Source organism: Andrographis paniculata, unplaced genomic scaffold (assembly GCF_009805555.1).
Source record: "Andrographis paniculata isolate CXL003 unplaced genomic scaffold, ASM980555v1 Contig37END, whole genome shotgun sequence".
Taxonomy (NCBI): Eukaryota; Viridiplantae; Streptophyta; class Magnoliopsida; order Lamiales; family Acanthaceae; genus Andrographis; species Andrographis paniculata.
Window position 1 is genome coordinate 2151510 of NW_026137570.1, and position 68455 is coordinate 2219964.

The window sequence follows — 68455 nt, forward strand, 5'->3', positions numbered from 1 at the left end:
GCATCTTTTGATGAGGCATGTTCTGACTCGATCGACGCCGTATCCTTAGCGGCTCGTAACCAACAGATTTCCGAGATCAAAGATCGACTGTCGCACCTTGAGACGAGGCATGTTGAGGAGTGCGAAGTTATTAAGGAGTTAGAGGGGTGTGTGGAGAATATTGACGTGAAGCTTCGCTCTTTACAAGAGCAAAAAAGAGAGAATATTTCCCTTATTAAGCGACGTCAAGGAGTTAATGAGAATATCACCATTCAAATTGCTGAAGTCAAGGATGAACTCGCCGCTGTAGAGAATGTCCCCGCGCAAGACGAAGAATACTTAAAAAGCTTAGAAGAGTTGTTGGATATTAGCAAAGAAGAGTTGTATAATCTTAATGTTTAAGATCAATTTGTACTCTTCATTTTGATTGCCAATCAATAAATTTAAATTCTCTCTTCTTTTTTTTTTTGAGCATTTTTTTTTTTACCCAAATCCTTTATCACTTATTTATTTATTTCTTTATTTATTTGACTGAACTTGAAGGTATATCTCAAGCTGCCTACGTACCCGGTAAAGGGATCAAGTCATAACGTAGTTCAAAGCAACTTGAATTTGCTTTTATTGTTATTTTGCAGTTTATCCTCATGCTAAGGAGTCTTGATTTGATTTGAAGGTCTCACGCATAATATCTTTTGAGGAACCTCCCGTTGATTGGCCCTATCCGGAGTCCGTCTTGAGATGTCAACTTGTATGCACCATTCGTGTAAACCTGAGTGACAACGTAGGGTCCATCCCACTTGGATAAAAATTTATTTCCCGAACGAAAGTTGATCACAATGGGCCTTCTCACAGCAAGAACCAAGTCCCCAATTTGAAAGGATCGTGATTTGACTTTTTTATTGTAAGCTCGAGACAATCGTGCTTGATAACACTCCAGTCTTTGTTGAGCTTGTAGTCTTTTCTCGTCGAGAGCCTCTAGCTCTTCGAGTCTTAATCTGACATTTTCTTCAGTCGTCAATTCTTCCTGGAGAGCAATCCTTAGTGAAGGAATTTGTCTTTCCAATGGGAGGACAGCTTCGACCCCATATACAAGTGAGTATGGTGTCGCTTGTGTTGGAGTGCGGAATGTAGTACGATAGGCCCACAAAGCTTCACCGATGCGGTCATGCCAATCTCTTTTTGATTTGGAGACAACCTTTTTCAGCAAGTTACAAAGTGTTTTATTGAATGCCTCTGCGAGTCCATTTGCCGGTGCATAATACATCGAGGACTTCTTTTGTTGAAAGCCAAACTTTTCACAAAGCTTGTCGATGTGAGTATTGGCAAAAGATCTTCCATTATCAGTGATGATACACCGAGGAACCCCATAACGGTAAATGATGTTGACTCGTATGAAGTCAGCTACCGTCTCCTTTTTGACTTCTTTCAAAGGAACTGCTTCTGCCCATTTGGAGAAGTAGTCTGTTGCGGCCAAGATATAGAGATGTCCAGCGGACGACTTTGTGAGTGGTCCTACAACGTCCATGCCCCAGGTATCGAATGGCCACGAAGCAATAGTTGGGTGCAATGGTTCCGGTGGTTGATTGATAAAGTTAGCATGAAATTGACACGGTTGGCAGCTCCGTGCGAATTCTATACAGTCTTTAACCATGGTTGGCCAATAATACCCCATCCTCTTTATTCGGAAGTGTAACTTTGGGCCAGCTTGATGAGCTCCACAGATTCCGGCATGAGTTTCCTCCATAGCTTGTTTGGCTTGATGATTGCCGAGGCATCGAAGGAACATGTTCTCGAACGACCGACGATAGAGTATGCCGTTGAAGTAGGCGTAGCGTGCAGCTCTTCTTCGGATATCTGCTCGTCTGCGCGGGTCACTCGGGAGCTTGTCATATTTTAAGAAATCTAATATTGGTTGCCGCCAATCTTCTTCTTCTTCTTCAATTTCAAACACCTCGATGAGGTGATTTACTTCTTTTTCAACACATTCTTCTTCTTCATACTTGCAGGAATCCACCCAAACTTTGCGTATCGGAATATACACCTGTTGATCCGGGATGGATAGAGTCGATGCCAATTTAGCCAGGGCGTCAGCTTGCCCATTCTCTTTCCTTGGGACATATTCAATAGAGACATCCCCGAGCAACTCAATGAGTGCCTTAGCATACTTTAAGTAAGGCATTAGTTCTGGTTTCTTCACTTCAAACTCTCCAGTGATTTGATTTACAACCAGCTTGGAATCCCCGTATACTTGAAGTTGGCGTTGCTTGATATCTACCGCCATTTTTAGGCCGAGGATGAGTGCTTGATACTCAGCCACATTATTTGAACACTTTTCTTTTAAGGCAAAAGAGTATGAAAGGACTTCTCCTTGTGATGTGACAAATATTACTCCGGCTCCAGCTCCATTTTTGTGTGATGAGCCGTCAAAATACATTTTCCATGGTGGGGTGATTTCGAGAAAAAGCGCGTCTTCATCAGGGAAGTCGTCAGACAACTCCCACTCAGCGGGGATGGGATGATCAGCAAGGAAGTCAGCCAATATTTGTCCTTTTACAGCTTTCTGTGGTACATATATGATTTCGAATTGTTGCAGCTGCAGGTACCACCTCGCGAGTCGATCAGAAAGGACAGGCTTTGACATGACATATTTCAAGGGATTTGCTTTGGACACCAACCGGATAGTGTGCGCTTGGAAGTAATGCTTCAACTTTTTTATGGCGAAGATGAGCGCCAAGCATATCTTTTCCACCGGTGAATAATTTAGTTCATTTGGTGTCATCATTCTACTGAGGTAGTATAGGGCACTTTCTTTCCCTTTATTGGCTTCCTGTGCTAACAAGGCTCCAACTGAACGCTCTTGTGCAGCGATGTAAAGCGTCAACGGATGTCCAGGAATTGGGGCTGTCAGCACTGGTGGTTTTGTCAAGTAGTCTTTGATACTTTGGAATGCCTTCTTGCATGCTTCATCCCAATGGAAAGGCACTCCCTTCTTCATGATTCGGCTGAAAGGTTGACATCGTCCAGCGAGGTTAGAGATAAATCTTCTTATATATGCTAATTTTCCTTGTAAGCTTTTTAGCTCGTGGATGTTACGAGGCTCAGGCATTTTTGTGATGGCATCTATCTTTGCCTGTTCAATCTCAATTCCACGACTATGGACAATGAATCCGAGGAATTTTCCGGAGGTGACTCCAAAAGCGCATTTGAGAGGATTCATTTTTAATTGGTAGCGCCTCAACCTTTCAAAAACCTTTCTTAAGTCTTGCAGGTGATCTTCTTTTCTCTTGGATTTGACAACCAAGTCGTCAACATAGCACTCTACATTTTTGTGTAGCATGTCATCAAAGATCTTTTGCATTGCTCTTTGGTAGGTTGCCCCAGCATTTTTCAATCCGAAAGGCATAACTTTGTAACAGTAGATACCTTTCGGTGTACGAAAGGCGGTTAACTCTTCGTCTTCAGGTGCCATACGAATTTGGTTATATCCAGATGATCCATCCATAAAAGAAAGCGCTTCATGTCCTGTCGTTGCATCAATCATCAATTCAGTTATGGGTAAAGGAAAATCATCTTTTGGGCATGCTTCGTTTAAATCTCGGAAATCCACACAAACTCGGATTTGTCCATTCTTTTTCTTTACAGGCACGATGTTGGAAATCCATTGGGGGTATTTGACTTCCCGGATGAACCCCACTTCAATGAGTTTGTTGACTTCATTTTCTATTTGAGGGATGAGTTCAGGACGGAATCTTCGTTGTGCTTGCTTCACAGAGCGAGCTCCTTTCTTCACACCTAGATGGTGGACCGCAACTTTCGGGTCTAAGCCGGGCATTTCTTTATATGACCAAGCGAAGACATCTTGGAATTCGTTGAGAAGTCGGATGTAGGCATTCATATCATCCTCACCCAGCTCTTTGTTGACATAGACAGGTCTTGGGTGATCTTCATTTCCCAAGTTGACTTCTTCTAACTCGTCCACTGCAGCTTTGATACCTTCTTCGAGCGCGGCGGGTGCATTTCCTGCATCTTCTTCAATCATTGTTTCTTCTCCCCCTTCAGTGATGTAGCAGGATGATGCAACACTTTCTTCATTATCTTCTTTGGGTTTGGTGAAGACAACGGTTTGCCATTTAGCCTTTAAAACTTTACCGCAATGTATCGTCATTTTTGTTTGACGCGTCATGCGGGATGGAAAGCGGCTCTTGATTTCTTCATCCATCTCCACATATTTTGTTGATGTGGAATTCGTCTTGTTTTTCTCTTTATTGATCTTTGGTCCTAACCTTGTGAAGACAAAAGGTTTTAGCCTCTCGAAAACCGATACTCTTGCATTCTTCCCCTTTTGAGGTGAATTGGAAGACAAAGTCTCGCTTTCGGTGATATGATGATTTGCAGCCCTTTTGATAGCGATGCGTACGGGAGCTTGTGGCATGTACCCAAGACCAGCCCTCGAACCTTGGGTTGTCTGTGGTGGTAACTTTCCCAGCAGTGATTCCTCATTTGGATTATATCCAGCTTTTGTGAGAAGTTTGTAGGCTTTTGGGCCAAAGCTTTTGTCCTTTTGCAATCGCATAGCCTCTATTTTTTCCTCTTTTCCATTCCTTGTCTGCGATGGGGGGATTGGGTTGAGTGGGGTCTTCGGAAGAGTCAAATCTTTTAGAGGCTCAATTAATGAGTCTGCAGAACCTGAGGCAGGTGTTTTTTCTTTATCTCTTAACTTTGCCCCCAAGTTTGGTTGTGGTGCTTTGACATCTTCATGTACCTTGGATTTTTTTGCTTCTGTAGAGAAATATTTGGCGTCCGCAAAGTGTGACTCGGCTTCTGCATATGGCTTTGTGTCTCCAAGAACTTTCTTTGTCACTCCATTTTGAGCGTATTTGAAGCATTGGTGCCACGTTGATGGAACTACACCATTCTCATGTATCCATGGTCTTCCCAAAAGAACGTTGAAAGATGTCTTTGCGTCTATCACGTAGAACAAAGGGTTAGTTTCCATTTCATCGATTAAGAGTCTCAATCTTATGGTGCCAAGTGCTCTTTGCCCCTCTTGATTGTATCCATGTATTGTCATACGACTCTCGAATAACTGATCTACTGGTATTCCCAATTTTTGCAATGTGTATAGAGGAAGGACATTGACTGCAGCTCCTCCGTCTAAGAATATCCGGTTAATCCTTTGTTCATGGATATAACCCACGATCAGTAATGGACGATTATGGGGTTTGGATCCTAACACCAAATCTTCATCAGTGAAAGTTATCGTGGCACATTCTTCACTCGATTTGTCTCTGATCGCCTTGCCACCTTTCTCGGTAGTGAGACAATATGATTCTTTGTCTTTTATGTCAACTTCGAGAGACCCGAACATGATTGAAGTGACATTAACAGAAGCAGAATCGTCTTCAAGGGTGATCTTTCCTTCATGAGCCAACTCCATGACTTTGTCTTTAAAGATGAAACAGTTATGGATGGGATGTCCTACGACACGATGGTATTTGCAATATCTTGGGTCATCAACCTTTCCAGCTTCCTCCGGTCTTTTTGAATTCGGAAGTTCAATGAGGTTTTCTCTGAGTAGATCGTCAAAGATTCCCGAGACGTCAGAATCCAGGAAAGGATAAGTTTTGGATTGCAACTCTTTAAGGGTTGGCCTTGGCGGTCTTTCTGTCTGAGTTGATTGTCTTTTCCTTGCAACTTTCTTTTCTTTACTTTGGATCTTCATAGGTGCTTTGGTCGTCGCTTTTATGGCCAAGGCTTCTTTTCCAAAAGACTTGATAGGGGCGTTGTTCCCCTTCTTTGCGGCATCATATCTTTCGTATCTTTTTGCTTTTGAAGATTCTTGAACTGGTGGTCCGTGCATCCCGCTTGAAGCCATACTTAACTCCATGTCATGAGCGCGGGTAGCAAGTTCTTCGAAAGTGTGGGGTCGGATCCCTTGCAGGATGTATTTCAACCCCCAGTGCATTCCTTGGACGCACATCTCTATACCGGAGGCCTCAGACAACCGGTCTTTGCAGTTCAAGCTCAAACTCCTCCAGCGGTTGATGTAGTCGATTGCTGGTTCATCTTTCCATTGACGAGTATTGGTGAGTTCTGTCATACTGACGGTCCTTTTTGTGCTGTAGAACCGGTTCAAGAACTCGTACTCCAACTGCTCCCAACTGTCGATGGAACCAGCCTCCAGGTCGATATACCAGTCGAAGGCGTTGCCTTTTAATGACCGTACGAACTGCTTTACCAAGAGATCGCCGTATGTCCCAGCGTTGTTGCATGTTTCCATGAAGTGTGCCACATGTTGCTTTGGGTTGCCTTTGCCATCAAATTGTTGGAACTTTGGTGGTTGATATCCCAACGGCATCTTGAGGGCGTCGATCCTTGAAGTGTAAGGCTTGGCATACATATTTGTTGGCCTTGAACTTCCTTCAAACTCCCTTTTGAGAGCTCCTTTGATATACTCGTCAAGTTGGGATAGATGGATGAAAGAGTCAGATGATGTTTGAAACGGCATTGGTCCCGCCATTTTTTCTTTACTGTGGCGTTGATCCATGGATGTTTCTGTTTCATTTTGGGCCTCCGAAGCATTCTGGTTGGTTGGTTCCGGCTTGTCCAATTTTGCAAGCAGTTTTGCGATGACATTGTCTTGTTGCTGCATGTGTTGAGACATCCCTTCAACAACTTTGGCCAGTGCAACAAGTTGGTCTTCTATGTTTGAAGCGTTCGTGGTCATCACCGGGGCATAACTCGATGCGGTCGAACGAGTTGCAACTTCTTGAGGGGTGCCCGGTGCGGAGGTACTCTTGAAGCTTTCGTCCTCCTCATAGAGTGAGTTTTGCTCTGTGATTTTCGGATGTGCATCCTCGGAAAATGACAGTACTCTTTTAGCCATACTTCGTGTCATCACTCCAGCATTCATTGAAGCACTTGAGGTTCTTGATGTAGTAGCAGCGACTCCTTTGGCGGTGGCGGCTAGAGCAGCAGCTTTCGACACAGCATTGGAAGTCTTGATTTTGTAGGAAGCCATTGATTGTTTGAGAATTCGACGGAAAGAGAGATGAAAGGTGGAGATGTCCCACTGGGCGTGCCAAAAATCTGTAGACAAAAAAATTGTGTTATATTTTTATAAACACAAAATTTGTACAAATTATATTTGTATTTAAATTTAATGCGGGTCCTATTCTCTATTCGGATCCTTTGATTCTCTCTCCGGGTCGATCCATTTTTCCAATTTGGATTTGGGTGGCTTCTTTGATCCGAAGGGATTTTGGTCTTCGGTTTGACTTCGCCGGCTTTTGAAGGACTTTGGTACCCATGTTGGCGATTTTGATCGTCGGCTTCGCATTGATGCCTCCTTTGGATGATCCGACGGAATTTGATCTTTGAGGGAGAGATTTAGTGCTCCATAACGCTTTTGGCGGCGTGTCCCTTTGACTTTTGGATCGAAGAGGGCCTGGTTTGCGCCCTTTATGAAGAACGCGACGAACATCTTCAAGCTTTGGGAGCGACTTTGGAGGCTCTTCCTTGGCTTTGATGGATTCCTCGATAGCTTTGAGAGATTTGATCCTTCCTCCGGCTCGGACATACGACGAAGAACGTTAACTTCATCGATTCGTCAACCAATATTGGATCATTTGTCCAAATCGGTGACTTTTCGACGAAGAACGCTTCGAAGGACACGAAGAACAATGAAGAACATTGCAGAGAGTCTAGAGAGACTTACCCTTGCGCGAGTCTTCAAATGAACTTCGGTGTCTAAATGAATTGGCCAAGGCTCCTATTTATAGGGGAGGGTGGCATTGGCTTCCTTTTCGGATGGTGCTACGTGGATGGAAAGATTTTATAATCTTTCCTTTTCCCTCGGATGCCGTTTTCCATTTTTGACGGATTTGATTATGCACCTTCCTTTCTCGTCAAAATCTTTATATCATTGCCTTTTTTGGAAGATATTAATTTATATACTTCCTTTATTGACAAGATTAATTTATTTTGCTGCCAAATTTATTATGGCTCTATTTATGCACGTAATATTTGTACGATATCTTCCATTTTAAGCAGATTTTGCATTAATGGTTGATATTTATTGTACAAAAATTAACATATGTGCATAATTAAATACCATATATTTATTTTATTGGAATTTTATTTTCTTCCAAAATACATGATATTTAATTGATTTTAGACATATATTTTTAGTGTCTACAGTTGTTGTAATCTTTTATTTTATATTTAAATTAATAAAAAGTAGAAATAAATTATAAAAATTACAGTGTAATTGAAAAAAAAGAAGAAAAATGATAAAAAAAAAATTAAATGAAGGTACTATAGAGTTTTTACAAGAATAGGGAGTGAAAAAGAATAAATTTGTAAATATAGGGAGTAAAGAAAATAAAATTAATGTATAGGGAGTAAATAAGAATATGAATATAGAATTAAGAAGATATGTGAAAGTTGCCCTTAATTATATATAAAATAATTATATAAGAGTCTGTTATTTTTGCTGGAGGCCCATTATAATTCAGGAACGGTCTTAACTCCACCCAATACTCGAATAATTTGACCCGATTCTAAATAAATGGGTCGGGTTTGAATCAAATCTATCTTGACCCATTGTCATCTTCAACGTAAGATATTTTTGTTTGAAACTATGATTCAAGTTCGATCTCAAATGTCTGAGTATTTAGGGTAAAAAACTCTTGTCTATTTTGAGGTTTTTATTTAGTTTAAAATAAATATAATAAGAGTTTAAAAATAAATAAGAACAAAATATTTGTATTTTTTTTTATAATTTAAAGTAAAAATAATTATATAAAATGAGTTTTTATAAATTTATTTTCTAAATTAACTGGTATAAAAACAATTAAATTTAAAAATACAAAATAATAAACTCAAAATTATACCCACAACACAAGTGTTTCAAGTTGTGTTTGTTTGTAGTTTTCAGTTCGAATTTTATTGTTTATTAGTTTTTTTTTTCTTTAAAAATATTATATTATAGATTAATTTAAAATTCAAAATATTATACTAAAATTTATTTATATCATATTAAATAATTATTCCAAATCAAAGTTTTATTATTCAAATTAAATAATAACATATGATTTCGATTCTTATTTGGTGAATTGTATGAATATATGCCAAAATTATTATTACTTTTTTTTAGTCCCTCCGACTAAATTTATCTATTACTATATTTGAAAAAGTAAAAATAATAATCTATATTTAATTATTACCAGACTTGTTTACTATAAATGTCAATACATTTGATACATTCTTATTTCATTTATTTTAATTTCTAACTAAAATTTTAAAAATACTCCAAATTATCTTTCTATTATATAATTTTTTTAATAAAATATTTATTTATTTATTTTTATTTCCATATGGTATTCAAATGAAGTAATTTTAATGGACAAAAAAAATACTGGTAAAATATTGTTGATATATATATAGTATATATATATTTTATATATTGATATATATATTCTACCTAAAATATCTCTTGTATAAATATAATATTGTACCCTAATTGTGTTCAATGAAAATAGAGTTTATTCCATAAATCCTAACATGGTATCAGAGCCATGCTTTTTCCCGACTAAATCGAAACAACCCACGAATTCCAGATAGCATATTTCCGATCACTTCCGACCGTCACCGCCACCACCATCGCCTTCGCCGTCACGAGACCGGCCGGACGCCGGAACAGTTCGGCGAACGGCGGCGCGTGAGAGTCACACGCGCCCGACGTGTTTTTCCGGCCGGACGCCTCGCCGGCGCGTGGGGGCGCGTGCGGCGGCCGTTGGCGGCGATCTTTGCACCGTCGTGTTCGGAATTTGATTTCCTCCGCGATGGTATCTTCACTTCCTCGGTTTGAGCAGTTTTTTGTATCCGGTTAACTTTTTGTGTTTCGGGTTTTGATTCGGTTTCTTTCGTTTCGGCTTTCGGCTCGAGGTTTGAGATTCTGTTTTCTCTTGAGTTTCTATGGAAAAGATGGATGTACATATTCCGATCAATGTTGTTTTGTCTGGAGATAATTACAGTTTGTGGGCACAATCGATGAAAAGTTTTTTGATAGGTCGGAAATTGTGGCGAATTGTTACGGGAGATATAGTTGCCCCCATTGCTCCAGTCTCTATAGGAGAAGTTACGCCTACCGCCACAGTTGTTGAATCTTATATTGAAAAATTGGAAGATTGGGATAGTAAAAACCATCAAATTCTCACTTGGTTGCGCAATACTTCCACTCCGGCGATCCATGTTCAGCTTGCCCAATTTGACACTGCCAAGGCAGCGTGGGATTTCTTGGCAGTCCGCTTCCGTGCTACTGGTTTGGCACATTATTATCAGTTATGGAGCACTCTCCACGATCTAAAACAGGAACCAGGACAATCTATCAACGACTTCCTTGCCCAAGTGCAACCCCTTTGGCATCGGTTGGATCAAGCAGAGATCAGTCCTGATCATCTTCGCCTCATTCAGGTCTTAATGGCTTTGCGTCCAGAGTATGAGGCAGTTCGTGCCTCTTTGTTACATCGGCATCCACTTCCTACCTTGGATGCAGCTATTCAGGAGATTATGTTTGAGGAAACTCGTCTCCACCTAGCTAAGGCTCCTCAGCTTGACTCTGCTCTTGCGGTCACTGCCCGAACTCCTACTCAGAATCGTTCTCATCGTTGCAAAAGATGTCAGTCCTCTGATCATGACTTCGGTCATTGCCCAAAGGTGGAGTGTCACTACTGTCATGTTTTAGGCCATACTATACAGTATTGCCCCACTAGACCACCTCGCTCTGGAAGTAGTAACTACAAGCCTCGGAATTCTCGTGGACCTCAGTCTGGTACCTCCTCTGTCACAGCCTCTGCTACGCCTGCGCCTGCGCCTCCTACGATTCAGGACCTGGAAGCTCTTCTTAAACAGGTTCTATCTTCCAATACCGCCATGTCTACCACATTAGGTAACTCTCCTTGGTATTTTGATTCTGCTTGCAGTAATCATATGACCTCTGATATACGCCTTATGACCTCCACATCCACCGCACCATCCTTACCCCCTATCCTTACTGCCGATGGTACCCATATGCGCATCACCCATACCGGACATACATCCACCTCATCCTTATCCCTCCCTGACACATATTGTATCCCTCAATTAACCTTAAATCTGATTTCCGTTGGTCAATTGGTTGATCAAGGTCTCACCGTGTTATTTTCTTCTACTGGTGTGCAGGTTCAGGACGCGCAAACCGGGCGGATTCTTGGGAAGGGCCGGAAGACGGGCCGCTTATTTGAACTTACGTCACTCCAGGTCCCTCGTCCCTCTATCTCAGCTGCCACTACCTCTACACCATCCTGCCTTCAGTGGCATCGTCGTCTCAGTCATGCGTCTTCCAATAAAGTCAGGTCCTTGATTAGTCAGGGTAGTTTGGGTTCTGTTAAGTTTGAGTCTTTTAATTGTGTAGATTGTTCGTTGGGAAAACAACCTGCTCTGTCGTTTCCTCATAGTACTTCCATTGCGGATACTCCATTTTCTTTAGTTCACTCGGATATTTGGGGACCTTCGCCCACTGTGTCTATGAATGGTTCTCGTTATTTTGTGATTTTTATTGATGACTATTCTCGTTTTACATGGATTTACTTTCTGCGGCATCGCTCTGAACTTCCATCTATTTATATGACCTTTGCTAAAATGATACATACCCAATTTTCCTCTACTATAAAAACTCTCCGCACAGATAATGCTCTTGAGTATACTGATACATCATTTCTTAGTTTCTTATCTGATCAAGGTACTGTTGTCCAACGCTCCTGCCCATACACCTCTCCACAAAATGGTCGCGCCGAACGCAAACACCGACATATCCTCGATACAGTCCGCACCCTTCTCTTATCAGCCTCTTGTCCAGATCGTTTTTGGGGAGAAGCCGCACTCACCGCTGTCCACACTATAAATCGTGTCCCTTCCTCTGTCCTAGGTAATGTCAGTCCTTTTGAAAGACTATTTAATCGTACCCCTGATTATAGTCTTCTCCGCCCTTTCGGTTGTGTCAGTTTTGTCCTCCTCCCTCCTCATGAGCGCACTAAGTTAGAACCTCGCGCTCGTCTGTGTTGCTTCCTGGGCTATGGGTTAGAACATAAGGGTTATCGTTGTTGGGATCCTATTTCCAATAGGCTACGTATTTCTCGTCATGTCACATTTTGGGAGGATACCAAATTCTCTTCCTTGTCTCACTTCCGAGTCCCCTTTGATCGTTCGTCTCCGTTCTTTACCTTGTCCTCTCCACCCCTATTCCCTTCCAGTGACACGGCTCCGTCTCCATCTCCCGCTCCTGACGCTGTCTCGGTTGCGCCTCCTGAACCGCAGCTGATCCCCGAGCCTACTCTTGCTCTCGACTCCGATACATCACCACCACCAGAGCCTGACACGACTTCGCTCTCAGCCCCTGATCCTGGCCCTCGTCGCTCCACTCGGGTTAGTCACCTTCCTACTCACTTACTTGATTATCACTGCTTCTCTGCCACCTTGTCCCATCATGAGCCCAGGACCTTTCGTGAGGCGTATGCGGATCCTTTGTGGCGGCAGGCTATGTTTGAGGAGTTGCAGGCTTTGGAGAAAACACATACGTGGGATATGGTTGATCTTCCCCCTGGCAAGAAACCTATTGGCTGCAAGTGGGTATTCAGAATCAAAACTAACTCTGATGGATCTATCGAGCGCTACAAGGCACGTTTGGTAGCCAAAGGCTACACCCAGCAGTATGGTATCGACTATGAGGAGACATTTGCCCCGGTTGCTCGTCTCACCTCTGTCCGCTGTCTTATCGCCATCGCTGCCGCTCGTCGGTGGCCCCTACATCAGCTTGATGTCAAGAATGCGTTCTTGCATGGTGATTTATCTGAGGATATCTACATGTCTCCTCCTCCTGGTTTTCCTACCTCTTCCAAGGTATGCAAACTTCGCCGTGCCCTATATGGTTTGAAACAGGCACCTCGAGCTTGGTTTTCGAAATTTAGCTCTGCTCTACTCCAGCTTGGCTTTACTTCTAGTGATCATGATTCGGCTCTCTTCCTTCGACGTGGGTCAGCTGGAATTACTATTTTATTGCTTTATGTGGATGACATGATTATTACGGGAGATGATGCATCAGGTATCTCCGAGTTGCAAGCTCATCTAAACCGCCACTTCGAGATGAAGAGTTTAGGGCCTCTTCGGTACTTCTTGGGACTTGAGATCTCCGACACCTCCGACGGATATTATCTCTCTCAAGCCAAGTATGCCTCCGACCTCCTATCTATTGCCGGTCTCACTGACTCCAAGACTGCTCCTACACCTCTTGATTCTGACTGTCGTCTTACTCCGATGGACGGCGTTCCCCTTGATGATCCGATTTTGTATCGTCAGCTAGTGGGAAGTCTCATCTACTTGACTGTCACTCGACCCGATTCTAAATAAATGGGTCGGGTTTGAATCAAATCTATCTTGACCCATTGTCATCTTCAACGTAAGATATTTTTGTTTGAAACTATGATTCAAGTTCGATCTCAAATGTCTGAGTATTTAGGGTAAAAAACTCTTGTCTATTTTGAGGTTTTTATTTAGTTTAAAATAAATATAATAAGAGTTTAAAAATAAATAAGAACAAAATATTTGTATTTTTTTTTTATAATTTAAAGTAAAAATAATTATATAAAATGAGTTTTTATAAATTTATTTTCTAAATTAACTGGTATAAAAACAATTAAATTTAAAAATACAAAATAATAAACTCAAAATTATACCCACAGCACAAGTGTTTCAAGTTGTGTTTGTTTGTAGTTTTCAGTTCGAATTTTATTGTTTATTAGTTTTTTTTTCTTTAAAAATATTATATTATAGATTAATTTAAAATTCAAAATATTATACTAAAATTTATTTATATCATATTAAATAATTATTCCAAATCAAAGTTTTATTATTCAAATTAAATAATAACATATGATTTCGATTCTTATTTGGTGAATCGTATGAATATATGCCAAAATTATTATTACTTTTTTTTAGTCCCTCCGACTAAATTTATCTATTACTATATTTGAAAAAGTAAAAATAATAATCTATATTTAATTATTACCAGACTTGTTTACTATAAATGTCAATACATTTGATACATTCTTATTTCATTTATTTTAATTTCTAACTAAAATTTTAAAAATACTCCAAATTATCTTTCTATTATATAATTTTTTTAATAAAATATTTATTTATTTATTTTTATTTCCATATGGTATTCAAATGAAGTAATTTTAATGGACAAAAAAAATACTGGTAAAATATATATTCTGTTAAAGCTCATTTAACAATAGAGATTTTTAATTTGTAAGGACAACTTTCATTAAATTTTATAACTTTAATTTATTATTTATACATTAATTTATTCTGTATTATTATAAATTTATTATTTTTCACTCACTATTCATCTAAAATTTATCTTTCTATCTTCCAATCAATAAATAAATAAATAAATAATAAATTTATCTCTCTCTATATATATTAATCAATTTTGTTTCTCTTTTTCTCATTATATATAAGCCGTAATTTTTACTCTATAACTTCACTTTTTATCATAAAAAAAAGAAAGAAAAAAAATAGTAATATGACCATTAACTGACATAATTTTGGAATAAGTAATCTATAAATGATACAGAATGACCAATCTATGTGATTGTTTGGGGGTTTGGATTTTGAGTTAGGGATTTGAATAGTAAAAATTTTAAGTTTGAATAGTTATATGATGTGATATAAATGAGTGTTGATGTGATATTTCGAATGTAAAATTGATTTTTAATATAATATAAAAAATGAAAAATAGGTGTTTGATTTGATGTTTTTGGGAGGAAAAATTTGGATGAATAGTATAAAATCCCCCAAACAAACACACCCTTAAATAATACTCCTCCGTCCCACTTCTCATATCCATCTTTCCATCTCCGTCCGTCCCACTTATTTTGTCACTTTCCTATTTTTGGAAAAGAATTGTACACTTTAATTTTATTTTTAAAAATTTAATATATATATTTTTTAATTTTAATTATACTAATCAACTATCTTAATCTATAATTATTTTTATTATAATATAATTATTTTCACTAATATATTTTTAATTATTTACTAATTATACATCTTCTGAATTCCCGTGTCTACGGTAAAACGGACAAAATATTCGAAAAGAATGCAGTAATAAACAAATATTTATAAAAAAATAATTATTTTGATCTAATAAAGTATAAATAAAATCATAAATACATATTTTAAATATTTTTAAAAAATATTGATTAAAGATATTTAAAACAAAAATTAAAACTACATGCATTCGTTTGAAACTGCATATATATTTTTGTAAAAAATACAAACAGAATTCAAACTTTGTCGAATTGTGTGTGGTTGTTTTTATTTTTTTTTTATTTTTTATTTTTTCTAATACAGCTCATGAAATTTAAAAATAATTGTAAATATTGTTCTAAAATAAATTATTTTATCTATAAATATTTATATAATGAAAAGTAAAGAACATATATATTTAAATGCTCACAAATTAAACAGTAGTACAATATATTGATAGAGAATATTGATCTCAATCAAATAAAGTATACTCCCTCCGTCCCAGATACACGATATTTTAGGAGGGGTGTAATTAGTAGATAATTAAGAATGTATTAGTGAAAATAATTATCATCTAATATAAATAATTATAAATTAAGATTAAGATAACTAATTAGTTTAATTAAAATTTAAAAAATAAAATTAAAAAATTTAAAATGAGATTATAGAGTGTAATCATTTTCCAAAAAAGAAAAGTGACATGATTTGTGGGACGGACAGAAACGGCAACGTGGACATGGTATCTGGGACGGAGGGAGTATTGTTTAAAATGTTAGGAGTGTCAATGTGGATGGTCAAAGGAGTTTCATCGATAAATATATAGTTTATTATTATAAATCGAAAAAAATAGGTAAAGTTTTATTTGGTTGTGATTTGAAATAAAATATTAATTTAAAATTTTATTTAAATAATATATTGATGTGAATTTTATGAAAAGAAAATATTTTTATTAAATATTAGGTAGAATGAATAGTCTGATTTCAATTTGAATTACAAAAAAAAAAATTTAAAAATTTAAAAATCACAACCAATCGTAGCCCTTTTGTTGAAAAGTAAATAATAAATTTAGGAATTGTTTAAATATATATTGAGAATTTTAAATTATATGGCGTAGATAAAAATGTAAATACAATATTATTTAGAGGGTAAAATAAAAATTTTATAGGTAAAAAAATGTAAAGTTAATAAATAGAGAATGGTAAAAAATAAATTAAAAAGCTAAATGCAAGAAATTTATGAGTGAAGATTGATAAAATAAATAATTTTTAAAAAATTAGGGTGTGTTTTTTTTTGTAGATTTGGATTTTTTTAAATAGATATTGATGTGATGTTTTGAATTAAAATAAATTTGTAGTATAATACATAAAAGAAAAAAAAATAATTGTTTGATGTGCTATTTTTGGAAGTAGTGTTCTTATGTGGTTTTACTACATATTTTTTACTATTTAAATTCTTTTTTCCCTCCAAAAGTGTGTTTGTTTGTGGATTTTAGATTTTGAATTTGAATAGTTGTTTGATGTGATATAAATAGAGATTTGATGTGGTGTTTTGAATGTAAATAAATTAATAGTACTCCGTCCGTCCCATAAATATAGTCTTAATTGCATTGGACACGAGATTTAAGGAATATTGATATTATATTGGTACTTGGTAAAAAGTATAGATAAAAAACTTTTTTTTGCCTTTGTGAGTGTATTAGTGTAAAAAGTAGTGACAATTGTGTAATAAAAATGAAAAAATAGGAGTAGTTTTACGTCTGATATGATTATTTATGGAAACAAAACTATTGTTTTGGGATGGACAAACATGAAAAACAAGATTATTGTACTGAGTCAGAGGGAGTATAATATAAAAAAAATAATTATTTGATATATTTTTTTTTTTAAAAAAGGAAAAAAAGAACTTATAATAGTAAAAATTACGGACTTCATAATCAAGCAATAATAAAAACATAAATTAAACAACAAATGAAAACACCCACGCAAGTGACACACGTCTTTCCTAAACCTACCAGACCAATTAAAACAAAAAGAAGAAATTAAAAAAAAATAAAATAAAACGACCAGACCCAATTCTTTATTTAATTTTCTAAAACCACGTGGCGTAAAATGATTGGATAAAGGAAGACACTGTAATTTTTTAAAACCCAAAAACCACTATAAAAGGATCGACTTCCCAAGCTTTGTAGAGCACAGATTCGCAGCAGTGAACTGAAACTGAACTAATCGTTGAAAATGGGTATGGCTGCAGACCTCAAGCAAGTTCTGGGCGAGCTCGACCAGGAAGCCTTCATCGAGCTTTTGGGGAAGCTCGTCGGCGAGGCGGAGCACCTGCAGAACAATCCGCCGGACCTCATCCCGGAGGAGGACAAGGTCGTCAGGCACGTGCTCGATGTGCTCGCTCCGTACGGCACTAGTAATGGGGAGCCGCTCGTCATTAATCACGTCTCCTACGTGCCTGGTCGGGGGAACCTCATTGTCGAGTACCCAGGAACTGAGCCTAACAACGTTGTGTCGTTCGTCGGCATGCATATGGATGTGGTCACCGCAAACCCTGAAGAATGGGTATGTTCAGTTTATGTGCTTAAAATTCTAGCTATGCGATGAATTGAGTAGCTGAATTTTGTTGAATTATGCGTTGCTATTTGTTTTGTGTTGTGGTTATGGTAGTTTGGTGGAAATGGAGGTTAGTTTTGTGGCTTCGTGTGTATCAGTGTATGCGTGTGTGTTTAATTAGGCTTTTCTGTGTCGTGTATCAATTTCGGTTATTTAAACATGAACAAGTTGAGTTGAAGCTGGATGATGATGAGAATTTCTTCATTTTTGTGTTAAGAGCGCAGATCATTTAATTGAGGTATTATATTCGTGTAGGATTTCGATCCTTTTTCTTTAAGCATCGATGGCGACAAACTTAGAGGGCGTGGAACTACAGACTGTTTGGGACATGTTGCTCTTCTAACTCTACTACTGAAGAAGCTGGCAGTGGCTAAGCCTGCATTGAAGTCGTCAGTTTATGCGATCTTTATTGCCAGTGAGGAGAATTCATCTATTCCAGGAATAGGAGTTGATCAACTGTATGAGGACGGATACTTTGACAACTTACACAGAGGACCTCTGTATGTTTTTCGGTTCCTTTTTAAACCAATTTGACTGAGAAGCTTGTAAGCATTTGCAACAATTTTGAAACTAAGAAATTGATTCTGATATGCTTAGTCCATCTTTGGCCCTCTTTGTAGGTATTGGGTTGATACAGCAGATAGTCAGCCTTGCATTGGCACCGGGGGGATGATTCCGTGGAGGTTTAATGTTACTGGAAGGCTGTTTCACAGTGGTCTACCCAATAAGGTACTCCCCTTTGCACTGCCTTGATCGAATCTTCTTGAAAATTGACAATTTCGATTATTGTTTTGTTTACTTATTACAGCTTCTTATTCCCAGGATTACTAGATCTGTACATAGTAATGGAGACATTGAATTATAATGGAACTGTCTATTAGATTAAGTCAGTATTGATGGATAGGATTGAACATAGGATCTGTTTTTAAGCAGAATTATGAAGTTTGGTTGATGCATGGATGTGCAGCCAACAATTAAAAATCAATGGAGAAAAAGGTTAATGAGTTCCTACTGGTTAAAATGGCGTTAATATGTATATATAAAGTTTGTATGTCTTCTTTGGATATTTCATATGAAAGAGTAAAAAATCAACACAGATATGCTTTCCCTGCATTAATATGTTGATAAACTGTAAGGGATAAAGTGCGTCATATTCTGAAACAATTGAATGTATTTTGTCCAGAAATTCTTTTCCTATTTCCATTTTCCCAGATAGTTTGTCATCAAAATTTATGGTACAAAATACTAATTAAAATTATTTTATGATCATAGTGTTTTGCATCTTATATCCTGTAATGATAAACATATCTGTCACGGTAAAAAATTAAAGTATGTGCATTTATGCAAATTAAATCTTTGAATTGTATATGCACTAATTACTTATGAGGTGTGGGCTAAATTATTATTTGTTATTTCTTCAAAGGTCACTACAGCAGAGGCTTTAAAATTTTTATGTATGAACTAGCCAGAAATTAAGTCAGTATGGTAAACCCTCGGACATCTCTCTCTCCCTCTCTCACATCCACCCCCAACGCCCCCAGCACTTTCGGTTTTAGTTGATATTATATGAACTGCAGATAGCCAGATACCATATTGTGGGATGAACAGGGAAGTTGTTCATGCTATTTTGCATACACACTTGACTGTTCTGTGATGATATTGCATTTTATTTCAGCTACTTCTTTATTCACTTCACCTCCTTGATCATGCATGCATTTTCCCAACTACATTAATTCATTTTCTCAAGGTTTCAACTTCATTAATGCTACAAATTCTTGTTTAAGATAAACTAAAATTTACCCTTTTCATGTTCTTGATAAAATTCTTCATGCCCATTTCCTTGGGATATATTGAAAATTAAGGGTCCATACTGTAGTTTTTTCCTACTATCTGAATTACTTGTTGATTGTTCTGTAATTAAATCTTCACAAGCAACGGGAGAAGGGAAGGTGTACTTTGTGGCATACTTAATACATTAGAAAAACATTGCAATAACAGAATGAAGTAACAAATATCAAAGTGGGAAGTTAGAACAACTACTTGGTGGATTTCTTTATTTTGGCTTACATTTAAAGATTCAATCCCTTGTGCTTCTAAATATGTTTTGATTATGATATTAATTTGGTGTTTCTTACTTTAGGCAATCAATCCTTTAGAGCTATCAATGGAAGCCCTTAAACCAATTCAGTTACAGTTTTATAAAGACTTTCCACGCCATCCAAAAGAGGAAGAATATGGTTTTCAAGTACCATCAACCATGAAGCCAACTCAATGGAGTTGTAAGTTCTGGACATTAAATCGAAACTTGATCTATTCATAAATATACCATACCAACTATTCTTTTCATGTATAACCATAACAATTTGGCAGATCCTGGAGGTGGCATCAATCAAATTCCAGGGGAGTGTCTAATTTGCGGAGATGTTAGGTTATGTTTCGTTTCACGTCTGTTACTTAAGACTTTACATTTTCGTTGACCTCTTCTAATATTTCTTTTTTATTTATTGTTTCAGGCTGACTCCATTTTATAGGTATGACAAGAAGTGTAAATTTTAATTTAATGTATAGCTTTAAACAGCTTCTTTTCAGCTAACATTTCATTGGATGACTGATGAACAATGTGTTTCAGTATAAATGATGTACAGAAGAAGCTTCAAGAATCTATTCAGTACTGGAATGACAACATTGAAAAGCTCGACACACGAGGACCGGCTTCCAAATATGTTCTTCCAGAGGAGAACGCCAGGGGGACGTATGTTTTCCTTTCCTCTATATTACTTCGAGATTGTTACAATCCAAAATATCAATTTTATAATTTGGTGGCTACACTTATTTATAAATGTTTTCCATATTATCCTTTTACTTAAACTATTATTCCCTCTCTCAGATTATCTATTACTTTCGATGAATCCTTCGGTGGAATTGCTTGCGACCGTGACTCTCGTGGTTACAAAATGTTGGCCAAAGCTACTGAAGAAGTGATTGGGAAGGTAGAGCCATTTTCCATAACCGGTAGCTTGCCACTCGTGGCGAAATTGAAGGTGAAACCATTTTTCTTAGTTTTATTTGTGAATTTTGTAAACACTAAACTAAGTTCAATTATTCATCCCTTTAAAAAAATTATGCAGGAAGAGGGCTTCGACGTCCAATGCATTGGCTACGGTACAGTCCATTTCATTACTTAGAGTTTCGATTATTTATTATTCTACAATTGCCATTATAGTGAACTCATGTGTTTATGCTTCTTAAATGCAAAAGGCGAAAATAAAACTCAACTATTTAAGAATGCTGGAATCTTCTGCCTAGGAGCTATCTTTTAACTTAACATTGTAGCCTTTTTGCATCGATGGTCTAAAAGGTCGAGGCCATGAGGCAGAAAGGGCTTCAAAATTAACTATAAAATAGTCGTGGCTAGTTAGCTAACTATGAAAGGAACATTAAAATGTACGTATGTAGTAACCCGACTATCTGTGATTAAAACTAGACATTGGTAACAAAGAACAAATTTTTCGATGATTGAGTAGACATAAAGTGGTTAGCATCACTCTTTTTGCGAGCTTCTACTTACTTAAGACTGATTTAATATTTGTTCTTTTTCAAAATTACCATGGAGATACATAAAAAATCTTTCTAAAGTATTTCTCATTTAGCTCGGGATTACCACACACAACACTCTTATAATGGATAAACTGAATTTATCCTTTGATATCTCTGCCGATCTTTTTTCTTTTTCATACAGACATACATATTTCTATATGCATATGATGTGTGTTTCTTTAAGTCTGGATTAAGAAGATTTGATTTATATTTTGTATTTTAATACTCACTCAGTCCCACTTTTTTCGTCCACTATTTCTATTTTCGGTCGTCTCACCTTATTTGTTATTTCATTTTTAGGATATATACTTATACATTTTAAATTTCATAATTTATAATTTTCTTAATCTTTAGTTAAACTATTTAGTTATCTTAGTCTTAATCTATAATTAGTTTTATTATATAACGATAATTATATTTACTAATATACTTTTTAATTACTTACTAATTATACTTTACTTAAATTCTCGTATCTACAGTAAACCGGACACAAATGTGGGGTGGATTAAGTAATATTTAATGTAATATTTTGTGAGATGAAATATATATATATATATCTTTTTTGGAAAACACTGTCTAAACAATGAAGTTTGGAAGATAAAAAAACCCAAAAAAGCAAGTGTGTTTGTTTGGGGGTTTGGATTGAAATAGTTAAATTTTGAATTGAAATAGTTGTTTGATGTAATATTTGATGTAATATTTTGAATGTAAAATTAAGTTTAGTATATATATATATATATATTAACCAATTTGTACTTGCTACATATAAACTTGGGGACACAAATGCAGGGTTAACAGCTACGTACCATGCCAACAACGAGTATTGCAACCTGTCGGATATGGCGAACGGCTATAAGGTGTTCGCTAGCGTGTTGTCGCAGGCGGAAGAGTGAATCCCAGTACGGTACGCGCCTTTTCTTGAACACCAAATTTATTTTGTGATGTTCGGTTAATAAAATAGCGGTATTTGAAGGAAAAATAAGAAGTCATGTTTGTAGGCATGAGTGAGTGAGAGCAATAAGCATTGATTGCAGTGTGTATGTGTTGTGTGGGATCTGATCATCTTCTGTTGTTTGTTTGATGGTTGAAACAATTATGCCAAGTTTGAGTGTTCTTATGAATTGATTTTTTTTGTGCCATATCCGAGTTTAGGAGTTTACATTTGTGTGGAATATATGGGCAAAATTGCATGTTATTGTGATAGGTGCCCGTTACTATGATGATTTGTTATTTTCGGCACTGTGCTTATAGTACACAATAGAGCTAAGTTTGTATGATATATAATATTAACCGAGATTATATTATAATATTATTGTTGATGTAATTTTTCAACAAAAATAAAGTAAAATTCAAAGATATAGAAAATATCCTTAAACTTGATTAATTAGTGCCTGAGATTAGGAATCTCTAAACACTGTATGGTACAGAAAATAAACTAGAAAATAAAAGACTGAAATTTAAAGTGGTGATCCCCAAATCTGACTTTGCTTTGTTGAAGTTGATTGAAGATGCCTTGCCAAATGATGATCCAAATCCTTAAATATTCTCTGAAGAAACTGTACTGAAAACCGTCGCCCGAACGGTTACAACGTCTCCTTCCCAACCGTCTTCCAACCCTTCTCCTGCTGACACGTGTCCTCAGCAGACCAAAATTATCCCTATATTTCACTCTTTGAGCCGACTACAGACCTTCCGCCCTTTTAGCCCGACTGCCAATCTACAATAGTATGGGTCCGACTGCCAATCCTCCCGACTTGCAAACCATCTGACTTGTTTGAATTAGCTACAAACATCCCGACTAACAAACCACCCGATTTGTTGGTTCTGCCGCAGAATTCCGATCTGAGAACTTCCCGACCTGAGGACCTCCCAACTTGCGGACTTCCCGTCCTGAAGGCCACCCGTCTTGAGGACCTACCGACCAGAGGTCCTTCCGTCCTGATGACCTTCCGTCTTGATGACCTCCCGACCTGAAAACCTTCCGACTTGAGGTCTTTCCGTCTTGAGGACCTCCCGACCTGAAAACCTTCCGACTTGAGGTCTTCCCGTCTTGAGGACCTACCGACCTGAGGTCCTTCCGTCCTGATGACTTTCCGTCTTGAGGACCTCCCGACCTGAAGACCTTCCGACTTGAGGTCTTCCCGTCTTGAGGACCTACCGACCTGAGGTCCTTCCGTCCTGATGACTTTCCGTCTTGAGGACTTCCCGACCTGAAGACCTTCCGACTTGAGGTCTTTCCGTCTTGAGGACCTACCGACCTGAGGTCCTTCCGTCCTGATGACTTTCCGTCTCGAGGACCTCCCGACCTGAAGACCTTCCGACTTGAGGTCTTTCCGTCTTGAGGACCTACCGACCTGAAGACCTTCCGACCTGAAGTCTTTCCGTCTTGAGGACCTACCGACCTGAAGACCTTCCGACCTGAAGTCTTTCCGTCCTGTATTTTCCTTGATTTCCACACGGTGTCCTTCAGCCGGTTCAACCAACTCTATCGCCAGGCCCATTCTCCTTTTTACCTTGGGCTTTTAACCTAATTCTAAATTTCGTACGTAACAACTTGCCCGCCGCCAAGGGACTTTCAAACGCCATTTAACAATCAATGTTTGGAAGTTCATACATCACTACTCTCTTGAAAAATTTTCTTAGCAACTGCACCAGTTACTGCAACACTCCTGAGTAACTTCCTTCCCCGCAATACGAGCTTTTGTGAATCACAATCCCAAAATACTCTAATCATGGCGAATCAATACATTCCTGCCCTTCCTTTCGACGGAACCCTCCCAGAGGGCCCATTTTCAGCCTCGAAAGTACTAACTCCGACGATCCGCCCATATTGCATTACCCCTGAAGATTCAAATCGGATGAGGGAAGTTTTGGAATCTCGAAATTCCCTGGCTATCAACAACCCTAACTACCAAGCAATTCGCATTCGAGACAGCATCAAAACCCATCTCACAGACCCAAAAGATCCTTACCGCGCTTGGTATCGACGGGTAGCAGAACACTTCCAAACCCAATGGCGATCTCAAAAAATCGACCAGGCCATACTATTGTCCACCATGCCTATCAACCTGCATGAGAAGGTGCTGTTGGCCATGTCTGCCTTCTGGAATGCGGAAAATGGGACTTTCCTCTTACCATCAGGCCCCTTTGGCCCAACTCTTATGGATGTGGCAATGATCGCGCATCTCCCAGTCGTGGGTGAAGACCCTGTGATGGGAGCCTTAGATGGGCAGGAGCCATCAGAAGACCATCCAGGGTGGTCTTTACAAGGTGTGAAGGAATGGGGTTGGACAAAGTTCGCAACCGACCAGCAAGGGGCTCCAGGGACCCCTGTAACCGACCGGGAGCATACTGCTTTTATCCTTTTTTGGCTTTGTAGGTACGTTATTGTTTCCCCTTCCAAATGTGTTCTTCCTTCTCATCACGTATATAATTTCCAATTCTTATATTCCTTTCCGCTCCAACCCTGAGACTGTAGAAACATTCAATGAATGGTGGTCGGTTGTATGGCCCCTGATTTCCCCTGATGAGGGTCGGTTGCTGAACATACTCCTTCCCCCCTAAGGATTGGTTCTAGGGGCGGCTAGACACACTAGCACCCAGCCACAAACAGTCGCCCCGGGGACCGGATCTAGTGTTCCAATACGAAAAAGGAAAGCTTCCCAGCTGCAAACACCCCCGACCTCTGGGACCGACCAGCAAGCTCAAGCGGACCTTGGAACTACTAGGACGTCAGCAAGGACCCGACCCCGACTAGGTAATTTTTCTTAAAACCGTGAACCAATTCACTATATCTTAACTTTGATTTCACTTATTTCATTCACCAGAACCGACCTTGGTGACACCGACCACACAACCGACGCCAGCCCCAGCCGACCATTCAATCGGACCTTTGGTCCAAACCAATTTGCCAATGAGCAGTCGGGCGGAGGACCCGACGAGGAGGCAAACTCTTCCTCCCGTACCGAGGAGTGGTCGGGTCAGGCACCCGACCAGGAGGCAATCTTTACCAGCAGTGCCTATAGAACCAGTAAGTTCTCTCATCAGCAATACTTAGGATTCTAATGACCAACTTTGATATATTTAACAACAACATTTCCATGATTTTTCACAGACACCTTCACCCATCGAATCAGCAGCAGGGGTCTCTTCGGACAGTGAGGGGACAACTTCCCAGATGGGTCAACCGCCATACATGGCATCAGACTCATCCATTTCGAAGGAAGGACCAACTGCCCTCGCCGAAGCTGACCCTCAAAACGACATCCTTGATGTTGCTGATCCCGAAATCGAAGGTGCCCCAGAGATCCCGGCTGCAGTGGCTCTAGATGCAGCCGCCCAACCTGCAGCCGCCCAACCAGCAGCGGCGCTCCCTCTAGCCATCGAGTGGCAGGCAGAAGAACCACCTGCGGCAGCCCAACCTCCAGAAATGGAAGAAATGTCTTCGTCCGAATCGGAGACTTCTGTGAATTTGGTAAGATTAAACCAATCCATGCTACAATGTTTCTTTCAGAAAACACTAACTGTTTCATATACTACTTTCCATAGGGACCCAGGTCGGCACCTCAGCGACCACTCGCAGCAGCCGACGAGTCGGCTGCTGTTATACCAGCTGTCTGCCCTACTCGACCGACCTCATTGCTGCCCCCCTCACTGACAGCAGTCCACCCAGAGGTAACACATATCTTATCTGAATACATTTGCACCTCCCTTGGATTACTTATTGACATTGTAGGACTTGCAGGGGCCTTCGGACTTAGCTGTCCTATCGACTGTTCCGGTTCCGGCGGAGGCCCAAACTATATTCACTGAGGCCATTAACCATCCCCTGTCAGAATTAAGGTCCGACTTATTGGACAAACTCATTCAGACGGTTGGTGGCCTTCTTTTTTACACTCCAACGGAATCACCAGCCGTCCCCATTCTGCATCGGCTGATGGAAAGACTTACAGAGCTCAAGACCGAAGTGTTAGTCATTGGACTCCTGTCAGCCGAAACCTCCCAGCCCGACTTTGATCAAACAACGCTGGAGAATTCTTTGGCTAAGACCCGAGAATCCCTTCAGCAGACTACTGGAAGGCTGGGCGGTCTCCTTAGCATGAAAGCTCAAGTTGATGAAGCTATTCAGAAAAAGGAGGCAGAATTGCGGGAGCTAAGGAAAGAACAGTCTACCCTGGATAAGCAAATTACCAATGAGCAGCGTCTGCTTGAGAAATATACCAAGAATGAGGCTGAATTGGATCAAGAGCTGAAAACCCAAGCCCGATCCCAATTCATCATAAGATATCAGACGGCTGCCAATACCAGAAGGCTATCCAGGGATGAAATCAAGTGGACACATATAAAAACTGCCCTAGGGGCACTTTTGTAATACTTCCCCCTTTGTAACACCAATTGACTTAGTAATCCATTTTTTCTTTCTTCTCTCAAAACGAGGATCACCTTTCAATTTCCAATTTTGTAGGAATCGCAACAAACTCCTTCGTTAAAAGAACATTGTTTCTCACATTTTAAGAAACACATTCCAAGGCATATTTTGAAAATCAAAACACTTGAAGTGTTAACAAACATGGCGAATGACCGACCTCATGTTCCATCAAGCAACTGGGAAGGTGTCCTTCAACCCTTCTTTGTGGGTAATCACCCTATTGGAGGCCATGCAGAAGACTTGTTACATATACTCAAGCAACTAGACTTCAAATTCCGATTCTCCCAACGAGGAAGAAGAACCATTCATCGCGTCATCCGCCTGATGGAAAAAATCATCGAGGGATATGAACCTCTTCGTGACATCCTTAGCCGCATTCCTGATCTTCATCATCACATGGAAATGATTGAAAATCACGCAGCAACCATACTTCCAGACCTTGGTTGGGATAATATATTTTCCAATCAACGAAAAGTCTTTTCAAGATTGCGCACCATTGTTGACCGTGAACATCAAGCCCTAACAGACATGCAAGCACGTACCCATCAAGATCTAGACGACATGCAAAGCCAATGGGAAAGGTACCGACCAGATTTGGAAGATCTTATTGAAGAAGAACCAGAACTAATATCCACTCACTGGGATGAAAAGTCTGATTCAGAGGCAGAAAATTTCTCACAAATACATGATGACTAACAGAAATGAACCTTTAAATAGGTTCGAACCCCACAAATGGGTGCTGAGAATAATATTTTGTTTCAGGCAGTTTTGTTATCTGAAAAGGCAGGATAATACCTCTTCAGATATTTAGCATTAATACAATCATGTACTCTTCTTCCTTCATGATTTACAATAATGAAAACGCCATTCCCAATATCTTTTTGAATAATGTATGGTCCTTCCCAATTCGGTGACCACTTTCCCAATTGGTCAGTTTTCTTATACGTAGGAAGGATGGTCTTCCAGACTAGGTCGCCTTTTTGGAATGTCCTGTGAAGAACTTTCTTTCCATAACTCTTTGCTCTGATTTCATTCTGTTTCACACTTCGACTTATTGCCTGAAGTCGGCTAACATCCAAATCCTCCAACTGTTGCAGCATAAGTTGTTGGTATTCTTTTGTAAAATCACCATCAATAAACTCTGTTCGACCAGATGATACTCGGATTTCGGCTGGTAAAACAGCATCTTGGCCAAACGTGAGTTGGTAAGGTGAGAACCCTGTGGCCGTATTTCTGGTATTCCTATGTGCCCATAAAGCCTGAGACAATAACAAATGCCACTTTCTTGGGTTCCCTTCAACCATCTTCTTTATAATCCCAATAATAACCTTATTTGCTGCTTCCGCTTGTCCATTGGCTTGGGGATAATAAGGTGAAGAATGATGTAATCGAACACCAAATTCTGCCAAGAAACTAGAGAACTTTTCCCCTGTGAAAACCAGGCCTTGGTCGGTTGTTATAGACTGAGGAATACCATATCTGTAAATAATTTGATTCAAAACGAAGTCTATCACCTCCTTCTGATCTACATTTTTCAAAGCAACCGCTTCTACCCATTTGGTAAAGTAGTCAGTCGCGACCAATATGAAACAATGATGTTTCGATGAAGCGGGATGTATCTTACCAATAATATCCATAGCCCATGATTTAAAAGGCCATGGTTTTGCCAAAAATTGCAATTCGGTTACTGGCAAATGGTTTAAGTTTCCATGTCTCTGACATTCCTGGCAGCCTTTGGCAAATTGTATGCAATCTTCAAAAATCTTTGGCCAGAAAAACCCCAAACGATGAATGGCCCATCTCATATTCAGACCTGCCCGATGAGCTCCACATATCCCACCATGTACTTCTGTCATTACCTCTAGAGCTTCTTTAGACCCCAAACACTTCAAAAGTAAACCTTCAAATGATCTCTTATACAAAATTCCATTTATCAATTGAAAACGTAAAGCTTTCAATCGTGTCGCAATCGAAACACTCGCACCTGGATTCTGTAAATACATGATAAGCTCTGCTCTCCAATCGGGCACTGTTTCACCGTCGGACTCCTGCCTGATATCAACTACGCAGTCGGGCTCCTGTCCGACAGTCTCCTGCTCGACCATAACTTCACAGTCGGGCTCCTGTCCGACAGTCTCCTGCTCGACCATAACTTCGCAGTCGGGCTCCTGTCCGACAGTCTCCTGCTCGACCATAACTTCGCAGTCGGGCTCCTGTCCGACAGTCTCCTGCTCGACCATAACTTCGCAGTCGGGCTCCTGTCCGACAGTCTCCTGCCCGACCATAACTTCGCAGTCGGGCTCCTGTCCGACAGTCTTCTGCCCGACCATAACTTCGCAGTCGGGCTCCTGTGCAACTATCTCCTGCCCGACCGTAACTTCGCATATCGGGTCTGTCTTTCCTTCTATGCCCGACTTGACCTCCGACCACATATCCTCCAGAATTCCTTTACATGCCCTTTGAGCCAATTCATCAGCACGTTGGTTTTCTTTCCTCGGAATGAACTCAATTATTACTTCTGAGATTTTTGTCAGTAACCGACCCACAATGTCCCTGTATCTGCGAAGATGAGGGTAATTGCAAACATATTGATTGTTTACCTGGTTGACTACTAATTGAGAATCCCCCCTTATGATTACAGACTGGACCTTCCTGGCAATTAAAGCCTCCAAACCCAAAATTAAAGCTTCATATTCTGCCGAATTATGGGTCATGGCTTCCAATCGTAGTTGTAAGTTGATCTTTTGACCATCAGGTCCTTGCAAAAAGACCTCTGCCCCTGATTTGTTTCCAGAGGTAGAACCATCAAAGAACATCAACCATGTTCTGGTACTTATATAAGGCACACATCCGACCTGTAGATTATCCAGATATGATGAACAACTAAATGGTCGGACACTATCACAAAGAGAATACCCGACTTGTGAGAATTCTGCCAAGAAGTCGGCTACTGCTTGTCCCTTAATTGCCCTCAGCGGGGAATGTTGAAGATCGAAAGGAGCCAATTTGATGGCCCACTTCATGAGTCTGCCCTTCATAGTAGGTCTCTGTAAAATCAATTTGATAAGATCCACCTTTGATATGACCTCAATTCTTCTGGGCAGCAAATAATGCTCAAGTTTAGTACAAGCGAAGACCAATGAATAACACATTTTTTCTGGCATAGTGTAATTCAGTTCTGGTCCTGTAAGGGTTTTACTGAGATAGTAGATTGCCCTTTCCTTCCCGTCATCACCATCCTGTGCCAATAAACAGCTAACCACTTCATATGTATTTGCCAAATAAAGTTTGAGTGGCCGACCTTGTTTAGGAGGCATCAAGACTGGAGGGTGAACCAATGCCTGCTTGATAACATCTAAAGCCTTCTGTTGATCGGGACCCCATTCAAAAGCATGTCTTCCAGCTTTCAACAATTTAGTAATGGGTCTGACCTTGCCAGCAGCATTAGAAATGAAACGCCTCAAATAGTTCACCTTACCCAAAAAACTCTGGATTTCTTTAACCGTCTTGGGTGGCCGACTATCAAGAATGGCTTTAGCCTTATTGGCATCAATTTCAATTCCTCTCTCATGAACTAAAAATCCTAAAAAGCTCCCGGCTGATATTCCAAAAGCACATTTGGTTGGATTCATCTTCAACTTGTACTTCTTCATTCTTTCGAATGCCTCTTCAAGATTTCTCAAATGTTCGTCAAAACTGGCAGATTTAACAATAACATCATCAATATAAACTTCCATAGATCTGCCAATTAAATCATGAAAGATTGAATTCATGGCTCTTTGGTAAGTTGCCCCTGCATTCTTTAACCCGAATGGCATGACTGTCCATTCATAAATACCTAAAGCCCCTGGGCATCTGAATGCTATCTTAGGAATGTCTTCTTCTGCCAGAAATATTTGGTTATAACCTGCATAACCATCCATCAGACTAAGGATTTTATGCCCTGCTGCTGCATCTATCAACATGTCGGCCATAGGCATCACATATTCATCCTTAGGGGTAGCTAGATTCAAATCCCTGAAATCGATGCATATCCTGATATTACCATTTTTCTTGACCACTGGCACAATATTAGCCAGCCACTCCGCATAACGGCAAGGCTGAATGAAACCCACTTTGAGAAGTTTTTGGATTTCTTCCTTGATTTGAGGCATCAGATCCGGGCTCATTCGCCTTGGAGGTTGTTTGTAAGGTTTACAACCTTCTTTGATAGGCAATCGATGCTCTATTAGACTTCTTGTCAAACCAGGCATCTCTGAATAATCCCATGCTAAACAATCAATGTTGTTTGTAATAACTTCGAGCATCATTGTTTGTTGCTCTTTAGACAAATAACCACTTAACCTGATCACTTTTGGAACCAATTCGGTTCCTAAATTAAACTCCAATAATGGGTCTTGTGATGAAGCTGTTGGTTCTGTTTTTTCTAATAAGTCGGGCCAACGAAATTGTTCATCTTCTTGGAGGTGAACATCCAGAATCTCTTTACTATTTTCTGCTTTATGTAATAACTGCTTTAAATAGAACTTATTAATAAGAGAACTACATACTTCTAAAGCTTGTATCTTCCATAACAAACAAATTATATAGGAATGGGTGTGGCTTTATCATGAGCCATACAATAAAGGTGTTCTTTTAATAGAACATTGAATTCTGGCCAGTGACTTTGTAACCCTTGTTTGGGTATTCCCTGGCCATATACAATTGAGACATCGGAGCCAAAGGACTGGAATAAAACACTGACTCTTCAACTTGTTCTGATACATCAAATGGGTTGTCATTCGCTTCCATTTTGAAAACCTGATTTCCTTCCCAGAACATTAATTGTTGGTGCAAGGTTGATGGCACACATTGAGAGGCATGAATCCAGTCTCTTCCCAGCAAGAGAGAGTATGTAGTATCTGCGTCCACAATAAAGAAAACAGTGGAGATCTTCTTTGGCCCGACCTCGATCGTGGCAACCATCATGCCTTCAGGCTTAGTCGGCTGCCCTGTAAAACTTGTCATTTCGAATTCCACAGGAGACAGATCATGAATTCCTTTCCCTAACTTCTTGAGGGTCTTCAATGGCATAACATTAAAGACTGCTCCATTATCCACGAAAACCTTTGTGATTGGTTTCCCACAAATGTGAGCATTAACATACAGAGGTTTCAAATGGGAGATCGCACCTCTGGAATAGGAGGAAACACAATCGAAGGTGTTTCCGACTGAGGATCGGAATCTGAGGTCTTTGCCCACTCTGTTTCCTCTAATTCACCATCTGCCAAGAATGCCCATAAAGGTTCGTCCATAGTTTCATCTACCAGACTCGCCCACATCGGTTCATCACTCATCTGATTAATCTCTGTCATTCGACAAGGGATTCGTGGTCCCAAACGAGATTTAACAGATCTTGAACTTTCCTCTGTAGTTACTACTTCTTCCTTTGTCTTATCCCGAGATTGAACCGTCAAAGATTCTATGCGGAATTCCTCAGGAGATGGATTGATGTTGATCCATTCACAATGTTGGCATCGAAAACCTCTAATTATTTCATCTGCCATTCCTTTATCTTTCCTCTGTCCCGACGAACTTCTTTTGGTATAGTCGGACGCGCCTAATCCGTCGTTCGGTTGCTTTCTTGACCAGTCCCTACTGGACCGACTTACTGGAGACTGAATGGCTGCTACCTGCTCGTTGGTCGTTTGTTCTGTAAAGACTCTAATGGACTGATCTCCTGCCAAGTGGTCGGCTGCTTTTTGTTCGTCGGTTTGATGTTTTGTTGAAGGAACTCGTTTCCCATACTTTGCAGCATACCTGCGTTTGGCATTGCGAATCTGTGTACGATTCATACCTGGAAAACGAGGATCTATATCAACGGGTAAAGGCTTTTTATTTCGAGCCCAATTGTGCCCGACTGAACCTGTTTTTCTGGTCGGGTGGTCGCGCACTAAAACCTTTTCCTTCACTTCCACATTAAAAGAACCGTCTGGACGGTCCCATTTTTCAGCGACTGGCTTCTCACAAACTTTGAATCGTTCTTCCGGTCGGCTGCTGTTTGGCTGATTTCCTTTCTTTGTTCCGGGGCTTGCCTGAGTTCGTTCCCCTTTTTGTCCGCTATTGGCCGAACTTTTCCCTGTTTCCGAACTTGGTTGGATATCGACCATTGCCGTTGTTACTTTCGGAAACGGTTGCTGGTCTACACCTAAAGTGATGTATTTGAGCCGACCTGTCTTGATGGCCTTTTGAATTTCCTTCCTGAAATGAGTACACTGACTTGTACTGTGTGTGAAAGAATTATGCCACTTGCAGTATGGTCTCCCTTTGATTTCTTCTTTAGTGGCCAGTCTTTGCCCCTTTGGAATACGGATCTGCCCATCAGTCAGTAAGATATCAAAGATTTCATCAGCTTTTGAACTATCAAACGTCGGTTGCTCCTTTCCTTCAGATCCTGGTACTGGCTTCAATTTAGGGCATACATAAGGTTTTCCAGAAAGGATTTCGGCTGCCATCTCTTCTGATTGATTAAAATCAAAGTCACATGTTTCTGTTCCCATACTCGCCATATGTTGGCCTCTATTACGCCTGTTATGCTGATCTTCCTCTCTGAACAAAGACTCTAAACGTCCCGCCTTGGATGCAAGACTTGCCAAATCCTCAACATCCAGGGCAGTGAGTGCCTTTCTTAAACGAGTATGCATATTCCGGACCACTAAATTGGTCATCTCTTTCTCACTGATTACCGTAGGACATCGTCCCTTCATCAATCGCACCCTTTCTATAAACTGTGAAGCAGATTCTTCTGGAAACTGTCTCAATTCTAGTAAATCAGTTAAAGAAACAACTGGTAAAGGATTGAAGAATCTAGCGTGAAATGCCATCTCCAGTCCTTCCCATGTCTGAATTTGTCCAGGAGGCAGACTTACAAACCACGAAAACGCCGTTCTAGTAAGCGATAAACCAAACAGCTGTAACTTATAAAAAGGGTTATTGCCAACTTCTCCTAATTGTGCTGTGAACCGACCAACATGTTCTATGGTGGAGGATCCGTCCTCCCCTGAGAATGCATGAAAGTCGGGTGGTCGAAAATTCCTTGGGAGAGGGTGTTCATTAATGATCCTTTCTGGGAAAGGTCTCTGATATGCAGGGCGGTTAGCCATCTGAGGAGTTAATCCATACTGATCCCTTAATATATGTGCAATCTCATCAGGATCTACATGAAAGCGTTGATGATCAGGAACATGGAACGGATCCTGCATAGGAATATGAATAGGATCATGTATATATCCTTCAGGCCTGTCCTCCCTTGAATTGTTCGGCTGTGAATTGGTGACCCTTGGTCCCAATGGAACATTGTTGGGAAAAGTCAAAGGAGATTTTCCCCTATCCATTCGGTTGGGATTTGTGGCACTTGGGAATGTACTATCCACGAATGATGGCCCTGCGAAATTTGCCTGTGGTCTGGACGGGGACACTCCTGGTGGCGTTTGAGTGGGTTGAAGACTAACCCTTGACAGTGCTTGATCTATCATGTTCTGCATCAGACTCTGTTGCTCACGCAACATGTTCGTTTGTTGCTCACGCAACATATTCTGCATAACCAAAGTATGCTGGTTGTTCATTTGTTGAACATAAGACCACCAATCAGTTGGTGGTTGTGGGATTTCCCCGGCATTTGGCACAATAGGTGGTGGAACGGATTCTCCCACCGGTGCCGAAGATGACTGTGGTTGTGAACCTGCCATATGGACCCTTCCGATGATTCGGCCGGATCTAAGACGTATGAAATTATCGCCGGAATTGGAATGAGCAATTGTGTCTTGCTCCCACTGTGGTCGCCAATTTGTTGATGTAATTTTTCAACAAAAATAAAGTAAAATTCAAAGATATAGAAAATATCCTTAAACTTGATTAATTAGTGCCTGAGATTAGGAATCTCTAAACACTGTATGGTACAGAAAATAAACTAGAAAATAAAAGACTGAAATTTAAAGTGGTGATCCCAAAATCTGACTTTGCTTTGTTGAAGTTGATTGAAGATGCCTTGCCAAATGATGATCCAAATCCTTAAATATTCTCTGAAGAAACTGTACTGAAAACCGTCGCCCGAACGGTTACAACGTCTCCTTCCCAACCGTCTTCCAACCCTTCTCCTGCTGACACGTGTCCTCAGCAGACCAAAATTATCCCTATATTTCACTCTTTGAGCCGACTACAGACCTTCCGCCCTTTTAGCCCGACTGCCAATCTACAATAGTATGGGTCCGACTGCCAATCCTCCCGACTTGCAAACCATCTGACTTGTTTGAATTAGCTACAGACATCCCGACTAACAAACCACCCGATTTGTTGGTTCTGCCGCAGAATTCCGATCTGAGAACTTCCCGACCTGAGGACCTCCCAACTTGCGGACTTCCCGTCCTGAAGGCCACCCGTCTTGAGGACCTACCGACCAGAGGTCCTTCCGTCCTGATGACCTTCCGTCTTGATGACCTCCCGACCTGAAAACCTTCTGACTTGAGGTCTTTCCGTCTTGAGGACCTCCCGACCTGAAAACCTTCCGACTTGAGGTCTTCCCGTCTTGAGGACCTACCGACCTGAGGTCCTTCCGTCCTGATGACTTTCCGTCTTGAGGACCTCCCGACCTGAAGACCTTCCGACTTGAGGTCTTCCCGTCTTGAGGACCTACCGACCTGAGGTCCTTCCGTCCTGATGACTTTCCGTCTTGAGGACCTCCCGACCTGAAGACCTTCCGACTTGAGGTCTTTCCGTCTTGAGGACCTACCGACCTGAGGTCCTTCCGTCCTGATGACTTTCCGTCTCGAGGACCTCCCGACCTGAAGACCTTCCGACTTGAGGTCTTTCCGTCTTGAGGACCTACCGACCTGAAGACCTTCCGACCTGAAGTCTTTCCGTCTTGAGGACCTACCGACCTGAAGACCTTCCGACCTGAAGTCTTTCCGTCCTGTATTTTCCTTGATTTCCACACGGTGTCCTTCAGCCGGTTCAACCAACTCTATCGCCAGGCCCATTCTCCTTTTTACCTTGGGCTTTTAACCTAATTCTAAATTTCGTACGTAACAATTATATACAACACGTGCTGTGACATAGATACTATTATAATAAGCTGATTGCGATTTATTATCATTGTAACAATAAGAGTTTGTGTTTTTAGTGCGTTTTTATTTAAGATATTTTTGATATGAAGTATAAAAATTGTGTCGGTAATAAAAAATAATATTTTACATTGAAGTTAGATTTTTTATTACATATATATTAAAAATCATGTCGAATAAAAAAAAAAATCAAATCCTAAACAAAGCTCTTTCTTTACATTGGACAGGATTTCTCTACTATTTATTAAATTTTTTAATTTTTATTTTTTTTATTAAATTTACATATTTCATTTTCATTATCTAATGGAGTATATAATAAAAAACAATTTGTTATTTAAATTGTTATTTCCAAATAGTTATTCAAGAACAAATAAATAAAACGTTATAATCAAGAATGGGCTATTTAACAGTCGAACCCGCCAACAACAGTAATATACGTATGTACATGTCACGTCCTATTGATATCCATTTCCTTCTCAAGCCGTTTCCCTTCCGGGTGTACGATCCTCTTCTTCTTCTCCCTCTCCTCCTCGCTCTCGCATTTTACGCGCTCTTCGATGAAAAAATCAGGACTCCTGATCAGAAACGTTGAATCGGTTGGCTGATCGATCAATTAGGTCTGAGGAAAATACCGGAGCACCACCAAATTCGACACAATGTTGATGTCTTGTTCCTCTACGTCCTCGCGGTGGAGCCACTACAAGAATTTCCGCCAAATTACCCGTGAGAGTAAGTTGATTTTTCGTTTCTCCGCTTCTCCTCGATGAACTTGTAGAATTTTTGTGTTTTGTGATTGGGTGGAGTGAAATGCTGCGGTTTTTGCTGCTCTTGACGTGATTTATTTTTCCCCTCTCTGAAGAAAGAGTGAATGAATGATTTGTTTTAATGTTTTATTAATTCCTTAGATTTTGCCTTTGCTTTTTTTTTTTGTTTTTGTCATGGTGGAGCTACAAGACGTGAGTAAATTTGGATGTGTAATAAGGGATTGTTCATTTTTCGGAGAATGCAGGACAAGGAGATGATTTATTCTTTTTTTTTTTTTCTCTCCCCTGACAGTGTTAGTGAAAATTGGAATATTCATAGTGGATAACTTGTAGTAGTAGTGCTAGCAACCAACTTTTGATGAATGTATTTTCACAGTGTTGATCTGCAATTGAAATTGCTTCAATTGGCTCTCCTTAGTTGAATATTATTTTTGAGAATAAAATTAGGAGTGGTGTTTGTATAATGTGCCTTATAATGAGCTTTACCATTGAAGGCGACTTGATCTGCATTGTGAATGAATCTTAATAGTTTGAACCTGAAGCTAAATTTGTTATGGATGATTGGTCCCAGGCAGTAATTGTAGTTTTTAGTTTATTTAATCTATGGGCCTTGAAAAATGTCTTTTACTTGAGGAAAGCTCAATGTTTTAATGAATTACACTTTGATATTTTGATTTTAAAAAGAAGACCCATAATCTAGGATATTTTGTAGTTATTATTATTATTTTTTAAAGTTTTAATTCTTGAATGACATAAAATATGTTTCATGAGGTACTCGGTACTTATTTTTGTGGTTTGCTAGCATAAAGATTTACTTTGGTGGGTCTGATATTGTGTTTGATCTTTTCTCCTGCGGATAAGAACATTCTTAGCTGTTGAATTAGTGAAATCTCATTCTCAATTCAGACATTTTCTGCTATCCTCTTGAGATGAAGTACAGCTATCATGTTTGAATGCATTTTTTATACATAAAAATATTAACCAAACATGAATTCCTCATAATTAGAATTCTCTTTGTTAAATAGATACTAATATTCGACCATAAATCCTTATATCCTACATTCTAAAAATTAGTCACCACTCTTATTCGCAAGCTTATTGTCCAGTCATTATATGATGGTTTATATATTGATATAACAAAACCCAAACACTTTCAAGTCAAAGATAAATTCAAAATAATAAATTCTTCATGACTATTAACTTCAAAAAAAGTGCCATTTCACACATTCGAAACACCCAAAATATATGTTCACACAAAGTGTGTTTCTGAGTACCTATCTCTGGAAGGGAATACTATGCAGAGCTGTAATCCATGTGCACCATCAGGTGTTGTTTACTTCAGTTTTGAGACATCACTCTTCCATCACTGATAGCACTGATATCATCATTAAAATAATGAGTTAGACACGTAACAGTGTATGTAAGGCCTGTAGTTTTTATAAGTACTCATCTAGAGTTTGAAAAAAAAAAGAAAAAAGAAAAAAGAAAAATAAAAAGAAAGGTACCTACTTCTCAGTTCGGAAGCAAGTAGACCTTCAAATTAGGTGATTTCTTTCTTCTTGTCACTACTGGGAAAAATACAAAAATCATCATGTGACGTTTTTTTACATTTTGTTTTATGTATTGCACTTGTACAAACACTAACTTTTGTTTACAGAATTGTAAGTTTGTGGATTTGGTATTACACAAACACAGTAACTCATGTCTGTAAATGAAAAGATATTATTTTAATATAATTTCAAATCAATGTATTATATGCTCTTGTTAGTTATTGTTTCTGTTGAATCAACTCATGCAAGCCCTTTTAGTTTGATGTGGCATTTTAGTTATCTTCATTACATACTCATAACATTTGACAGGATTGTTATATGAAATGCTTCGATCAGCCAAATCTGGAAACTCCAAGTTCAGTTGGAAGGTAAGATAAGTGTTTCCTTAGAAACTGGTTCAGATTTCTAGGACTTGTCTCTGAAATTGCTAGACAACAAATTAGTTGCTTGGTAAAAAAGTGTTAATGCATAGTTTCTTATGTAGTTTTATTTGATCTCATATATTAAATATAATTAAACAACACTCCTAGATTTTAAGATAGCTTTAGGATGACATGGGCATCAATTGCTGTAAGCAGAGAGCACGAGCTTGACTCTCACTCATGGGGCAACAGTAAAAGTCAAGCTTTACCCCTGAGCAAGAGTTAAGATCTGTGGGTGCAGTTAGGTTGAATTTGGTTCATTGAAGATTGTGGTATTCTTAGATACTGGCTAGCTGGATAGAAGCAAGTATTACTATATCTTCAAATAGATACATTAATACATTGCATGTAAGAAAAATGACTGTAAACATGTATGTTAATTCATATGAGTTGTTTTCTCTTAGCCTTTAATTTGCATCCTAATAAAGTTCCATGTCGATTATGCATAATTTCCACCAAAAGTTTATATTGTCATGTTTTAAAGATTAGCAATGATGGCAGACAAAATAAATAAATAAATCGAAGCCAAAAGTGACCTACTTGTCTTCCTTACTACAGTACAGTGGACATCAACCTTTATCTTCATAGGTTGTCTTTTAACATCCTTGCCCCATTTATTCATGTACTCATTTCATATAAATGTTGTTGCACCCAACTTTTGACTCTTTGTCCTGTAGGTGCTCATTATGGATAGGGCCACGGTTAAAATAATGTCTTGTGCATGCAAGATGGCTGATATTACTGAGGAAGGAGTTTCATGTAAGAAGTAGAGCGCCATTGCCGCTGAGATTTTGTATGTTTGTTTGTTTCATTCATTGTGGATTTTGCTTAGTTTGCTTTGGGAGGACAATTTATTTGTGTTCTGTAGCTCTAGTTGGTTAGTGTGGAGTATTGTTGTTATACCTGATAACTAGTATACATGTTGTTAAGACCGGATCTTAAGCTCCATCTCAAAGCCAATTGGCAATGGGAAGAGTTCCCTTTCACCCTTATAAACAAGGAGAGCTCCCAAAATTTTTATCCATGTGGGGCACGTAACACTCCCCTTCAAGATGATATCCATCTCAAAACCAAATCCTAACCAGGATGAATATCATACCTAATAAGGACACCCATGGTTCTGATACCATGTTATGAAGGGATCCGAGGCTCCCCATCTCAAAACCAATTGGCAATGAGGGGAGTTGCCCTTTACCCTTATAAACATGGGGAGCTCCCAACATTTTATTTATGTGGGACACTTAAACACATGTTTCTTCAAATTGCAATTGATATGAATATCTCCAGATGTTTCAGAAACATCATTGATGGCTTTGTTTTTTCACACTAATGGCACAATACTGTTTCTAGAAGGTTGTTGATAGAGATTCAAATAATAAAGTCTATCTTTTTAGTAGGTCTTTATTTAGGCATTCCTAATTATGTTCATTGAATGCGTATTAGCTTCTTCAATGTGGATATTATTGGCTGAACATGATTGACTTTACTTGACAGATTCGTACTTTGCATGTACCTTTTGGGAAATGGAGATGAGTTCTTGAGAAATGCGAATTATTTTGTGTGCATACGGATTTATTATTTTAATTTTGTTGAAACATTCTGTAGTATAAGATGATTGGTTGAAAACTCAGTCTTTTAAGTAACTTCCACGTATGTGATGTTGTTACCTTTTAAATGTGATGTCTCATTTAATAGTCATTTGCCTGGTTTGAGTTATTAACATTTTTGTGGTAGAGAAGTAACATGCTGTGTGACCTACAGTGGTGGAAGACATACACAAACGAAGGCAACCATTGCCATCCATGGATGTCATATATTTCATCCAACCAACACAGGAAAAGTGAGCGACTTACTGTGAATGCACCAATGCTTTTGCAAAGTTCCTTGTCTTTTTGGTTGTTATTTCAAGTATATGTTTTTGTAGAGTTAAAATAGCTATAGAAAGTGAATTTTTATTTCTTTTTGGCTATATATGTTGGACAATATGGTCAGAAAATATACATTTGATTAATGCCACACCGTCGGAGTCTACTGAAGATGATCATTCTGGATTAAAACATAAATTTTATAAATTTGGTGGCACCCTCTGTTTCACTTGCTGAAATGTGTGGGTGCCATCAAAGAACACTTTTGGTTAGAACCATTCTACTTATTCCTGGTTCCTATTATATACATATATATTTTCATAAAATCTACAAAGTGACTTTTTCCTTGATCTTTGTCTTTCTCGTTCATGCTCTAATCCATTCTTTTTTTTTTTTTTTTTTTTTTAGTAAGTGTAGCATTGGTATATTTCTTTCTGAAGACTCACCATATAAGCATTAACTTGTTTCTTTCTTCAATCCCTCACATTTATTACTAATCCATTGGTTTACTTGAAATGCAGTGTTTCTATCTTTCTTTCCGACATGTCTGGAAAATCACCACTATACAGAAAGTATGCAAAGTATTTGACCGCTTGTTTATGTTTTTCTCTACAATCATATTGGATATTTCTCTATCGTCTTTCCTTATTTTCATGGGATAATATTTATTCCTAGTGTTTCATCATTCCATGTTTCCCATTTCTGTACCATTAGGGCATTTATATTCTTTAGTTCACCTGTTGCCCGAGAGTTGGTTGGTCCCATAAAGAGAGATGGGATCGTTTTATCTCGCATTGGTGCATTAAGAGAGGTTATTACAGCAGTCTTAATATTTTCATGATTTTTTATTTTTTAATTTGTTTGAATCGAGATCTTGTATTTATCTCATTTTGCTTTTCAAACATACAGATGAATTTGGAGTATTTTTCCATAGATAGTCAGGTGTGCCATCCTTCTAACTCTTGTTGATATACAACCCCCGCCCCATTCTGGCTGTAAATGCAAGTGGAAAGAAGCATAAGTGTGTTATCTCTGGTTTTTGCTAGTTTTTCTTTATCCTTCAAACCTAAAGCTCTTTGAAATTTGTATATTTTGTGCATTAAAACAAAAAATATATATTCTATATAGAAAGTTAATTGTTTGACATGCTTTATTTGTATTCAGTCATGCATATTCATCCATCAAGTTGATCTTTTTTGTTTTCTGGCTTCATTTCATAGATTAATTTCTCATGATAAGAGAGTTCAACATCCTTCTGGATGAAAACATGTTTAATTTTTATAATTGTAGTTGTATCTGTAGGGTTTTATCACTGACAATGAAAGAGCACTGGAAGTAGTATTTCAAGAAGATGAAAGCTCATCTAAAGGTGCCACATGTTTGCATTTGATGGCTACACGTATAGCAACAGTGTTTGCATCTTTGCGGGTATATGTTTATGTTCTGAAACTTTGGTCCATGAATAGGTTATGACAAAACCAATGCTTGTGTAACATTGTCATGTGACAGGAGTTTCCATTTGTTCGCTACCGTGCTGCCAAAACCCTTGATTCTAATACAACAACAACATTTCGTGATTTGATTCCTACAAAGCTAGCTGCTGCTGTTTGGAACTGTCTTATGAAGTATAAATCAAACCTCTCTGACTTCCCTCAGTCAGAGACATGTGAACTGCTTATTTTAGATAGATCAATTGACCAGGTCTCAATCTATATGTTCTCCAATCAGCATTTCATAATGTTTGTGTAGTCTTGTTTGGTTTAATTCTATCTTTTAAGCTCATTCATTTTTCCATGTGTTTGCAGATTGCTCCCATTATACATGAATGGACATACGATGCCATGTGCCATGATTTATTAAATATGGAAGGAAATAAATATATGCATGAGGTACACCCTAACTTCATATTCTCCAATAAACAATTGTTAGGGAATTCCTAATCCCCTCTGAGCAAGTACATTACTCAGGTTCCAAGCAAAGAAGGTGGAGCTCCCGAAAAGAAGGAGGTGCTTTTGGAGGATCATGACGCTATTTGGCTGGAACTTTGCCACACACACATTGCTGATGTATGTAGAGCATGCTCAAAAATCCCTGTTTATGGTATCTTGTTTTCAAAGAAAGTTCATATTCTCTTGTAAAGTTATTGCTATCAATGTTATAATGGCAGGCCAGTGAACGTTTGCACCAGAAGATGACAAACTTTGTATCAAAAAACAAAGCTGCTGTGATCCACAGTTCAAGGTTGGCTATGCACCATAATGTTTCATGATTTGTATCTGAATATTATGTTCGAGAATCAAAATTGAAATCTAGTTAGAAACTTATTGGTTTTAGACGAATACCCATAAAAGATTTTCATTCATATATTTCTACGGAGTTGTTTACTGAACATTGAAAATTTGAAGAGAGATAATGGAGCAATAAATATTGCAGGGTTGGGCTATCTGGCCTAGATGGCACGTTTTCATTAGTTTTTTCCTTCAAGGATTATTATAACCTTGTAAGAAAAAAAATCAAGCGTTGAGAAGTCAGCATATTCATTATGTCTCAACAATGTGCTGAGTAATTTCGACATCATGCAAATGCTTCTACCATTCATACACTTATTGATGTGGCTATCAATCTATACCCCCTTTGTTCCAACATAATTTGTGAAATTTATTGAAACGAATAATCTTATGGGCTTTTTTGCTAAACCCAATGCTTGAGGGAGTAAGGAGCTGTCCTTCTAAATTTAGTGATTCATTCTATGAGCTCCTTGTATTGTATTACTAAATTCTGCACATCCCTAAGTGATTCCTCACTCCTACCTTGTAACCTATGATTTCACTATAATTCAAGACATATTTTTCCTCTGAACCCAAAAAAAATTAAAATAAATAAAATAAAAAAATAAATCAATAAAAAAGAAATAGAAAAATGGAAAAATGATAGTGCATAAACTGGCATACTGATTCCTAGGATGCATTTGCATCTCAGCGGGTGAGTGGTTTCAGCTATCTTTCCTAAGTGTTCATTTTAGATATCTAATAGTCTTTTATTCTATAAATTGGGAGTCTGCAAATTGAAAATATTAGTGAATTAATGTGACTGGACTAAGGTTTTCATTTTAGGCAATATGACTATTTTGCTTATGTCTATTTGAAAGCTACCATCCCTTGTGACCAAGTTTCAGGAGTTGTGTATCCAGCTACCTGCTAAAATTAGTATGTATTAGTGTTAGTATCAAGCAATATTCTTGTACTTATCTTGAAGATAAGGCCAATAATATTTCTACCTCTGTCCTGTATATATGTTTTGTAATAGCATAACTGCTTGTGTTGTACCTTTCTGTATCACTCCTCTCTTATTCAATTGAAGTTTGCAGAGATGGAAGTGAGTTATCAACTCGGGATTTGCGAAAGATGATTCATGCTTTGCCTCAATACAGCGAACAAATTGAAAAGCTCTCTCTTCATGTTGATGTGAGTCATGCATTTCCATTTATGATTTATTGACTTTCTCAAATTGCAACAATGTTATTTGTCAACCCAATGATGCTTGTGAATTGATTTTCAATGGTGTACTTCTTGGTCCGGTAATTATGGTCAAATTTTCACTTGAGCGTATTTTCAGAAGAGAAATGAATCTATCCCAGTAGGTTATCTTGTGTTTCCAAATTTGTATACATTACTTGGTTTAGCAGAGGAACTCCCAATGCTTGGTTAATTGAGTAGTTAAGAATTGCAATATAAATTCAGGTTGGAAAATATATTCGATACATATTGTCAAAACTGTGATTGTATTTGTGTATTTTAGGAAGTTTTAATATTTGCTGTGCTGTATTCCTATAACATTGTATGTTTCCATTATTAGGTTTATGTATTTAGGATCAATCCCATAATCACAGGGATTTGTTTTCCTTAGAATTAGCTGTTCTAAAATAGACTTTAGACTCATGTATATATAGAGGTTAAGTAACCTCATAATTGATATAAGAAAGAATATTATTTCTTCCAAATTTGATATGGTATCAGAGCCGTGGTGCCCGTATTGGGTTTGGATCCTGTATGGATTTTCGAGATTATCATCTCGAGGGGGGAGTGTTGAATATTGTCCTACATTGCTAAATGTGTGGGATCTCCCCTAGTATATAAGGGTGAAGGGCCACTCCACCTATCACCAATTGGTTTTAGGTTGGATGCCCGGATCCCTTCTTAACATTGTTTAATATTGTCCCACATTGCTAAATGTATGGGATCTCTCCTAGTATATAAGGGTGAAAGGCCACTCCACCTATCACCAATTGGTTTTAGGTTGGATGCCCGTATCCCTTCTTAACATGGTATCAGAGCATTTGATCATTGGGAGTCTCTGACCGTAATTGCGCTACCTTTAAGCCCTGTCGCAGCCTTCATTGCAGCGCAACCCTCTTTACCTTGATCGCGCTTGGTCATGGATGAGGTCGTGAACCTGGAAACTGGGGACAAACCCCAGACTGTTGGAGAATTGCAGAATGTTCATTCTGTTTATCGGCTAAATGGGAAGAATCATCTCAAATGGTCTCAACTCATTAGGACCATCTTGAAAGGGAAAGGAAAGTAATGCACCCAAGGAAACAGATTCCTTGTTCAAATCATGGGATGAAGAAGACTCCATGATCATGGCGTGGCTGTGGAATTCAATGGTCCCAGAAATCAGTGATACCTGCATGTTTCTTAGATCAGCAAAAGAAATTTGGGAGGCAGTAGAACAAACTTATTCTAAGGCCAAGGATGCTGCTCAAATTTATGATGTAAAGGTGAAAACCGTGGCTGCCAAACAGGGAAATAGATCTGTTACAGAATATGCCAATCAACTCAAGTCTTTATGGATGGAATTGGACCACTATAGAGTTATAAAAGCAAAGTGTTCAGAAGACTCAGCCATTTTAAAGGAGTATATTGAACAAGATAGAGTCTATGACCTTTTGGTAGGCCTAAATCCTGAATATGACCAGGTCCGAATTCAAATCCTGGGAAAAGATAAAGTCCCAGGGCTTAATGAAGTGGTAGCCATTATCCGGAGTGAAGAAAGCAGGAGAGGACTAATGCTGGAGACCTCAACTGTTGAAAGCTCTGCAATGATAGCGGAAGGAGGAAGAGTCGTTGCTAACCAGAGGAAGAGCTGGGTTCCAAATATAGAGAAAAAACATGAGGAGGTTTGGTGTACCCATTGTAACAAACCGCGCCATACAAGGGAGTAGTGCTGGAAATTACATGGAAAACCCCCAAGCCGAGAATGGGGACCGAAAGGAGGCCCTCCAAAAAAAGGAAGGCAAGGGCAAGCACGCATTGCTAATGGACAAAGTGAAGAATTTGTCCAGCTGAATCATGTAGAGATAGAACGGGTAAGATCCATCCTCAATAAATTGGAGAACCCCACAGGTACAGGTACATGCTCCGTAACATATTTGGGTAAGTTTCCATTTCCTTTTGGGCTTAATGTTTCAGATACACCATTTACACATTACTGGATATTAGACTCTGGAGCCATTGACCATATGACCCCTCTACCCAAATACTTCTCCACATATTCCCCATGTCCTAGCAACAAGAAAATTTCCACAGCAGACGGAACCTTTATAACTGCAGACAAGGGGAGGTCCAGATAAGCCCATCCATGATATTAAAAAATGTCCTTCATGTCCCTAAACTATCTACCAATCTGATTTCTATACAGAAACTCACAAAAGACCTCCCATGTAATGTTGTTTTTTATAGCAACTCTTGTGTACTGCAGGACAAGAACTCGGGGAGGACGATTGGACATGCTAAAGAATGGAATGGCCTTTACTATATGGAGGAGCCTAATCTGCTTACCAATAGCCACTCTCTCATATCTGAATCCACCGTGACCAATAAAGAGAAAGCCCAACTTTACTATTGCCGTCTAGGACATCCTTCATTTCGAGTTATGAAGGTGCTTTTTCCGTCTGTGTTTCAAAATTTAAATGCGGAGAGTCTCCTTTGTGAGGTGTGTGAGTTTGCTAAACACAAGCGTTTACCTTTTCCTATTAGCACCAAGATGAGTTCTTTCCCTTTTTATCTTGTTCACACGGATGTATAAGGTCCTGCTCATGTTCCTAATATCTCAGGTGCTAAATGGTTTTTAACCTTCATAGATGATTGTACCCGGGTGACTTGGGTTTTTTAATTGAAACAAAAATCTGAGGTTAGCTCCGTGTTTGTTCAATTTGTCTCAATGATTAAAAATCAATTTGGGGTCGGTATCAAAGAATTAGGTCTGACAATGCCAAAGACTACTTTAACCTTGTCCTAAACTCTTTTTGTCACAAGGAAGGGATAATCCATGAGTTGTCATGTGTGAACACACCTCAACAAAATGGGATTGCAGAGAGAAAAAATGGGCACCTATTAGATCAAACTAGAGCCCTACTTTTTCAAAACCATGTTACTAAGAGATTTTGGGGGAAGCCCTTCTTACCGCCGCTTATCTAATAAATAGGTTACCCACTAAAATCTTCAACTCAAAAAGCCCCATGGAAGTTCTATCCTCATTCTACCCACACTTGGATCCTACAAATAAACTCCAACCTAGAATATTTGGGTGTGTATCCTTTGTGCATGTTCATAATAATGAAAGGAGAAAATTGGACCCTAGGGCTATCAAATGTGTATTCTTAGGGTATTCTACCACACAAAAGGGATACAAATGCTTTCACCCCTTATCAAAAAGATTTTGTGTCAAGAGATGTTACCTTCAACGAACAAGAGAGCTACTTCAAGCAGCCTCATCTTCAGGGGGAGAATGTAAGAAAGGAAGACGAGACTCTCATGCTTCCAAATATGACATTTGGACCTGAAATTGGGACAAATGGCATCGCTGTCCCTGAAATTGAGGGAAGACCTGCACCTGAACCTGAAATACCAGTACCTGAACCTGAACCTGCACCTAAACCAACAGAAATACCTGGACCTGAATCGGCACCTAATGGTGGAAAATTTGGGAAGAATCTGGTATATTCAAGGAGAGGAAAGGCCATTCCAGAATCTGGCAGTGTCCAAGAATCCAACCCATCATCACTGCATGAGGTAACACCTTCAAACCTTATAAATTCCAATGAGTCTAATGAGTTTGTTTATGAAAATATAGAAACACAGGTGGACCAAACTCTAGACCTACCCATTGCCCTTAGAAAGGAAACCAGAACCTGCACCCAACAACCACTTTACCCACTATCAAATTTTTTTATCCTTTGAAAAATTCTCGCCTACCCATAAAACCTTTCTCACAAACCTCAACTCCATACACACACCTTCCTCTGTATCTGAAGCATTGTCTGACAGGAAATGGAAACATGCCATGGATGTGGAAATGGAGGCGTTGAACAAAAGTAGGACCTGGGAACTTGTCACCCTACCACCCGGAAAAAAACCCGTAGGATGCAAGTGGGTATATGCAGTAAAGTACAGGGCTGATGGGACCATCGAACGTTACAAGGCAAGGTTAGTGGCCAAAGGCTTCACTCAAACCTATGGAGTTGATTACTTAGAGACATTTGCCCTGGTTGCTAAGATGAACACGGTCAGAGTAATAGTCATTGGCAGCAAATCATGATTGGGACCTGCAACAATTTGATGTGAAGAATTCTTTTTTGCATGGAGACCTTGAAGAAAAATATACATGGAGTTGCCCCTGGTTACAGTGGACAGGTTGCTGCTGGAACTGTTTGCAAGTTGAGAAAGGCTCTATATGGGCTGAAACAATCTCCAAGAGCATGGTTCGGTAGATTACCAAAGTGATAACAAGTTTGGGCTACAGACAAAGCCAAAGGGATCACACATTATTTATCAAACATTCAGTTTAGGGGGAGTAACAATTCTGTTAGTGTATGTAGATGATGTTATAGTAAATGGGGATGACAAGAAGGAGCAACAAGTGTTAAGTGAATACCTTGCCACAGAATTCGAGATCAAGACACTTGGGAAACTTAAATATTTTTTTGGGAATTGAAGTGGCCCATTCCAAGAAAGGAATCTTCATATCTCAACAAAAGTATATTACTGACTTGCTTAAAGAAACAGGTAAGACAGCCTGCAGACCGGCGAGTACTCCGGTTGACCCAAATATAAAGTTGGGAAGTGCAGAGGATGATATTGCTGTGGACAAGGAAATGTATCAAAGACTTGTGGGCAGACTTATTTACTTGTCTCACACTAGACCTGACATTGCTTTTGCTGTTAGTTTAGCCAGTTTATGCACCAACCAAAGGAAGCACATTTACAAGCTGCTTTTAGAATTGTCCAGTACTTGAAAGGGACCTCCGGAAGAGGGATTTTGTTCAAACGAAACAAGAATGTAAGTCTTGAAGCATATACGGATGCAGACTATGCGGGGTCAGTAGTAGATAGGAGATCAACCACTGGATATTGCATCTTCCTTGGTGGAAACTTAGGGTGTGTTTGTTTGGGGGATTGGATTTTGAGTTGGGATTTGAATAGTAAAAATTTTGAATTTGAATAGTTGTATGATGTGATATAAATAGGTGTTGATGTGATGTTTTGAATGTAAAATTGATTTTTAGTATAATATAAAAAATGAAAAATAGGTGTTTGATTTGATGTTTTTGGGGGGAAAATTTTAGATGAATAGTAGGATTTTTGTAGAATCCTTCAAACGAACAACTACTTAGTGACTTGGAAGAGTAAAAAACAGAGTGTAGTAGCTAGATCAAGTGCTGAAGCAGAATTTCGAGCAATGGCCCATGGAATATGTGAACTTCTATGGCTGAAGATCATATTGGAGGACTTGAAGATAAGATGGGATGGACCTATGAGGTTATATTGTGACAATAAATCTGCAATTAGTATAGCCCACAACCCGGTACAGCTTGATAGAACTAAACATATCGAGGTTGACAGACACTTTATCAAGGAGAAACTAGACAGTGGCATGATTTGCACACCATATGTATCCACTAAGAATCAACTTGCAGACATACTCACCAAGGGGCTAAACAGCATCAACTTTGAAGGAATTATATCCAAGCTAGGAATGGAAAACACCTATTCACCAGCTTAAGGGGGAGTGTCAAGACTGTGATTGTATTTGTGTATTTTAGGAAGTTTTATATTTGCTATGCTGTATTCCTATAACAGTGTATGTTTCCATTATTAGATTTATGTATTTAGGATCAATCCCATAATCACAAGGATTTGTTTTCCTTAGAATTAGCTGTCCTAAAATGGACTTTAGACTCATGTATATATAGAGGTTAAGTAACCTCATAATTGATATAAGAAAGAATATTATTTCTTCCAAATTTGAGACATATCCTTATGTTGCAGAAGCTATTTCCTTTCTATTTAGGGTGTGTTTGTTTGAGGGATTTTGTGGGATTTCTACTATTCCCACAAAATTTTTCCTTCAAAAATATCAAATCAAACATTTATTTTTTATTTTTTATATTATACTAAAAATTAATTTTACATTCAAAACATCACATCAATTCTTATTTATATCACATCATACAACTATTCAAATTCAAAATTTTTACTATTCAAATCCCAACCTAAAATCCAAACCCTTAAACAAACACATTAGATTTTATATTTTGGATTGTGATATCAAATTTACAAATAATGTGTTAGTGAGTTTTTTTGAAACCAAGTCTCTATACAAGTAGAAGCTGAGTTAAAAACTTTTAATGCATATCAGTTTTATTGATTTGGATGTTGATAGAATAATTCACTGTTTGAGATATATTGCAGAGTGGTATTGTAGTATACTGAGCTTATTAATTTTCTTAGCTTACAGCTCATAAATAAATTTCACACTTCCAAGGATCAATGTTGAGAAAATGCCAGCGACCAATCTCTTTGATTAATGTGAAAAATCAAGATCTTTTGATCATTTTTTTGTCTTTAGCTAACGCCATGTTTTTTCCTCAGATTGCTGGAAAAATTAACCGAATTATAAGGGACACAGAACTGAGAGAAGTTGGACAACTAGAGCAGGATCTTGTTTTTGGAGATGCAGGACCGAACGACCTTATTAATTTTCTTAAGGTTAAACAGGTAAATATTTCCTTTCTCTTTGAAATAATCATTACCATGAAAGATGTGTTCTGATGGATGTAATGCATAATGAATCATTGCTGGCAGGATATTTCGCGTGAAAATAAATTACGATTATTGATGATTTACGTCGCTGTTTATCCTGAAAAGCTTGGTGATAACAAGATATCAAAACTGATTGAGGTTGGACAATTCTCGTTTATCTATTCTCTATGCTACTAACTTCCATGGCTATTAATTATGCCAGATGATATTACAGATTACTGCAATATTGTCTAGTTCATCTGGATTTCCTTCAGTACAGACTTTCTATTTTACCAATATAAACTACTGAGTATGTTTGATAGTTATTTCATTCCATTTTGAAAGCATCTGCAATTCCTGCTTTGGGTCATTTCCATTTGTGTTCTTCTTTCGAGACATCCCCACTTTGGTGAATGGATTACTTAGTGCTTCATTCTTGTGATCTATTTTTTTCTTGATGCACATATTTTAGCTGGCTAGACTTCCACCAGAAGATATGGCCGCTATTTATAACATGAGATTGCTGGAGACATCATCAAACACCAAAAAGAGTTCGATTATCCCCTTTTCGCTTAACAAGGTAGCATATGTTTTTAAAATGATCATGGTTGGGTAATTTGGCCACTTTCTCTGTAATTTATTTTTATTAATCACGTATGCAGAAGAAGCATGCTGCACGGAAAGACAGGCCTGGTGAAGAAACCCAGTGGCAATTATCACGTTTTTACCCAATAATAGAGGTACACAAAATATTAACGAACTTTTTTATTATAGGAAATCCAGGTGACACCTTGTAATTGTCTGATAATTTAAGGGAGTAATCCTGTTAGTGCCCAACGTGGATATGAGTAATGGTTGTTTCACTCGGTGGCAAATGAATTGATATTCAATGAAGCAAGAGAGAGAACCATAAACTATAATCTTTTTCTTTGAGCGGGAGAGACAGAAGAATAGACTATGCTTCCTAAAAGATTCTGCCTGACAACGGATTTTGAGTTGGAGTTATGTAATAAGATCCAAAACAAAAAGCCTAGGAGTGCTGGAACAAATCAGAATAGATACTAGGAGTTGGGGCCAACTTTAAATTTAGTAGTCTTTCAAAATTTTGAATTCTGATTAAGTGACATTTTTCCAATGAAATGATTGATTAATTATTTGATCATGCAATTAGAGAACCCCATTAAAAAAATTTCTGAAGCCCCGTAACAATTTACAAAAAAGAAAAGAAAAGACATTTAATGCATGAAGGATCTTATTTAGTTTTGATGAAACATACCAAGCTTCATTAGAGCTGAAATATTTGATTTTCATAGTATATTAAAGTCGTTAATTGACAATTTATTTATTTCAATTGGTACCATCAGTTTAAATATTCTATTAAAAAAACTGACAGCATTGATATGTTCATAGCTTTACAGATAAATTTTATATGATCTTTTTCCTCATATGCTCCTTAATGTTAAGTGAAATTTCATATTCTAGTGTTGTAAGAATTAATCGAAGTGGTAATGATTCTGCATCCTTCCACTCCTAATCGCTTCTTTTTTGTTGTGTCTTTTAAGTGTTTCCAATTCATGGAGCATAGAATGCATATTTACATACTATTAATCTTCTCACTTCTTTTGACTCCTTAAACCATGGACTGGTTTATTTGTTGTTCATGAAGTAATGGTGTCATATGGAAATTTTTGGTGTCATTGAAATTCAAATACCCCCTTAACTTTCTCCTTCCTTATTACACTTCTCAAGAAACTGAGTGCACTTAAGTCATTCTTATTAGTTATGACTTGCAGGAGTTAATTGAAAAACTTAGCAAAGGTGAACTACCTAAGGATGACTATCCATCTATGAACGAGCCTATTCCAGCTTTGCTTGCTGCCCATCGAACTGCATCTGCAAGGTTTGATCCAAATTCAGCTCCTTGTTCAAGGAGATCGAGACGAACTGCATCTTGGGCTTGTCCTCAAACCTCTGATGATGGATACACAAGGTATCTTGTGGGATTTTGATTCTGTTAATTGAGTGTTAATTTCCATTAGAGTTCCTTACAGTCTATCTTTCTTTCTTTTCTTTCTTTTCTATTTCTTGTTTTGTGTGTATTAGATTTGGCTTTATGCACAATGTCTCGAATCAGTCAATATGTTTGTCATTTTAATTTTCTGTTCTCCTGTCCTATTTGATACCAAATTTTCATCTAAAAATTGTTTTTATCTTTTCCATCTTTTGGTTTGGTTGCAGCGAATCGATTCTAAGGTGTGCATCTAGTGATTTTGAGAAGATGGGTCAACGTATTTTTGTGTTTATTGTTGGTGGAGCAACAAGATCTGAGGTACGATTTTATTTTTTATTTATTACTTCCTCAATCCGGGAAACTTACATGGGTTTGCTTGGGCATGTAGACTAAGAAATAGTGGTATTTTAATATTAAAGTGAGATAGATAAAAAATAAAATAAAAATATTATGAAACTTAATTAAAGAGTTGATATCAAGATAGTAGGATAAATTGAAAAAATAGAGACAAAATTGTTATTATTTGTTAAATTAGATATAATAAAATTGTAGTTGGATTAACTATGCACAAATGGACACCCCAAAAAGGAGAGTTGATATAATTTTGACGAACGGAAGGAGTATTATTTTTTGTCTTTCCAATTGCCTTTGTGTATGCAATGCCTTTTCGTACGTGACCATATCATGATTGCATCTATTATTTACTCTTTGCAGCTAAGAGTTTGCCATAAATTGTCAACCAAGTTGAAACGGGAAGTTGTTCTCGGATCATCCAGTCTTGACGACCCTCCACAATTTATTACGGTACATGACTTTATTCCTTTCCTTTTGTCATTCTGCATTTCATTTATTTACTGGTGCTTTGTTCATGTTCAATCTGCAAACAATTGCGGTAAACTTCATAAAATCGAATATTGTGAATAGAAGTAACACGTGACAGGTAAAAGAAATTAAAAAGAAACCTAATGTTTCTTTTGCCTTATCAATGAATTAATGGCTAATATCTTTGACAGATTAAAGTGTAATTACTAGTCAAGTAGTAATCCCTTTAAGAACATTTTCTTGAATTTGATATATTTTGGTATTTGCGGCATCCATGGGTGGAATGACCTAAAAATCAATTACAAGTATCACCAATATCGATTCTAATTTACGAAGGGATATTCTAGAGCACCTCGAGCCATCATTCATCTTTGTACAATCATTCCATTGTGTCTGCTCATTTTTTTCGTGGCTGTTCTTATCGCAGAAGGTAAAGATGATGACTGCAGATGATTTATCTATTGACGATATTCAGATCTAGGTGTGGAGCTGAAGCTCAAATGATAGGTATAAAGCTGCCCCTAAAATTGTAAGTCGTAGTTTACCATCTAATTATTCTTCATTTTCTCGACATTGCATAGCTACAATTAACGGAAATTATGTAGGTTGTGCCAACATCTCATGCAGTTTCCGATTACTGTGTAATAGTCAATTTTTTTTCACTATGCAATTCTTACGATTTTCTATGAATATATACTAGTATTTTTTTTTTACAAAAAATATTGCTTCAAACTATTATTTAATCCTCAGTTTCCGTCCTAAATCAAATATACTTTTCCATCTTTTGTCATTGTTCTCGCCAAATATATCCATTTTTTCTCACCTAAGTCACTCATAGCGTTTTTCACATTTGTTGCTATTGTGTTTTATTTTTGCTTGTGACTATTTATAAATCACAAGTAAAATTAACATAAAGTAGTAACCCCGTCGGAATAGTTACAAATAACTAAATGCATACTCTACTATTGTCCTCCACTCTTTTGGTATATATATATATATTGTTGTTTTTTGAGGCGAAATAATGGTAAGACCTACTTTTTTTTGTATGAAAAACAGGTGTTGGCCGTAATATTACACATGTGTATATATATATATATATCTATAGAAAATTTGTGAGATTGCATAATAAAAGTAAATAAATAAAGGGAATAAACTCTTTCGTGTTTGTGTTTGAATAGTGGTTTGATTAAATGTTTTTTGAAATATATAAAAAAATTGTGAGGTTATTTGAATACTTGATCCATCTCGCCGGCTAACCCAATCTTTTTTGTTTTTGAAGGCGATTCTGTCTCCATCTTCCAATAATTGTACCCGCGATAACTTCCCGCAATGGATAGCTTCAAACAATGGAGATGTAAAGTAGACGGGACACACTCAGTCGCGATAAAAGTAGGTGTCCATATTTTATTTTTGAAGCAAAAATAGTTTTTTTTAGGACAAGGATTTTAACACTCTATAATAAATTAGTTCCAGAGAGAGTTACTTAAACTTTTCTCTGTATCAAGATTAGCCTAGATGCAGGTTTTGTTTAATTTTATGCACATATATATGTTAGGGATCAAATAACAGAGTAATTATATTATACTTTATAAATCAATATTTTAATTAAATTGCATAGAGACTATATATATATATATATATATATATTGTTTAGAGCCCGGCAAAATTAGGCGCAACCTGAATATCTGATATGGCCACAACACTTGTGTTGGTTATTTTGTTGTTATTGAATTTCTTCGAAGATAAGGAATGTTGTATCGAACTATCTTCGGGAAAGGTCGCATGGGGTGCGCGCTCGAGAAAGCCTATATGATATTGACGAAGTGTGAAATAATATGATGAAAGTGAAAATTATGGTACATATTGTTTGAAAACTATTATTTTCAAATGAGGAATTAAATAATTTAATTCCTACATAAAACCTTGTAAATTCAAATTTATTTAAATTTGAATTGATAACTTTAATGAATAAATTGAATCTTTTCAATTTGAAATTAAAATTGCATACTTTCATGAAAAGATTGTGTCTTTTGGATTTAAAATTCAAATTCAAATCTTTTCGGAAAAGACACTTTCAAATTTACTTGCTCGATTTTTCGTCTAAAATTCGAGTGTTGCTTTGTTTTATTTTCGTACGAACTTTGTGTAATCCGGGGAGTTAATAGGGTTGAAATATCGTACAAGAAAAGCGAATCTACGCGACTCAGTATATCAAAGAAAGTGTATACTTGCGGAATTTGATTTGTTCATATTTTCATTCATGATTATTTCTCCAACAACTTGTGCCTAACCAATTTGGAATTTAAAACTAAATAAAACTATAAATATATAATATAATAAATAAATCTTAATTTTTTTTAATTTCAAATCTAAATACTGAATTCATGGACTCATTGTCTTCATTCAAATCCACACCACATGTTATTTTTTGTAATTTCGTCCGACACCTTTTTAACTCTGTAGTCCTCGATGCTTCACATTATTTTATAATTTATTTTAAAAAAATAGAGAAATATTAATGGCTTGAAATTCAAAATTAGATTGTTTTTACCCTTGTAAATACAAATTATAATCCATCAAAAAATCATCTCTCTTTCGTGTAAAAAGTAGAAATAGCAAAGAAAATAAATCAGAGTGGAATGTAATGACACAATAGTTTGAAAAAACCTAAGCCAAACCTTAACAACTTTAAAAGAAATAAGCGTAGGCGAGGGTCATTTATATCATCTAACATGGTCTTAAGTCTCGAGTTCGAGTTCCACCGTCCGCTGTCGTTGTCCACGTACAAGTTTTGTTTGATGTGGTTTATCCCTTTGTACATGAGGAGCACATAAGGATGCGTGTTGGTAGACTCTCATTTGCAGATAAATAAATAAATGAAACGGTCATCATATAACGGTATTTATAGGAAGATTAATATATGCATATATATATATATACATATATGATTTTGATACCATATTAGAGGGAAAATTGAAAAAACTATCCCACATGTATACCTTATTATCACTTTTGTCTTGCATTTATCCCATTGGAAACATATATCCAACATTTGCAAAAGTAGCTATTTATATCATTTGGTCGCGCATAGCCGCACATGATCGCGCGTCACTGCGCGTGATATGAACGTTACACATACAAGAGAATATTTTTTGCAATTTTCTCCAATATTAGATGATCTGAATATCTTAAAAAAACTTAAGCTATTAGGCATCATTAATTTATGTATCTACATATGAGAGTCAATCAACAAATAATTTATTTATTTTTCATAAAATATTACATTAAATGCATAATTTTTAAACTTCTAAAAAAATTTCATAACTTAAAAATAAAACAAAAAAAAAAAAAAGAGAAAAAGAAAAAAAGAAAAAAACATTCTATCTAAACAAATCCAAAATTTTAGAATAGAAGATTTGATCATGAGCTGGAAAGAGGAAATCGAAAAATACAATCGGTGTGTGTATTTTTTTTTATAATGTAGTCACTGTTATTATTATTATTATTATTATTATTGTTATTTATTTATTTATTTATATATAAAAATATACTTAAGTTGATTAATTATCATGTCCAAAGCACTATTAAAAAAAGTCTATAAACTAAATTTCAAAAAGCACACTAGATACATTTTAGTTATATATGTACATATATTGTTAAGAAGGGATTCAGACTTCCAATTAAAATTTCATATATTTAACAATGATTTTGATACCATATTAACAAGGGATCTAAACTTCTAACCTAAAATCAATCGGTGATAGGTGGAGAATCCTTCATCCTTATAAGTCAAGAGAAATCTCACATGTTTATCGGTGTAGGACATATTTAACATAAATATCTTATTATAGGTGCGTTTGTTTGGTATCTCACATGTTTTTTGATAATTTGTTGTTTTGAAAATTATTTTTAAAATTTTAACCATTTAATTTTCTTTATTCTCTATAAAAAAAATATACTCTTTCCGTGTTTCGTCACAGATGATTCAATTTTCATAGCAGACGAATCTTTTAATACATTTTAAACATGCTTAACAAATATAAATTAATTTAATTAAATTATTAATCCAAATATGACTCAAACTCTTTTATTTATATCACTCTTGTAAATAAATAAATAATTTTATCTACGTTTAAAATTTACATTTTTTTATAAAATTATTTTAAGTTAATTATAAATAAATATATATTTTATTTATTTATTTGTATTATATAAAATTTTATTATCTATAAAATAATATTCATATTATATATTCCCTCCGTTCGGTTTTAAGGGCCACATGTATTTTTTGCGTGTTGATATTTGAATATTAATTATTATATCAAAACGCAGTACATATCAAAGAAAAATGACAAAAATACTTCTATTAGCATATTATAATACTAATATAATAACATTTTTAATGTTAAGTACAATGACGCAAAAGATAAATGAGTCATCTATTCCGTATAAAAGTTAATATCATAATTTATTATTAATAACTTACTAATCTACACTATCTAAATTACAGTGTCCAGAGTATAACGGTCATCTGTTCCCAAACAGGAAAGTGTTATTCTTTATCAGAAAATGTCATATTCAAACTATTAAAGAAAAAGCCCAAAACTAAAATAAAAAGAAATCACCAATCTAACACACATTGCAGGGAAAATTGCAAAAAGATATTCCACGTATACTCCATTATCACTTTTGTTCTGTATTTTCAAAATATATTCCACATGTCTGCAAAAGTTGTTATTTCTATAATTTGGCCACGCGTGAGTGATCGCGCGTGGTGTGAACGTCACACGTGGCCAAAGAACAGAAATTACAACTTTTGTAAACATGTAGAATATATTTTACCAAAGAGATACATACTGAACAAAAGTGATAATAGAATATATATACGAGAGAAATTATTTATAATTTTATCCGCACATTGCATTTTGGAGAGAGGTTGAATTTTAAACGAAAGAACGAGATATTGTTTATATAAGTAATGGAAATATATATAATTTAAATATAATGTTAACATTGCTTAACTATAACTCAATAAAATAACATTTTGTAAATTTTTTTATATAATATAGATATAAAAAATAAGTATATATGTGTGATTAATAAAAACAATCTTATAAACAAGTAAATTTTAAATGTATATAATAAATATAGTATTTTATTGAGGGGATATATAAATATAAATAAATCTCATTTTGATTTTTTTTTTGTTAAAGATGATTTTGAGATGCATAATGTTAGTATAGTGCGAAAACGACATTTGAAATGCAAAAAACATATCTTATAGTACATTATTATTAACGCGGAAACATGCAGCTCCTATCATATGGGTGTGCACGGGATAAAAATCTAATAGTCTGCAAATTAGGTCCGATAAAAATAAGTCATACTAAGCGAACAATATATGACAAACAAAACCTATAGGCGTCGGGGTTTAAATGCTATTCATGTATATTATAATGTTACCTTTTTTTTTTGGACATATGTTAGGCGTTGGAACTCGAAGTCGACACTAAAATGGAAATATACATACTAATGTTGAACTCTATTTATATATTTTATTGTGATACTTCCAAAAGTTGAATAGTGATAAGTAGAGTTTCAATAAATTGATTAGACCATTCATTTTTAGGAGCCCACTTGAGATAACTTTAAAATTAAACGTGTTTCTTAAAATAATTTCAAAATGGGTGACCAGAAAGTTTGTCCGGTTTGTGTGACCAGAGTTCAACGAGAAAGAAAACTTTATTTGTAGTGACAGACCATGTTTGTTTTTTCTCCATGTTTTGTTTTTCATACTCTTTATGCTAAAGAAGATTTTGAGCATTCATAACGAAATGAAGCTCATCTGAAGGAGGAGAATTTGTTTTTCCAACTGGAGAGACAGATCAATACATGAACATACTTACTCTCATCTAGACAAGTAGTTTGTTAGTATTTTAATTGTGTTTTGGTCGCTAATTCAAAGAAGACTGTAGAAAAAGATAGTTGATGATCAATGTTTGTTGAGTCGTAAAGTCCATTTTGCACCTGGTGATAAGTTTATTGGATGTTTCATAATTGAAATATCTTAGATGTAGGTTGTTATACCGAATTGGTCATTAAATCTTCTGTGTTGTTTTTATTTTCCTGTTTAAATTTGGTCGGCCTTAGATAAGTTTCATTTACACATAAGCATTACAACTACTGAACAATAGCATGTTTTCCAAGAGTGCAAACTCCTTGTGGTTTCCTTATTTGTTGCTATTCGACTTGGAAGAGTTGGTCTCTTTTTGCTTGGTTTCTGCAACCATTTTCCAATAGTGTATTGAGTTAATTTTCTCAAAATTACATTTTGATTTATGTGGACATATTTTGAATATTTGATGAAAATTTTGTACATAATGTTGTTGTCTACATAAAAAAATAATTATCAAATACAATATTTTTAAATTAAAACATGCAACCTTAGGAAAAAATATTATTTTTAACTCCATAATCGACTCTCTCATTTTAGTATCGTTGAAAGTTGTATAGAAATCATTATGTAAGTGAATTTTTTTGCACAATTGGTTCTTTCGTGCCAGATATATGCACATGACAGTCGCCTGATATGTCAGAGCACACATGACCCTTTTTTTTTTTTTTGTCTTGTTTCATAAAAGATGACCCAACATATTTAACAAATATAAATCAAATTAATTAAATTTTTAATTCTTACAAGCTCATGCAAAATCGCTTTATTTAAAATTTCTCATTTTTTATAAAAGTATTTTAAGTTAATTATAAATAAATATATATATTTTTTATTTATTTGTATTATATAAAATTTAATTATCTACAGAATGATATCATATTGCATATATTTTATTGAAATATAGTTATAAAAATATTTAAAATACGAATAATACTACTCGTATAATAATAATAAAATATTGTTAATAACTTAATAATTTACTCTATCTAAAATACTTTGTCCCAAAAAAAAAAAAAAAAAAAAAGTCATCCTTGCCGGAAGAGAGAGAGAGTATATATTATCTATGTTGCCATCAATATAATCATTATATTATTTTGATTTGTCTACAAACAATATATCAATTTATAATTTAGTAAATATAATACCATTCTACAATACCACCCACTATCTATTACTCCCTCTGTCCCAAATAGCAAGTTGCCGTTTCCGTCTCACGTACCATGTCACTTTCCTTTTCTTTTTTTTAAATGATTACACACTTTAATCTCATTTTAAATTTTTAAATTTTATTTTTTTTAAAATTTTAATTAAACTAATCAGTTATCTTAATCTTAATTTATAATTATTTATATTATAGAATAATTATTTTCACTAATATATTTTTAATTATCTACTAATTACAGCTCTCCTAAAATACCATGTCTACGGTGTAGCAGACACGGTATCTGGGACGGAGGGAGTATTTTTTTATGGCATTTTAGTCTATATATTCTTACACACTATTTATCACATATAAAATGTTAATATTCTTTTTATTTATATATAAAAGACTAATAGATATATAAATTCTGAACAAACAAGTAGATATATACTTACAAACCAGATCTAGATAACAACATAAAAACACCAAAATTTTTAGTTAACCTTTTATTAGCGCTTCAGATTCATTTTCTCTCTCTCTCTCTCTCTCTCTCTAAAAGATCAGAAAAAAACAGAAAAGAAAAGAAAAGAAAAGAAAATAACACATCTTTGAAAGCCTATGAAAACACAAATACTGAATCATCAAATTTGTTATTACATTAGCACTAAAGCTTCGGAGCAGTGCATCCATGGCTTCGGACAATTACAATTACAAAGACAAAAATGCAGTTTTTCGAAAACTCAAAGCCAAGCCCGAAAACAAGGTGATCGATCTTTTTTTACAAATTAAAGCAATGCATTTTCGACTTTTTGATCCGAATCTGTTTGATTACAAATGATTCAATGATCCATCGACCTGCTTAAAATTTTTATTTATTTATTTTTAATTTATACTTTGAAAAAAAAAAAAATATTAATTTGTTCTTAATCCATTATTCTTATATATATATTTCAGATGTGTTTTGATTGCTATTCGAAGAATCCGACATGGGCGTCGATAACATATGGAATTTTCTTGTGTATTGATTGCTCCGCCGTTCATCGGAGCCTTGGCGTCCATGTCAGTTTTGTCAGGTAAATCGTAATTAATTAGTTCTCATGCATAGGAAAAAAATATATTAAATCAAATACTTATTTTTATTGCTAAGGGTGTGCTTGATTGGTGTTTATTGCTCTATTTACTTGAAATTTTTTATTTTGGTTTAAGTTTAAATTGAAACTAGTGTTTAATTTGATATTTTGAATGATACTTTGCATATTTTATGTGAAAAAACATGTATAGGATTTGTTACATACCCTTTTTTAAATAAAAGAGGTCCCCAAAATCTTTTGATTATTGTTTTGTACAATTTTGTTAATAATTTTTTTCATCATAAAAATTTCGGACGGTTAGGGTGCTTGCATACTCAACTAATATGCTATGTTAGTTGAAAATATACATGAGATCATAATAAGTATGTATGCATTGTATGAATTATTGTCATATATTTTAACCCATTTGTTATACTTATAATATATTAATATAAACTATGTATTGCTGACTTATGTGTTGTTTGTCTGCTATCAGTACAGTACTAACTGTTGAATATTCAGTATTATAAAAACAACCTAAAAATTTAATATGTAAGTTGATTTTTCTTTTCAAATAAACCGTTGATAACACTTCATTTATAATTTATTTTTTTTCGAAACAATCTACTGATTGAAACGATTCTCTTTGATTTCACTAGTAATATTTATAAACAAGAACTCCGATAATGCGAGCACAAATTCAAAAATACAGAACGAGTGGAAGAAAGGGCTAACAAGTTTATTCGAATCAAACTTCACTAAAGGTCCTAATTCTATCGAATGGTAACACTATTTTCAGGTCAATACTTTTAGATTCATGGACACCCGAGCAACTGAAAATTATGGTACACGGAGGAAACAATCGCGCGCAATATTTTTTCAAGCAACACGGATGGAGTGATGGAGGAAAGATCGAGTCCAAATACACATCAAGAGCTGCTGACCTCTACCGGCAAATTCTGTCCAAAGAAGTCGCTAAAAGCAATGCTGAAGAAGCTTCCGGACATCCTTCATCACCGGGTGTCGCGGGAGCTTCAAATGGATTCAAGAAAATCGATGAAAGCAATCATCAAGAAGAGGGTTCTTTGCCCAATTCCCCAACTTTTAGTGAATCCTCCGCGGAGGTGACTAGAGTACAAGTGTCGGTTGCGCCAAGAGCCCGCCCGACAGTTTCCAAGGCCATTAAGAAGCCTCTTGTCGCCAAGAAAATCGGTAAGACTACAAGCGGGCTTGGCGCGCGAAGGCTTACTAGCAAGGTGAAATTCAAAATTTACTTTGATATGATGTGATTTGTTTATTGGGGGATTTTGATTTTGAATTGAAATTTGAATACTAAAAATTTTGAATTAGAATAGTGGTACAATGTAATATAAATAGGTGTTGATGTAATGTTTTGAATATAAAATTAACTTTTAATTTAATATAAAAATAAAAAAAATAATTATTTAATTTTATGTTTTTTTGGGAAAAAAAAATGATCGACTAGAAAAATCTGGAGAAATCTTTTAAACGAACACAAAATTTCTTGGTGTTCATATTCAAACTAAGGCTAGTTTTCTTCCATGTGAATTTCAAATTGAATAAAAACCTTGTACGTGTATTGTTTCGATCTTATCTAATTTTTTATCATGATTTCAAATTGAATAAAAGATTAAAAAATTGGCGCGTGCTATAGTATTACAAATTTAGTCCCTCTGTCCGGGCTCTTTATACAATATTGTCCGACTATAAAAATAAAAAATATATATATTATTTTAATGTAAAAGTAATGTAGCTAAAAAGTAAAATGAAAATTTATAAAATATTATTTTTAAAATTCATGAAGTTAGAAAAGTACTTTTAAAGGAATGCAATTTACCTCCCAAGATAAGTGTAATTAATTTCTACATCTTTGTTTGGATATTCTAGCAAATTCTTGTTTTGTATGTTTAGTTTCAAAAGTTGATATATTATTATTATTATTATTATTATTATTATTATTATTATTATTATCATGATAATTTCTTTTTTAGTTCTTACCACTTATCATTTTAGCACAATAATTGAAGTTTATATACTTTTGGCCCCCACCCGTAAAAATTTGGTAAAAATGATCTTCTGTCATCGGAATCGCCATGATGTTGCTGAGTAGACTCGTTGGTGCTGATTTGGCGCCGACAAGTGAATTTTTAATTTTTTACATAATTTTTTTTAAAAAAAATAATAAAAAAAATATACTTGGCACTGTTGTGGTGCTGACAGATCAACCACATCAACCCCAAATCAGCATCGGCCAACCTATTCAGTGACAACGAGATGATTTTGGTGACTGAAGACTATTTCTGCTAATTTTTTTACCGTTTAAAGACCAATTTTTGACGGAAGGGATCAAGTACAGTACTAGAAAAATATTTTACCTTTATTATGGTTAATTTTTATTATTATTTTAAGAGAACACAAGTTTTAGCTTAGGTAATTTTTTGATTAATCCTTGAAATATCCTTCTAAGTTAGTACTATTAATGACTTGTTTTCATGATGAGTTGCAGAATAACGATAGCCTTTACGAGCAAAAGCCAGAAGAGTTGCACTTCGAAATTTCTTCAAGAAATTCAACGAAAGAGAGCAATCCCGATGCCGGTTATGTATTTACTTCTCGATTTGAGTATAAGGATTATACACAACCTAATGATGTGAATCAATATAGCAATAATGTTGCTATTCGACATGTATCTCCTCCCAAGTCATCTAATTCTTCTAATATAGACGACGACGACGTGCATGACGCCGGTTTCCTCAGAAAGATTTCAAGTCTACCAAAATTTCAGGTAATGGAAGATCGAAAATTTACAATTATTTAAATTTTTACGAAACAAATTTTATTCGTATCATATGCTAGTAGTTTATGATGTTTTACGTATTATATTTTGCGAAGTTAAAAACATGTTTGGTCTCGTAAGAAAAACTCATTTTTAATATAAGATCGAAAACACAAAAGGGTAGATCACATATATATGAATCACTTGTAATTTAATTTAAATTCATAAAATTATTATGTGTATTGAATCTATTAGTTAATTTGTTGTTGTGTTAGTCGAAATAGTGCATATATGTTTTTTTTTATGAAAGTACGGTTCTGTTTACATATATATATATATATATTTACAGTTTTGACACTATTAATTAATAGTACTGATTTAAAAAATTACATCAAATAATTAGTTTTTTTACAAATTATTATATCAAAAAATATATTTTTTTTGTTTTTGTTTTTTTTTTTTACTATTTTCAAAAATATCTATCTAAATAGACTTTAAGTTATGCAAGACATTTGTGAAAATTGCAAAAATATATTGCATGTATACTCAATTAAATAGATTTTAAAGTTATGCAAGAGATTTGGAAAAATTGCAAAAAATATATTGCATGTATACTCAATATCACTCTTGTCATTTAATTGTAACATTAGCAAAATATACTTGCACGTATCACAATTTTGTTATTTTAGTACATTTACCGCACGTGAATTTCTATTCCACTTGCATCTCCCACTCTCACTTGTATTTCATGGATACCTTAGCAAAATATTTCTTGTACATGTTATACCATAGCAAAATATATCCTAGACATGTCACAATTTCACTAAAAATATCCCTGACATATTTTATAAATATTATCCAATATTGTGCCGTTTGTCATTCAATGGCAGCAGTCAATATATTGAAATAGCAAAAGTGAAATAAGAGTGATAATTAGACATATGTATTTGTAATTTCTCCATATTTTTTTTGGTATTTGAAATTAAACTCGTGCATGGTATGTACGTACATTTTTTTTTAACCTTAAGTTATGCAATACATTCTATTCATCGGCGCCCCTATTTTTGTGCACAAAATCCTGGAAGAATCGAGATTATATGAACTTTTTTTTAAAATAAAAAAAATACGAATATGGTATTTTATGCATTTATGTCAAAACATGAGTATCATATATACATATTAACCTTAAATATACTTCATTTACGTCGTATGTAAACAGGTGGATGAAACCGATGAAGCCAGAAAGAAGTTCTCCAATGCAAAATCGATTTCATCAGCTCAATATTTCGGTGTTCAAAACAAGGCCATGGATCCCGAAGTATCAGCTTCTTTACAGAAGTTTTCGGTACACATTTTTTACTTCATTTATTCTATCTAATTTTTCGATATACATGAATGAATCTTGATTATTTTCCAGAATAATAATTTTTTAAAATCATTTTGCTCCTAATTAATTAAATTGAACAAAGAATTTGTTGTTCATCTGTTGCAGGGCTCTTCAGCAATTTCTAGTGCTGATTTTTTTGGCAATAATTCATCCAAATACTCCGAATTCACTCCAAATGATCTAATGAATCGTTTGTCGTACCAGGTAACAAATAGGAAAAATTGTACGGCTAACTAACTATTACTTTTGTCTTTATATATTTCATTAGTTGTTTTTTGATAGTCTATTTTACTAAAAAGTATTTTGTGATTATTTATTATTATTATTATTTTTTTTTTTTGTTTTAGGACTCTTGGATCCATTCACATAGAAGTTTTCAAATACTATAGAAATAGTACAAAGTTGAGTATTTAATATTCCCTCCGTCCCAAAAAGAAGTATTTATTTATTTTTTGCACGTAATTTTAGAAATATTAGTATTATATTGGGATATAGTAGAAATAAAGTAGAAATAACTAAAATAATCTTGTTAGTATGTGTGATGTAAAGGTAATGATATTTGTGTAATATATTGTAAATTGTAAGGGTATTTGTAATGTTAGGTAGATAATACAGTTACTAAAAAAGGAAATAGATACTTTGTTATGGGATGGAGGGAGTATGATATTTTTTTTAGAAAAAATTATGGTTAATAAATAATGTTAAAAATTCTTAAAAAGTCTATATAACAATAAATAAAAAAAATTGTAAATTTTGTTGTGTTTTTTTTTAAAATTTTTTTTTTTGTAAATCATTGACCTAAATCACACTGAGAAACTATAAGCATAGACTAAGAAATAATTTTTCCTATATATATAAAAAAAGAACTCTATTCATTCCTCGGATACTTGTGAGTCATGTGTGTGTGTGTGTGTTTGTATTGGTGATTTTTTGTCTTAATTTCATTGAATCCGATCTATGTAGCTATGTCTATCAACACTTAAAATTGTTTCGACTATTTATCTTGGTCAGGCTCAACATGACTTGTCGTCGCTCAAGAACATGGCTGGAGAAACTGGAAAACGGTTGAGCTCCCTCGCGAACAATCTACTTGCCGATCTTCAGGACAGGGTTTTGTGATGAACAGAAATCAAATCGAATCGAATCAAATGAATGGACTTTGATTGATAACAAGTTTGTTGCAGCAATGCATGATGCAATATTATTCTTAAGTTCTGAATAAGTTTTGAGACTCTTTCAAATATATTGTTTTCAGCTCTTTGATTCGGATATATTTTTGTCGATTGGAAACACCTTTTTGGAGGTGATGCGATTTTACTTCAAATGAACTTTTGCATTAATTTTACCCAATGTTAAGTTGAATGATTTATGATCCGAAGTTCAATAGGATACAATTTAATGTTTTTGTTTCGTATGTATATTCAATTATCGCAATTGTTTTGAATTTTTTTTTTTTATTTTTTTATTCCATCTTCATTAAGTTAAATAAGTTCAATTGTTTTCCATTTTAGTACTAATAACTTATGTAATGTCATATGATTAAGACAAGTGACAACAACATGATAGCAAAATTAAGGTACATGGAAGATAATGAGAAAACTATTGGATAAATTTTCAATCAATCATGGACAAAAGGAAAAAGTCTTTTATTTCTTGTTTTTCACAGTTTTGTCATTGCTAGGTGTAGAAAGGGTTACCTGTGATATTTTGAACGAAAATTGAATATTGAATATGATGGTCGATTTTTAAAAAACGAAAAGAAAAAAAAAAGAAAATGAACTGTAACTACACATAATAATAATAATAATAATAATAATAATAATAATAATAATAATAATAATAATAATAATAATAACAACAACAACAACAACAACAACGCAAGCAATTTTAAGGAATTCAATAATTTGGAGTTGTCTACACTTTTTTTTTTCAGATTTTTTTGGTTTCATGAATCAACTTTGTCATCTTTATGGTCTTTCAAAGGCATTCTCTACTATATATATGAAGTAGGATGAACTAATATATATATATATATAGTAATATAATTATTAAGAAATCATATAAAAGAAACTAGTTTTATTTTTTTTTTCCAATCTCATATGTTTGCTAGATGATGAAAAAAAAATAGTGATAGCAACTACAATTCCTAAGGATTCAGATGTTAATACAAATCATCTACAATTATACTTCTTGGTTGCTTAAATATATATAAATTCGAAGAAATCACCTCTAAAATACACATAGTCATCATTGATGTTTAGGCTGGTCAAGTTCCTTTCACTATTGACTTGTGTAGGAAAAGCTTCCACACATCGCTAACATCGTCACATATTTTTCATATTTTGAAAGTCGATCTTAATTATTTTCCTTGAAACTTTCGAATGTGCTCCTCTAGCCACTCGATCCTCTAAGCAATGAGAAATGAGAATGTGGCAATGATAAATAGTGATTGAGATGGTAAGGTCGTTGTGACGTTAGAGAGAAAAAAAAAAAAAAAGTAAAACTATTCAGTGTAGGATCGATAAAAATTAAGAAAAACTATAATTTTAGTTATATAAGTAATATTAACTATGAAGTTAGTCTCACGTATATTTTGCTAGAAATAACTTAGCATGTCACTCGTTATGGCTCTAACAATCATAAATTTACTCGTGACACTCACACATACTTAAAAATAAAAATAAATATAAATTCTAGGATGTATGCGTGGGTGTTATGTTACACATATACGATCATCAGAGC

General features: G+C 36.1%; 4 protein-coding genes across 9 annotated transcripts; all 4 read left to right on the forward strand.

The window, feature by feature from the left end:
- The first annotated feature begins 17285 nt into the window (after window positions 1–17285).
- Window positions 17286–22462, forward strand: LOC127250492 (acetylornithine deacetylase). The gene is made up of 10 exons (XM_051273807.1): window positions 17286–17675; window positions 17982–18226; window positions 18347–18455; window positions 19867–20005; window positions 20097–20154; window positions 20240–20257; window positions 20356–20478; window positions 20614–20767; window positions 20855–20888; window positions 22113–22462. Exons 1-10 carry the CDS (start codon window positions 17346–17348, stop codon window positions 22214–22216), a joined length of 1314 nt encoding a protein of 437 aa, XP_051129764.1. The 5' UTR covers window positions 17286–17345; the 3' UTR covers window positions 22217–22462.
- Window positions 22463–25210: 2748 nt separating this feature from the next.
- On the forward strand, window positions 25211–26829 carry LOC127250493 (uncharacterized). The gene is made up of 4 exons (XM_051273808.1): window positions 25211–25353; window positions 25438–25797; window positions 25872–25997; window positions 26068–26829. The coding sequence occupies exons 1-4, from the start codon at window positions 25237–25239 to the stop codon at window positions 26692–26694; spliced, it is 1230 nt and encodes a 409-aa protein (XP_051129765.1). The 5' UTR covers window positions 25211–25236; the 3' UTR covers window positions 26695–26829.
- Window positions 26830–26970: 141 nt separating this feature from the next.
- LOC127250490 (SNARE-interacting protein KEULE-like) lies at window positions 26971–54969 on the forward strand. 6 transcript variants are annotated; one of them, XM_051273801.1, is made up of 22 exons: window positions 26971–36578; window positions 38473–38531; window positions 39263–39344; window positions 40347–40425; window positions 40972–41022; window positions 41165–41261; window positions 41360–41392; window positions 41753–41878; window positions 41960–42151; window positions 42256–42339; window positions 42418–42516; window positions 42618–42691; window positions 43818–43914; window positions 50383–50508; window positions 50596–50691; window positions 51005–51112; window positions 51195–51272; window positions 52326–52522; window positions 52771–52861; window positions 53258–53347; window positions 53793–53894; window positions 54645–54969. In XM_051273801.1, the coding sequence occupies exons 1-21, from the start codon at window positions 36506–36508 to the stop codon at window positions 53844–53846; spliced, it is 1986 nt and encodes a 661-aa protein (XP_051129758.1). In that variant the 5' UTR covers window positions 26971–36505; the 3' UTR covers window positions 53847–53894; window positions 54645–54969. The 6 variants fall into 6 exon arrangements, with proteins under 6 accessions (XP_051129758.1, XP_051129759.1, XP_051129761.1 ...); XM_051273805.1 differs by lacking the exon at window positions 26971–36578 and adding an exon at window positions 39087–39173 and having other exon boundaries at window positions 39263–39378; XM_051273806.1 differs by lacking the exon at window positions 26971–36578 and adding an exon at window positions 39087–39173 and having other exon boundaries at window positions 40325–40425.
- Window positions 54970–61147: 6178 nt separating this feature from the next.
- Window positions 61148–66832, forward strand: LOC127250605 (ADP-ribosylation factor GTPase-activating protein AGD10-like). Its single transcript, XM_051273968.1, has 7 exons — window positions 61148–61222; window positions 61414–61532; window positions 62329–62785; window positions 64057–64335; window positions 65546–65671; window positions 65819–65917; window positions 66725–66832. Exons 1-7 carry the CDS (start codon window positions 61148–61150, stop codon window positions 66830–66832), a joined length of 1263 nt encoding a protein of 420 aa, XP_051129925.1.
- Window positions 66833–68455: the final 1623 nt, after the last annotated feature.

What these genes read in the sequence shown, in the direction of transcription:
- LOC127250605 (XM_051273968.1), top strand. Translation starts at nt 61,148, where the DNA reads ATGGCTTCGGACAATTACAATTACAAAGACAAAAATGCAGTTTTTCGA. An exon ending in AAGCCAAGCCCGAAAACAAG is followed by an intron (nt 61,223 to 61,413) that starts GTGATCGATCTT and finishes TATATATTTCAG; the next exon opens with ATGTGTTTTGATTGCTATTC. An exon ending in TGAATCGTTTGTCGTACCAG is followed by an intron (nt 65,918 to 66,724) that starts GTAACAAATAGG and finishes TATCTTGGTCAG; the next exon opens with GCTCAACATGACTTGTCGTC.
- LOC127250490 (XM_051273801.1), top strand. Translation starts at nt 36,506, where the DNA reads ATGTTGATGTCTTGTTCCTCTACGTCCTCGCGGTGGAGCCACTACAAG. An exon ending in CAGTGTTTGCATCTTTGCGG is followed by an intron (nt 41,879 to 41,959) that starts GTATATGTTTAT and finishes GTCATGTGACAG; the next exon opens with GAGTTTCCATTTGTTCGCTA. An exon ending in GTTTTTACCCAATAATAGAG is followed by an intron (nt 51,273 to 52,325) that starts GTACACAAAATA and finishes TATGACTTGCAG; the next exon opens with GAGTTAATTGAAAAACTTAG.
- LOC127250493 (XM_051273808.1), top strand. Translation starts at nt 25,237, where the DNA reads ATGAGCAGTCGGGCGGAGGACCCGACGAGGAGGCAAACTCTTCCTCCC. An exon ending in CAGCAGTGCCTATAGAACCA is followed by an intron (nt 25,354 to 25,437) that starts GTAAGTTCTCTC and finishes GATTTTTCACAG; the next exon opens with ACACCTTCACCCATCGAATC. An exon ending in CGGAGACTTCTGTGAATTTG is followed by an intron (nt 25,798 to 25,871) that starts GTAAGATTAAAC and finishes TACTTTCCATAG; the next exon opens with GGACCCAGGTCGGCACCTCA.
- LOC127250492 (XM_051273807.1), top strand. Translation starts at nt 17,346, where the DNA reads ATGGGTATGGCTGCAGACCTCAAGCAAGTTCTGGGCGAGCTCGACCAG. An exon ending in ACAGTGGTCTACCCAATAAG is followed by an intron (nt 18,456 to 19,866) that starts GTACTCCCCTTT and finishes TTCTTACTTTAG; the next exon opens with GCAATCAATCCTTTAGAGCT. An exon ending in GAGGAGAACGCCAGGGGGAC is followed by an intron (nt 20,479 to 20,613) that starts GTATGTTTTCCT and finishes TCCCTCTCTCAG; the next exon opens with ATTATCTATTACTTTCGATG.